Source organism: Hypanus sabinus, chromosome 16 (genome assembly GCF_030144855.1).
Source record: "Hypanus sabinus isolate sHypSab1 chromosome 16, sHypSab1.hap1, whole genome shotgun sequence".
NCBI classification, from domain to species: domain Eukaryota; kingdom Metazoa; phylum Chordata; class Chondrichthyes; order Myliobatiformes; family Dasyatidae; genus Hypanus; species Hypanus sabinus.
The window spans coordinates 50,695,964-50,768,052 of record NC_082721.1 but is presented as its reverse complement, the minus strand read 5'-3'; the positions used below and the strand labels follow the sequence as shown (position 1 = coordinate 50,768,052).

The following is a 72,089-nucleotide window of genomic DNA, read 5'->3' as shown; positions in this document are numbered from 1 at the left end:
GAGAGTTGGGTCTCACACCTATCAGTGTAGATGTGCAAGAGAGTTGGGTCTCACACCAATTGGTGTAGGTGTGGAAGAGAGTATGGTCTCACACCCATTGTTGTAGGTGTGCAAAAGTGTTGGGTCCCACACCCATTATTGTCGGAGTGCAAGAGCGTTGGGTCTCACACCCAGTGCAGTGTAGAAGAGATATGGGTCACACCCGTTGGTGTAGGTGGGAAAGAGATTTGGGTCTCAAACCCATTGGTGTAGCTGGGGAAGAGAGTTGGGTCTCACAGTAATTGGTGTAGATGTGGAAGAGAGTTGAGTCTCACTTTCATCGGTGAAGGTGTGGAAGAGAGTTGAGACTCACACCCGTTGGTGTAGGTGTGGAAGAGAATTGGGTCTCACAACCAGTGTAGGTGTGGAAGAGAGTTGGGTTTCACAGCCATTGGTGTAGGTATTCAAGAGCGTTGGGTCCTTCACCTATTGTTGTAGATGTGGAAGAGAGTTTGGTCTCACACACATTGGTGTAGATGTCAAGAGAGTTGGGTCTCACACCAATTGGTGCAGGTGTGGAAGAGAGTTGGGTCTCACAGCCATTGGTGTAGGTATTGAAGAGCGTTGTGTCCTACACCTATTGTTGCAGGTGTGGAAGAGAGTTGGGTCTCACACCTATTAGTGTAGATGTGCAAGAGAGTTGGGTCTCACACCAATTGGTGTAGGTGTGCAAGAGAGTTGAGTCTGTCACCCAGTGTAGGTGTGGAAGAGAGTTGAGTATCACACCCATTAGTGTAGGTGTGGAAGAGAGTAGGGTCTCACACCCATTGTTGTAGGTGTGCAAAAGTGTTGGGTCCCACACCCATTATTGTCGGAGTGCAAGAGCGTTGGGTCTCACACCCAGTGCAGTGTGGGAGAGAGTTGAGTCTCACACCCGTTGTTGTAAGTGTGGAAGAGAATTGGGTCTCACACCCAGTGTAGGTGTGGAACAGAGTTGGGTCTCACAGCCGTTAGTGTACGTATTGAAGAGTGTTGGGTCTCACGCCCATTGGTGTAGGTGTGGAAGAGAGTTGGGTCTCACACCTATCAGTGTAGATGTGCAAGAGAGTTGGGTCTCACACCAATTGGTGTAGGTGTGGAAGAGAGTATGGTCTCACACCCATTGTTGTAGGTGTGCAAAAGTGTTGGGTCCCACACCCATTATTGTCGGAGTGCAAGAGCGTTGGGTCTCACACCCAGTGCAGTGTAGAAGAGATATGGGTCACACCCGTTGGTATAGGTGGGAAAGAGATTTGGGTCTCAAACCCATTGGTGTAGCTGGGGAAGAGAGTTGGGTCTCACAGTAATTGGTGTAGATGTGGAAGAGAGTTGAGTCTCACTTTCATCGGTGAAGGTGTGGAAGAGAGTTGAGACTCACACCCGTTGGTGTAGGTGTGGAAGAGAATTGGGTCTCACAACCAGTGTAGGTGTGGAAGAGAGTTGGGTTTCACAGCCATTGGTGTAGGTATTCAAGAGCGTTGGGTCCTTCACCTATTGTTGTAGATGTGGAAGAGAGTTTGGTCTCACACACATTGGTGTAGATGTCAAGAGAGTTGGGTCTCACACCAATTGGTGCAGGTGTGGAAGAGAGTTGGGTCTCACAGCCATTGGTGTAGGTATTGAAGAGCGTTGTGTCCTACACCTATTGTTGCAGGTGTGGAAGAGAGTTGGGTCTCACACCTATTAGTGTAGATGTGCAAGAGAGTTGGGTCTCACACCAATTGGTGTAGGTGTGCAAGAGAGTTGAGTCTGTCACCCAGTGTAGGTGTGGAAGAGAGTTGAGTATCACACCCATTCGTGTAGGTGTGGAAGAGAGTAGGGTCTCACACCCATTGTTGTAGGTGTGCAAATGTGTTGGGTCCCACACCCATTATTGTCGGAGTGCAAGAGCGTTGGGTCTCACACCCAGTGCAGTGTGGGAGAGAGTTGAGTCTCACACCCGTTGTTGTAAGTGTGGAAGAGAATTGGGTCTCACACACAGTGTAGGTGTGGAACAGAGTTGGGTCTCACAGCCGTTAGTGTACGTATTGAAGAGTGTTGGGTCTCACGCCCATTGGTGTAGGTGTGGAAGAGAGTTGGGTCTCACACCTATTAGTGTAGATGTGCAAGAGAGTTGGGTCTCACACCAATTGGTGTAGGTGTGCAAGAGAGTTGAGTCTCTCACCCAGTGTAGGTGTGGAAGAGAGTTGAGTCTCACACCCATTAGTGTAGGTGTGGAAGAGAGTATGGTCTCACACCCATTGTTGTAGGTGTGCAAAAGTGTTGGGTCCCACACCCATTATTGTCGGAGTGCAAGAGCGTTGGGTCTCACACCCAGTGCAGTGTGGGAGAGAGTTGAGTCTCACACCCATTCGTGTAGGTGTGGAAGGGAGCTGGGTCTCACTCCCGTTGGTGTAGTTGTGGAAGTGAGTTGGGTCACACACTCATTGGTGTAGGTGTGGAAGAGAATTGGATCTCACAGGCAATGTAGGTTTGGAACAGATTTGTGTCTCACACCCGTTTGTGTAGGTGTGGAATAACGTTCGGTCTCACGGCCATTGTTGTCGGTGTGCAAAAGTGTTGGGTCTCACACCGATTGGTGTACGTGTGCATGAGAGTTTTGTCTCACACCCAGTGTAGGTGTGGAAGAGAGTTGGGTCTCACACTCGTTGGTGTAGGTGTGGAAGAGATTTGGGTCTCAAACCCATTGGTGTTGCAGCGGAAGTCAGTTGGGGCTCACAACCGTTGGTGTAGGAATGGAAGAGCATTGTGTCTCACACCCATTGTTGTAGGTGTGCAAAAGAGTTGCGTCACAAACCCATTGGTGTGCAAGAGAGTTGGGTCTCACACTCACTGCAGGTGTGGAAGCGAGTTGTGTCTCACAGCCATTGGTGTAGGCATGGAAGAGAGTTTGTTCTCCCACCCTTTGGTGTAGGTGGGGAAGAGAGTTGGGTCTCACAGCCGTTGGTGTAGGTTGGAAGGGAGTTGGGTCTCACTGCCATTGGTGTCGATGTGCAAGAGAGATGGGTCTCACACTCGTTGGTGTAGGTTTGGAAGAGAGTTGGGTCTCACACCCATTGGTGTAGGACTAGAAGAGATATGGGTCACACCTGTTGGTGTAGGTGGGAAAGATAGTTGTGTCTCAAACCCGTTGGTGTAGCTGGGGAAGAGAGGTGAGTCTCACAACCAGTGTAGGTGTGGAAAAGAGTTGGGTCTCACAGCCGTTGGTGTAGGTATGGAAGAGCATTGGTTCTCACACCCATTGTTCTAGGTGTGCAAAAGATTTGGGTCTCACACCCATTGGTGTCAGTGTGCAAGAGAGTTGGGTCTCACACCCAGTGCAGGTGTGGAAGAGAGTTGGGTCTCACACCCATTGGTGTAGGTATGGATGACCATTGTGTCTCAAACGCATTGATGTAAGTGTGCAAATGAGTTGCGTCACACAACCGTTGGTGTCGGTGTGCAAGAGAGTTGGGTCTCACACCCACTGCAACTGTGGAAGAGACTTGTGTCTGACACCCATTGGTGTAGGCATGGAAGACACTTTGGTATCATACCCTTTGATGTAGGTGGGGAAGAGAGCTGGGTCTCACACTCAATGGTGTAGGTGTGGAAGAGAGTTTGGTCTCACACCCGTTGGTGTAGGTGTGGAAGGGAGTTGGGTCTCACTGCCATTGGTGTAGCTGTGCAAGAGAGATGGGTCTCACTCTCACTGGTGTAGGTTTGGAAGAGAGTTGGTTCTCACACCCGTTGGTGTAGGTGTGGCAGAGTGTTGTGTTTCACTGCCATTTGTGTAGGTATTGAAGAGCGTTGGGTCTCACACCCCTTGGTGTCGGTGTGCAAGAGAATTGGGTCTCACACCCCTTGGTGTCAGTGTGCCAGAGAGTTGGGTCTCACACCCAGTGTAGGTGTGGAATAGAGTAGGGTCTCACACCAATTGGTGTGAGTGTGGAAGAGAGTTGGGTCTCACTTTCATCGGTGTAGGTGTTGAAAAGAGTTGAGTCTCATACCCATTAGTGTAGGTGTGGAAGAGAATAGGGTCTCTCACCCCTTGGTGTCAGTGTGCAAGAGAGTTGGGTCTCACACCCAGTGTAGGTGTGGAATAGAGTAGGGTCTCGCACCAATTGGTGTGTGTGGAAGAGAGTTGGGTCTCACTTTCATCGGTGTAGGTGTTGAAAAGAGTTGCGTCTCATACCCATTAGTGTAGGTGTGGAAGAGAATAGGGTCTCTCACCCCTTGGTGTCAGTGTGCAAGAGAGTTGGGTCTCACACCCAGTGTAGGTGTGGAATAGAGTAGGGTCTCGCACCAATTGGTGTGAGTGTGGAAGAGAGTTGGGTCTCACTTTCATCGGTGTAGGTGTTGAAAAGAGTTGAGTCTCATACCCATTAGTGTAGGTGTGGAAGAGAATAGGGTCTCTCACCCCTTGGTGTCAGTGTGCAAGAGAGTTGGGTCTCACACCCAGTGTAGGTGTGGAATAGAGTAGGGTCTCGCACCAATTGGTGTGAGTGTGGAAGAGAGTTGGGTCTCACTTTCATCGGTGTAGGTGTTGAAAAGAGTTGCGTCTCATACCCATTAGTGTAGGTGTGGAAGAGAATAGGGTCTCTCACCCAGTTTAGGTGTGGAAGAGAGTTGGGTCTCACACCCGTTGGTGTATGTATGGAAGAGCGTTGGGTCTCACATAGATTGTTGTAGGTGTGCAAAAGAGTTGCGTCTCACACCCGTTGGTGTTGGTCTGCAAGAGAGTTGCTCTCACACCCACTGTATGTGTGGAAGAGTGATGTGGTCTCACATTCGTTGGCGTAGGCATGGAAGAGAGGTGGGTGTCACACCCATTGGTGTAGGGGGGGAAGAGAGTTGGGTCTCACACCCGTTGCTTTATGTGTGGAGAGAGTTGGGTCTGACACTCGTTGGTGTTGGGGTGGAAGAGATATGTTTCTCACACCCGTTGGTGTAGTTGTGGAAGAGATCTGGGTCTCACTCCAATTTTTGTAGGTGTGGAAGAGATTTGGTTCTCAGATTCATCGGTGTAGGTGTTCAAAAGAGTTGAGTCTCACACACATTGGTGTAGGTATGGAAGGGTGTTGGGTCTCACACCCATTCTTGTAGTTGGGGAAGAGAGTTGGGTCTCACACACATTGGTGTAGGTGTGGAAGGGAGTTGGGTCTCACTGCCATTGGTGGAGACATGCAAGAGAGATGGGTCTCACACTCGTTGGTGTAGGTTTGGAAGACAGTTGGGTCTCACACCCATTGGTGTAGGTGTAGAAGAGATATGGGTCACACCCGTTGGTGTAGGTGGGAAAGAGATTTGTGTCTCAAACCCGTTGGTGTAACTGGGGAAGAGAGGTGGGTGCACACCAATTGGTGTCGGTGTGGAAGAGAGTTGGGTCTTACTTTCATCAGTGCAGGTGTGGAATATAGTTGAGTCTCACTCCCGTTGTTGTAGGTGTGGAAGAGAATTGGGTCTCACAACCAGTGTAGGTGTGGAAAAGAGTTGGGTCTCACAGCCGTTGGTGTAGGTATGGAAGAGTGTTGGGTCTCAGACCCATTGTTCTAGGTGCGCAAAAGAGTTGGGTCTCACACCCATTGCTGTAGGTATGGAAGAGCATTGTGTCTCACTCCCATTGATGTAAGTGTGCAAAAGAGTTGTGTCACACAAATGTTGGTGTCGGTGTGCGAGAGAGTTGGGTCTCACACCGTTTGGTGTACGTGTGCATGAGAGTTGTGTCTCACACCCAGTGTAGGTGTGGAAGAGAGTTGGGTCTCACACTTGTTGGTGTAGGTGTGGAAGAGATTTGGGTCTCAAACACGTTGGTATTGCAGGGGAAGTCAGTTGGTTCTCACAACTGTTGGTGTAGGTATGGAAGAGCATTGTGTCTCACACCCATTGTTGTAGGTGTGCAAAAGAGTTGCATCACACACCCGTTGGTGTCGGTGTGCAAGAGAGTTGGGTCTCACACCCACTGCAGGTGTGGAAGAGAGTTGGGTCTCACACCCACTGCAGGTGTGGAAGAGAGTTGTGTCTCACACCCGTTGGTGTAGGTGGGGAAGGGAGTTGGGTCTCACTGCCATTGGTGTGGACGTGCAAGAGAGATGGGTCTCGTAGGTTTGGAAGAGAGTTGGGTCTCACACCCATTCGTGTAGGTGTAGAAGAGATATGGGTCACACCCGTTGGTGTAGGTGGGAAAGAGATTTGTGTCTCAAACCCGTTGGTGTAGCTGGGGAAGAGAGATGGGTCTCACACCAATTGGTGTAGGTGTGGAAGAGAGTTGGGTCTTACTTTCATCAGTGTAGGTGTGGAATATAGTTGAGTCTCACACCCGTTGGTGTAGGTGTGGAAGAGAATTGGGTCTCACAACCAGTGTAGGTGTGGAAAAGAGTTGGGTCTCACAGCTGTTGGTGTAGGTATGGAAGAGCGTTGGGTCTCAGACCCTTTGTTCTAGGTGCGCAAAAGAGTTGGGTCTCACACCCATTGCTGTAGGTATGGAAGAGCATTGTGTCTCACTCCCATTGATGTAAGTGTACAAAAGAGTTGCGTCACACAACCGTTGGTGTCGGTGTGCGAGAGAGTTGGGTCTCACATCCACTGTAGCTGTGGAAGAGAGTTGTGTCTCACACCCATTGGTGTAGGCATGGAAGAGAGTTTGGTATCACACCCGTTGATGTAGGTGGGGAAGAGAGATGGGTCTCACACTCGTTGGTGTAGGTGTGGAAGAGAGTTGGGCCTCACACACATTGGTTTAGGTTTGGAAGAGAGTTGGGTCTCACACCCGTTGGTGTAGGTTTGGAAGAGAGTTGGGCCTCACACACATTGGTTTATGTGTGGAGAGAGTTGGGTCTCACACCCGTTGGTGTAGGTGTGGAAGGGAGTTGGGTCTCACACCCGCTGGTTTATGTGTGGAGAGAGTTGGGTCTGACACCCGTTTCTGTAGGTGTCTAAGGGAGTTGGGTCTCACACCCATTGGTGCAGGTGTGGAAGAGGTTTGGGTCTCACACTCGTTTGTGTAGGTGTGGAAGGTAGCTGGGTCTCTCACCCATTGTTGTAGGTTCGGAAGACAGATGGGTCTAACACTCGTTGGTGTAGGTGTGGAAGGGATTTGAGTTTTCTGTCATAAGATGCAGTGCCATATGGAATAAGCAGAAGATGAATGGGACTGATGAGATTACTTTACAGGGAGCCAGCATTAATACAATGTGCTGAACTACAGCAGGAGCCCTTGTGGAGTTCCACAACCTCTTGATTTACAGTATTTGTAATCGGAAAGCTCTTGAAGAAAACTGAACAAGTTGAGTAAACGTTTCCCCAAATCTGCACGGCTGAGACCCAGTCACAAGTGCAGCAGCTCCACAGCTCTGCATGAACACACGCAGGCAGTGGCCCCACTGGCCGGCCTCACCCAGCAGCACATTGGTTCATTTTCCTGTCAGCCGAAGTATAGAGTTCCTGTGGTTAGAGAGGAACTGATGGGTCCACATAGTTAGAGGATGTTGAAAAGAGTTGCGTCTCATACCCATTAGTGTAGGTGTGGAAGAGAATATCTCTTTCTCACACACACACACTGACATACACACACACAAATGCACATACGTGCATACCCACATGCATACACACATGTGCATACACACACATAACATGCACACACTCACATACACACACACATATACGCACACACACACAAAATCACAAACACATACACGCATACACACACACACCCACAAACACACATACATACAGACACACACATACAGACACTCACATACAGACACACACACACACTCTCACACACACACTCACATACACACACACACACACACACACACACACACACACACACACACACACACACACACACACATACTCTGTCCCACCCCTGTATCACAGTTTCCCATGGGGACACCCCTGTTCCTGTTACTGATGAAGTTTCATGGACCCTGTCTTCAAAGTTTTTGAGAAAGATGTGGGATCTGCCCTGGTGAAGCATTGTATGCTGTGAATGTGCAATAACCATATCCACTGACTGTGCTGTATCTCACTAGGGTGGCAGTCAGGTGTGTTGACTGACGTGGTCATGTTCCTGCGCGCAGACAGGGTGGGGATAGGTCTTGAACATCCTTTACATTACTGATGATGCAATCTGCCTGTACAATTGCTGCCCACCTACTTTTCATTTCTATGTACATTGATATTTTGAGTAACTTAATTCTGTAAATTGCTTCATGATCCTCTGAATCATACTTGTGGGGAAACCAGGGAGGATCTCACCCCATTGTCCTGAGCAGTGTTGACGAGGTTAGTCAGGAGATGTCAGAACCATTCCCTCCTCTCAGAACCTGGCTGTAAGGTTTAAATATGGCAATCTGCTCTGCTCCAGAATAAACTCAGCACCAAATATAGGCATTAGCTGATTACACCAGCTCATTCCAGAGAGAGCCATCAAATCCAAGACTCTGAGCCCATCAGGGAGAGAAGGGAACCTTCCAGAGATTCATTTCCTTTCCTCTAAGGAATGGGAAGCCAGGAAGTCAGAAGTCTGCCTGGCTTGTTCCCACTCTGTCTGCCTCAGGCCCCAGACTGCACTCCTCCACACCTCACCACAATGGAAGGTGCAGCTGCGGAAATTGGCATGGAGAATGCCCTCGAATGGGCTGGCAAGAAGGTAGCAGAAGACAATTTCAAGCAGGTTGGTTTAGGTGGCAGTATCTGGGCAGGGGTTGAGGTGCAGTGCAGTTTTGATAAAGATGGTTTGCAGGGACCAAGTATTGATGTTGATGGAGCTGTTTGAGCGTGTTAGTTAAGGTCTTGTAGCATGGCTAGGGCAATGTACTGATGTGTATTGAGAGTGGAAAGCGATGTGTGTTAGTGTATATTGAAGCTGTGTATCATGCTCTTTGAGTGTGGAATAGTGTGTGTTGGTGTATTTTGAAGCTCTGTATTGTGCTCTAGGAGTGTGAAATGCTGTGTGTTGGTGTATGTTTAAACTGTGTATTGTGCTCTTTGAGTGTGAAATGGTGTGTGGTGAAGCTGCGTATTGTGCTCTGGGAGTGTGAAATGGTGTGTGTTGGTGTATGTTTAAACTGTGTATAATGTGCTAGGGGTGTGAAATGGTGTGTGTTGGTGTACATTACAGCTGTGTATTGTGCTCTGGGAGTTTGAAATGGTGTGTGTTGGTGTACGCTAAAGCTGTGTGTTATGCTCTGGGAGTATGAAATGATGTGCGTTTTTGTATGGTGAAGCTGTGCATTGTGCTCTTTGAGTGTGAAATGGTGTGTGTTGGTGTATAATAAAGCTGTGTATTGTGCTCTTTGAGTGTGAAATAGTGTGTGCTGGTGTACGTTGAAGCTGTGTATCTTGCTCTAGGAGTGTGAAATGGTATGTGTTGGTGTACATTAATGCTGTGTATTGTACTCTGGGAGTGCGAAATGTTGTGTGTTGGTGTACGTTAAAGCTGTGTGTTGTGCACTAGGAGTGTGAAATGGTGTGTGTTGGTGTATGTTTAAACTGTGTATCATGCCCTAGGAGTGTGAAATGGTGCGTGTTGGTGTATGTTGAAGCTGTGTATTGTGCTCTGGGAGGGTGAAATGGTGTGTGTTGGTGTACGTTAAAGCTGTGTGTTATGCTCTGGGAGAGTGAAATGATGTGTGTTTTTGTATGGTGAAGCTGTGTATTGTGCTCTGGGAGGGTGAAATGGTGTGTGTTGGTGTACGTTAAAGCTGTGTGTTATGCTCTGGGAGTGTGAAATGATGTGTGTTGGTGTATGTTAAAGCTGTGTATTGTGCTCTGCGAGTGTGAAATGGTGTGTTGGTGTATGGTGAAGCTGTGTATTGTGCTCTTTGAGTGTGAAATGGTGTGTGTTGGTGTATGGTGAAGCTGTGTGTTGTGTTCTGGGTGTGTGAAATAGTGTGTGTTTGTGTACCGTGAAGCTGTGTATTGTGCTCTTTGAGTGTGAAATGGTGTGTGTTGGTGTATGGTGAAGCTGTGTGTTGTGTTCTGGGAGTGTGAGATGGTGTGTGTTGGTGTATGGTGAAGCCGTGTATTGTGCTCTGGGCTTTGTAAATGTGTCCATTAGAGTTAAATATCCTTTGTATTCTGAAGCCACAAAGTGATGTGTGCCAGGGCTGTATTGATGTGTGCTTCTGGTGGGAAATGGTAGTGCTGGAATGTGTAAATGGACATAGCGATGTGGACTGAAAGGATATGATGGCACTATGTATGCTTCGGGCGATATAATGCATCCTTCTAGGTATAAAAGTGATTGTTGGAGCAGTGAATTGGTCTGTGCTTGAAGTGTGTAATGGTGTGTTAGTACTGTGCAATGGTGTATGTTTCAACTGTCTACTAGTGTGTGTCACTACCCTTTAATGTATGGTGTAAAAGGACTGTATATTAGTGTAACAGTGCTGTCTAATTGTGTGCACTGACTGGAACAGTGTATTGTGTGTCAATGCGGTGTAAAGGTGTGTGCTGGGACTTTGTACTGTGTGTTGATACTGTGTAAGGGTGTGCACTGGGACAGTGTGTTCTGTGCCGATATTGTGTACAGATGTGCACTGAGACAGAATTGTGTGTCAATATTGTGTAAAGATGTGCACTGGGACTGTGAATTGTGTGTCAACTCTGTGTAAAGATGTATGCTGGAACTGTGAATTGTATACTGCTGAAACAGTATAAAGATGTGCACTGGAACACTGTATTGAGTGTCGATGCTGTGTAAAGGTATGCACTGAGACTGTGCGTTGGTGTGTGTCGATACTGTGTAACGATGTACACTGGGACTGTATGTTGGAGTGTCAAAACTGTGTAAAAGAGTGCACAGTGACTGTGTCACCTTGTGTGACACAGGTGTGTGTCAGTGCTGTAATTGGTCACATTGACCAATCAGTGCCGTCACTCTGCTGATCAGTGAGTTCACAATGGCTGTGGGTGTGAGTTCCAATCCTTGCAGAGTAATCCAGCCACCCCAGCCTTCAGCCCCTTTTCTGTTGCCAAGTAAATCATTTTTCCACGGCTGCTGATTGGGCTCCCTGATTCGCCTGTCTGCGCTTACAACACTGGTTCAGAACTGCATCAGTGTTCCTTAAACACAATCTGCAGAGTTCACTGAATGTTCTTATCGAGTGTGAGCTCACTGTGAGTGTGACCATACTGAGTTGAGCTCACTGTGAGTGTTACTATACTGAGTTGAGCTCACTGTGAGTGTGACAGTATGTTGAGCTCACTGTGAGTGTGACAGTATGAGTTGAGCTCACTGTGAGTGTGACTATACTGAGTTGAGCTCACTGTGAGTGTGACCATACTGAGTTGAGCTCACTGTGAGTGTAACCATACTGAGTTGAGCTCACTGTGAGTGTGACAGTATGTGTTGTGCTCACTGTGATTGTGACTATACTGAGTTGAGCTCACTGTGAGTGTGACCATACTGAATTGAGCCCACTGTGAGTGTGACCATACTGAGTTGAACTCACTGTGAGTGTGACAGTATGAGTTGACCTCATTGTGAGTGTGACTATACTGAGTTGAGCTCACTGTGAGTGTGTCTATACTGAGTTGAGCTCACTGTGAGTGTGACAGTATGAGTTGAGCTCACTGTGAGTGTGACTATACTGAGTTGAGCTCACTGTGAGTGTGACTATACTGAGTTGAGCTCTGTGTGAGTGTGACAGTATGAGTTGAGCTCACGGTGAGTGTGACTATACTGAGTTCAGCTCACTGTGAGTGTGACTATACTGAGTTGAGCTCACTGTGAGTGTGACAGTATCAGTTGAGCTCACTGTGAGTGTGACTATACTGAGTTGAACTCATTGTGAGTGTGACAGTATCAGTTGAGCTCACTGTGAGTGTGACTATACTGAGTTGAGCTCACTGTGAGTGTGTCTATACTGAGTTAAGCTCACTGTGAGTGTGACAGTATGAGTTGAGCTCACTGTGAGTGTGACTATACTGAGTTGAGCTCACTGTGAGTGTGACTATACTGAGTTGAGCTCACTGTGAGAGTGACAGTATGAGTTGAGCTCTGTGAGTGTGACAGTATGAGTTGAGCTCACTGTGAGTGTGACTATACTGAGTTGAGCTCTGTGAGTGTGACTATACTGAGTTGAGCTCACTGTGTGTGTGACAGTATGAGTTGAGCTCACTGTGAGTGTGTCTATACTGAGTTGAGCTCTCTGTGAGAGTGACAGTATGAGTTGAGCTCACGGTGAGTGTGACTATACTGAGTTGAGCTCACTGTGAGTGTGACTATACTGAGTTGAGCTCTCTGTGAGTGTGACAGTATGAGTTGAGCTCACTGTGAGTGTGACAGTATGAGTTGAGCTCACTGTGAGTGTGACTATACTGAGTTGAGCTCACTGTGAGTGTGACAGTATGAGTTGAGCTCACTGTGAGTGTGACAGTATGAGTTGAGCTCACTGTGAGTGTGACTATACTGAGTTGAGCTCACTGTGAGAGTGACAGTATGAGTTGAGCTCTGTGAGTGTGACAGTATGAGTTGAGCTCACTGTGAGTGTGACTATACTGAGTTGAGCTCTGTGAGTGTGACAGTATGAGTTGAGCTCACTGTGAGTGTGACTATACTGAGTTGAGCTCACTGTGTGTGTGACAGTATGAGTTGAGCTCACTGTGAGTGTGTCTATACTGAGTTGAGCTCTCTGTGAGAGTGACAGTATGAGTTGAGCTCACGGTGAGTGTGACTATACTGAGTTGAGCTCACTGTGAGTGTGACTATACTGAGTTGAGCTCACTGTGAGTGTGACTATACTGAGTTGAGCTCACTGTGAGTGTGACTATACTGAGTTGAGCTCTCTGTGAGTGTGACAGTATGAGTTGAGCTCACTGTGAGTGTGACAGTATGAGTTGAGCTCACTGTGAGTGTGACTATACTGAGTTGAGCCCACTGTGAGTGTGACAGTATGAGTTGAGCTCACTGTGAGTGTGACTATACTGAGTTGAGCTCACTGTGAGTGTGACTATACTGAGTTGAACTCACTGTGAGTGTGACTGTATGAGTTGAGCTCACTGTGAGTGTGACTATACTGAGTTGAGCTCACTGTGAGTGTGACAGTATGAGTTGAGCTCTGTGTGTGACAGTATAAGTTGAGCTCACTGTGAGTGTGACAGAATGAGTTGAGCTCACTGTGAGTGTGACTATACTGAGTTGAGCTCTCTGTGTGTGACAGTATGAGTTGAGCTCACTGTGATTGTGACTATACTGAGTTGAGCTCACTGTGAGTGTGACTATACTGAGTTGAGCTCACTGTGAGTGTGACTATACTGAGTTGAGCTCTGTGAGTGTGACAGTATGAGTTGAGCTCACTGTGTGTGACAGTATGAGTTGAGCTCACTGTGAGTGTGACTATACTGAGTTGAGCTCACTGTGAGTGTGACAGTATGAGTTGAGCTCACTGTGTGTGACTATACTGAGTTGAGCTCACTGTGATTGTGACTATACTGAGTTGAGCTCACTGTGAGTGTGACTATACTGAGTTGAGCTCTCTGTGAGTGTGAGTATACTGAGATTGTGAGTTCACTGTGAGTGAGCATATTGTGTGTGAGCTTACCATGAGTGTGAGCTCACTGTGAACAGTCCCACACCTTCAAATTCCCCCCACTCTTTCTCTCCCCCTCTACTGGTCCCAGGCCCTGGCTGTGCGGGGTAGATTACTCCAGCCACACCAATGTACCTCCCCTCAAGGACATGGGATCCATTCTCACAAGGGTATCTCACACCACAGGGCTAGTCTTAATGTGTTCTGAACCTGAGGCCCATCAACCAGTACTGCACTTATGTCTCAATCTCCGATCTCCTGTCTTGATGGTCTGTGGCACCAGTAATAATCTAATGGTTACTGCCCTTAACCATTTGATCACTCCCCATGCTGCTGGAAGTCTTCCTCTGGAACTCGATTCCTGTGCTTTCACTGAGCACCAGTTCATCGCTCTTACGCTCTCTGTAGAAAATGTTGAGAAACCCAAAACAGGTTGCCTTATCACACAGCTTTTCCAGCTCTGCCTGGGCACCATCCCCTCACAAATAATCAAAGAGTCCTCCCACCCCAGGCTTTCTCTCTTTTGACCTCCTCTGTTGGGTAGAAGATTCAAAAGTTTGAAAGTCTATGCCACCAGGCTCAAGGACAGCCTCTATCCCAATGTTATATGACTATTGCACAGTCCTCTTGTTGGCTAAAGATAAACTCTTGATTTTCAGTCTAGCTTGTCAGGGCCCTTGCATCTTATTGTCTTCCTGCACTGAATTTGTCAGTAACTAAACACTACATCCTGCACTCTTGTTTTCCTTTTGTATACCTCGATGTGATTAGATATGGAATAATCTCTCTGAGTGGCACAGAGACAAAACTTTTTTCACTGTAACAATGTGACAATAATAAAGTAATTAACAATTAGCCAGCCTCCAAAGCTGATCCACCGGCTGTGTATGTGCAGGGAGCCCAGCATCCGAAGGCCCACCTGTGTTACTGTAATCCCATCGGTAACAGGAGTGCCTGAGAAAGTGGAGGCCAGTTTGGGTTTGGACAGCACTATGAAACTGTGGCATCAGCTTGAGTATCTCAATGGATCTCTAGTTGGGTTTACTTCAGTCACCTTGACTGTTGAGGGTTGTCCAGGGGGAACAGTCAGTGTTTCCCTGCCCTGGGTGCAAGGTCACTACCAGATGTTGGTGCACTAGTCACTGAATGGTGAGGCCCCAGGGTCCGTGACTGGAGGCAATATGCTGACGATGGAGCCAGTGGCTCATGTAGCATTTACCGAATCTGCCTCCTAGACTGGTGCTGCCATTTACCTGCACTAGGTGGCTTATTCAGCATAGTCACCAGGTCAAAGGACACCTGGTCACCTCCTGCAGATTTCCTCCATTCTAAGGGAGAAGAGCAGCTTCTCCGGGAGGCAGTGAGAGAATGAGCAATTATCCCTGAGAAAATGGGAAGGAGCCTCACGGCAGAATATCATTCTTGGCATTCCAATGTGAATTCCCGAGTGCTAGGTTTTTCCAGATCAGTCACTGAGCACATTGCAAAAATCAGTCAGGTCTTGTCTCGGCAAGAATACGTTGTGGATATGTGTGTGTGTGTGTGTGTGTGTGTGTGTGTGTGTGTGTGTGTGTGTGTGTGTGTGTGTGTGTGTGTGTGTGTGTGTGTGTGTGTGTGTGTGTGTGTGTGTGTGTGTGTGTCAGTGAAAGCTATGTATGTGATTGTGAATGTGTGTCTGTGAGTGTTTGCATGAGTGTATGTGAGTGAGAGCGTATGTGTGCATGCATATGTGTGTATGTTTGTGTATGTGCCTGTATATGTGTGTGTGTGAGAGAGAGACTGTGTGTGGCTATGTGTGTATGCTTATGTGCATGTATGTGTGCCTGTGCCTGTGTGTGAATGTGTATGTGCGTGTGTGTGCGTGTGTGTGTGTGTGTGTGTGTGTGTGTGTGTGTGTGTGCGCGCGCGCCTGAGTGTGTGCATCTGTGTATGTGTGTGTGTGTCTATGACTGTGTGTGTACATTTGATTGTGTGTGTGTGTGTGTGTGTGTGTGAGTGTAGAAGGTAGAGGTAATGATCAGATGCAGGTGGGGTTGAAGGAGGAGTGATGTTTAAGTTCATGAAGAGGCTTGGGATGGGATTAAGCCAAAACTAGGTGGGGGGGGGGCGTTCTTTGCAAATGCAGGATGTGTTCACTAACATGGGACCAGATGAGGCCTCATGAAGGATGCATTTACAAGGAAGATAATCACCCATTCAAAGGATATACAGATAGCTGAGGGCAAGCGGAGATCCATGGTCTGTACAGGGAAGACCAGAAATATTAACCTCAACTATCTCTGTTCCTGGCTATAGCTCAGGCTGTACACAATCAATGGATGCCACCTCGCAACTGAAGGAGGCACCAAAGGCATCGAATACCATTTGTCAGACCCTAGAGACTCTCTGCTAATCCTCTCACATAAACTGGACCATCAGGTAGTGGAGGAATTAGCTGGGCTATCCAAGGGATTTGTATATCTGAACAAAGGGCAATGGCTTGGACCCTGAGAAGAGGAGTACAGTGGCATAGTGTGAAATGTAATCAACACTCTCGTGGGACTGGGACATTCACCACTTTATCCACAGCAAGGTGTACAGGGCCAAAAGTAATAACCAGTTTTGTTAAATACTGCATTGTAAAGTGGATTTTATTTGAAGACATTAAAGATATGCATTAGGGAGGCTGGTGGGACATGGACTCAATGTGTAAATGCCTGCACATACAGGCAGTGAGTAACTCAGTAACTGATACACCCCTCCTTCGTCCCTCCCAACTACCCTCCTGCTTGGATCTCACTGACCCTCCTTTCTCAATCCCTCACCCCCATAACCACAACTCCCTTCACCACCATCTCCCCTACACCTGAGAGTATCCACAACCATTTCCTTCCACAATTATTTCATCCCCCCCAATTGTCATAAAATCAAAAAATTATATAGCATTCTGCCCCTACCTCTGCAACAGTTGTCTTCCTCCCTCGACCTTCTCTGCCCCATGCATATCTCCCACAATACTCTTCCCCTCGACCCTCTCCCCCAAACCTTTCCTATAAAGGTTTCTCCTCACTTCCTGGTGATAGCCCCTCCCCTCAGCTCTGCCCCCTCAGCCATCTCTTCCCATCCCTGACTCTCTGCTCCGAAAGACTCCCTCTTCCTGACTCCCTCCTTAGCTCTCTCCTTCAAGTCTCCTTCCTCATTCTCTTCTACCTCCCTCAATTCTCTCTGAATCTCTTACTCCTATGCCTGTTTTCCCCTATCCCCTTCACCTATGACCTTCACCATGCACCCAGACTTTCTTCCTGTCCATCTCCTCCTATCCTCCTCTATACATCTCATTAACTCGGTCACCATCAGCAAACCTTCCCACAACACTCACAATATTTGACCCCCCCTCACCCACCTACACTCAATTCCTCCAACTCCTCCTCCTGAACAACTTCCCCCTTCTCAGTGTCTCCCCAATGCTCTCCTAAAATGTTGCTAAAAGTAATTCTGGCCATGTCTTTCCCCTTACCATATCTGTACATCACTCAACTCTCCTCGCGCAACTCTCTCCCCTAGATTCTCTACTCTCTCGACGATCTCTGCTGGACCATTTCCCCTCGACTTGCTCCCTCAGCCCACGGACCTGCCCCGGGGTGAAGGATAGTCAGTGCTGCCACACAAGGTTGGCTGAGAAAGGAAAGGTAATAGTTAATGACCACACAGCTGTGATGCGATACCTGTTGAGGCATGGGGATTGTGGGCAGAGTGATGGGTTTGTGTGTGGACCCATGGGTGAATGTACCTGGCCCAAAATGGGATTAAAGATTGGGATGGGGGAACCTATATTGGGATGGGAGTTTTCTATACACCTCCCCCCAATGCTGGCTTTTAACACCATAAATACACCAAAGGCAGGGTTGGTGTTGGGAGCTTAGACACCGTCCAGGTCAGGTGACCACAGCTGGTGCCAAAATCTGCTGAGGTGGTAAACCCTGCAACCATTGCCATGGGAACCAGTCGCTTTCGTGTAAAGCTGTAAAATACTCCTAACTGTCACAAACAAGGGAGCTTGTTCTCATACACAAAACCAGAGTGCACAGAATAAGAAAAGGGAGTGAGGGGGAGAAAGAAAGTCAGAGAGAGAGACAGAGAGAGAGAGAGAGAGAACCACAGTCAGAGAGTGCAGTGAGAGAGAGAGAACCACAGACAGTGAGACAGAGAGAGAGAGAGAGAGAGAGCACAGACAGAGAGCACAGAGACAGCACAATGAGAGAGCACTAAAAGGCATCCAGAGACAGAATAGAAGGAAAAACAGGGAGTGCACAGGGAGAGAAACAGAAACGGAGGGAAAGAACAGAGGAAAAAGTACAGAGAGCATAAAGAGAGAAATGGAGAGCAGAGAAAGAGCACAGAGAGAGGGAGGGAGGGAAAGAGAGAGCACAAAGAGAGAGAAAGAGAGACACACAGAGAGGCAGAGAGGGGCAGTACAGGTTAAGATCCAAATGATGGAAGCAATTACACAGACAGCACATGGGGAAGGTTCACCCACCAGTGAGATGAATGTGATTAAATATAAAACCACAGCATGCTCACAACTAGAAAAGGGATCTATAACAGAGGCATTGGTCCAAATAGCGGCACAGCCCTGGGCACGAACATCATTGAAGGGATGCAGTTTTCCATCAAAACACACTCTGAGACCCCAAGATCACAAAGACAGAGGGAATGTCTGGTCCTCTGTATTATGCAGAAGACAAAGCTTCTTGCTCTTCAGAAAATAGCCTGAATTAAGTCCTGTGTATAAAATATTATTCCTCTCTCTCTCATTCTCTCTCTCTCTCTCTCTCTCTCTCTCTCTCTCTCTCTCTCTCTCTCATTCTCTCTCTCTCTCTCATCTCTTTCTGTTATATTTAAGACCATAGGATATAGGAGCAGAAGAAAGCCATTCGGCCCATCAAATCTGCTCCGCCATTCAATCATGGGTTGATCCAATTCTTCCAGTCATCCCCACTCCCCTGCCTTCTCCCCATACCCTTTGATGCCCCTACTAATGAAGAATAGACAATAGACAATAGGTGCAATAGACAATAGAACCTACCTATCTCTGCCTTAAATGCACCTAATGACTTGGCCTCCACAGCTGCTTGTGGCAACAATTTCCACAGATTTACCACCCTCTGACTAAAGTAATTTCTCCGCACCTCTGTTCTAGATGGATGTTCTTCAATCCTGAGGTCATGCCCTCTTGTCCTAGACTCCCCTACCATGGAAATAACTGCCATATCTAATCTGTTCAGGCCTCTTAACATTTGGAATTTCTCTGTTGTCTCTATTTTTTCTCTATTCTCTAGTCCTGTGTATTAAATATTACTCTTTCCCTCCTCTCTCTTGCTCTCTCTCTCTCTCCATGCTCTGTTTTCCATCTCTCTATGCTCTCTCTCTCTTTCTGTGATAATTCTCTATTGTCTCTGTGTGTTTTTTCTCTATTCTCTCCATTCCGTCTCTCTTTGTACACTGACCCCTTTATAATATCTGTCTGTATTGTCATCATTTATTGAGCCAATGAACCCACACATCAACCTGCTTTGATTTAAGATCTTTCCCTCCCCCCTTTCTGCTTTCCACAGGGATCACTCCCTACGTGACCCCCTTGTCCATTCGTCCCCGCCATCCCTTCCCACCAATCTCGCAACTGGCACTTATCCTTGTAAGTGGAACAAGTGCTACACCTGTCCTTACACTTCCTCCCTCACCACCATTCAGGGCCCCAGACAGTCCTTCCAGGTGAGGCAACACTTCACCTGTGAGTCGGCTGGTGTGGTATACTGCGTCCAGTGCTCCCGGTGTGGCTTTTTATATATTAGTGAGACCCGACACAGACTGGGAGACTGTTTCACTGAGCACCTACGCTCGGTCCGCCAGAGAAAGCAGGATCTCCCAGTGGCCACACATTTTAATTCCATGTCCCATTCCCATTCTGATATGTCTATCCATGGCCTCCTCTACCGTCATGATGAATCCACACTCAGGTTGGAGGAACAACACCTTATATACCGGCTGGGTAGCCTCCAACCTGATGGCATGAACATTGACTTCTCTAATTTCCATTAATGCCCCTCCTCCGCTTCTTACCCCATCCTGGATATATTTAGTTTTTTTCCCCTCCTCTTCTTTTTCTCTCTCTCTGCCCATCACTCTACCTGTTCTCCATCTCCCTCTGGTGCTCCCCTCCCCCTTTCTTTCTCCCAAGGCCTCCCGTCCCATGATCCTTTCCCTTCTCCAGCTCTGTATCCCTTTTGCCAATCATCTTTCCAGCTCTCAGCTTCACCGTACCCCCTCCGGTCTTCTCCTATCATTTCAGATTTCCCTCTCCCCCTCCTCCTTTCAAATCTCTTGCTATCTTTCCTTTCAGTTAGTCCTGATGAAGGGTCTCGGCCCGAAACGTCGACAGTTTCTTACAGATCCTTATAGATGCTGCCTGGCCTGTTGTGTTCCGCCAGCATTTTGTGTGTGTTGCTTGAATTTCCAGCATCTGCAGATTTCCTTGTGTTTGATTTAAGATCTTCTTGCTTTGATTTAAGATCTTCTTTCCTCCCACTAAGTTACTAAGTGGAAGGTTGCAGTTGGTGTACCTGTCACCCAGAGATATGATCAGACAGATAATCTACACAGTCCAGAACATCACTACTGATCCCATTCTGACAATCGGAATACTGTACATTCTGACAGTCGCCTTTCCCATCCAACCAATGCCTGTCCGAGTGAAGGAGTTTCTCCCTTTCCATGTACTCTGTATGGAACCTTTTAAATGCTCTTTGCAGTTTTACAGAAATAAGATCCATAGAAACCCTCCATCACAATAGTTACTAGCTCAGAAAAACAGCTGCTCATGACTTGCTCTGTACAAATCAATGTATTTGCTCGAATGAGTCTTGCTTGCCTAAATAATCAATCTATTAGTGCAGGTCAATTAATTATAAATTACCCCATAATATAGATCAAAGGGGAATAGATGGGATTGTGAGAAAAAAGGACAGGGAATGGGGCTGATAGGAATTGCTCCCCTGGGGGCCAACGCTTAAAGATGGCGATGCTGACGGTGAGCAACAACTTACTGGTGGTTACCAAAACAAGAAACACGACTAAATGCTTTATTCAGTTGTCTTCTTTTTTAATGGGTTCTTTTAGGGTTCTTGCTTTGTGGCTGCATGTAAGAAGACAAACCTCAAGGTTTTAATGCATACATACTTTGATAGTAAATGTACTTTGAACTTTGGAGCAAGTCCACATTAGATTGATTATTCTCATTTGGTATTGTTGTGAGTAAGTTGCAATTCTGAAGAGTGTAAACCAGGAGTTTCCAACTTTTTTTATGCAATGGACCCCTACCATTAACCGAGGGTTCCATGGACCCCAGTTTGTGAACCCCTGCTATAATGTTTCCTGTTAGCATTCTACTTGTAATTTCTCTAATTAGAACAATTTCTTTATCTCTACCGCATGTTATAAAGTCCCTAGACTTATTTTTAGCTTTTTCTTCTACGCAGTTATTTCTGTTTAGAGATCCAGCTCAGTACAGGCCCTTCTGGTCTGCTGAGCCCACGCTGCCCAATCACTCCCATGTGATCAGTTAACCTGCTAACCAGTACGTCTTCGTGATGGGGAGGAAACGAGTTTCCTTACAGATATTGAAGCTGCGTCACCACTACCCCACCAATAATGGTTAATTTTAACCATAAAATGATCCTGTCATACTGATAAGCCGTTTCGGAAATCTGCCATTTCTTGAATTCGTGGAATTCAAAGAACAATAATTAATGGAACAAGAAAACAGCATGAAAATCAAAGTGAAGGAATACAATGTAGTGGGATTTGTATGATGTATATCAGAGTGTATCTGTATTAGTACGGTCTATATTGTATATATTACACATTATATCATAATGCGCTATGTTATATAGTGTGAGATGGCACCAGTAACCAACAGTTAAGTTCTGCAGACAGCTCACAAAACTACCATCAGAATCAGGTTATTATCACTGGCATGTGTTGTGGAATTTGTTAACTTAGGAGAATACATAATATAGAAAAAAATGTAAAAATGAATAAATAAGTAAATCAATTACAATATATGTATATTGAATAGATTAAAAATCATGCAAAAACAGAAATAACATATATTTTAAAAATGAGGTAGTGTTCAAGGGTTCAATGTCCATTTAGGAATCAGATGGCAGAGGGGAAGAAGCTGTTCCTGAATTGCTGAGTGGGTGCCTTCAGACTTCTGTATCTCCAACATGATGGTAACAGTGAGAATATGGCATGCCCTGGGTGCTGGAGGTCTTTAATAACAGATGCTGCCTTTCTGAGACACTGCTCCTTGAAGACGTCCTGGGTACTTTGTAGGCTAGTACCCAAGATGGGGCTGACTAGATTTACAACATTCTGCAGTTTCTTTCAGTCCTGAGCAGTAGCCCCCCCCCACCCCCACACACCAGACAGTGATGCAGCCTGTCAGAATGCTCTCCGTAGTACATTTATAGAAGCTTTTGTGTGTTCTTGTTGACATACCAAATCTCTTCAAATCTCTTGAAGTATAGTCACTATCTTGCCTTCTTTATAACTGCATCGGTATGTTAGAACTGGGTTAGGTCCTCAGAGATCTTGACAGCCAGGAAATTGAAACTGATTACTCTCTACTAGATACTCAAGTAGATATATTTCTTCTTCTGAACTGCAGTTGCCGCAGTCTGCAGCCTGTAATTTCCCTTTTAAAGATGTACTTTTGAACTGACTAAATGATCTGGCGCCTTTGAGCTCTCCTGGGGGATTTGGTGAGCTGGACTCTCAGGAGTGCAGGTATGGTCGGGACGGTCATCATTCAGGTTCACACCTTGTCGAGATCTGATTGCAGAAGATGAACCCATGGTCGGCTCCATTACTCTGCATCAAGCAAGATTAAAGTCATTGAGGATGAGAATGGAAAATGAACCGCAGTCTGTTTTCTGCTCTCAACAAACAGCAAAATGAGCAGCCTGCATTTCACTGGTCTCCCTCTCTTCTCGCTACTAACAATGGGTAGGAGGTCAGGAGGCTTGGGTCCAAAGCTGCCAGGTTCAGGGGCATTTGTTGCCCTTCAGCCACTGGACTCCTGGATGGGTTTCACTCACCCCAGTGCTGAATGTGGTCTACGGTTCATGCTCCATCCAGCTTCATGTTTACCTGTCTTCACTATTTGTCAGATCTCTCCTCTTTTGCAAATTGAATATGTGCTGTATGTTGTGAGTGTTTTTAATGAATTCTATAGTGTTTCTTTGTTTCGTGGCTGCCTGTAAGAATATGGATCTCAAGGTTGTATATGATATACATACTTTGATAATAAATTTGAACTTCCAACTTTGTAGTGTGTCAGTGTAGTACAGTGTGCACATTGTATGACAGTGTTACCCAGTGTATACTGTAGTGGGACAGTGTTAGGTGTAGATTGCAATGAGATAGTGGGACAGTATGTGTGTTACGGCAGTGTGTAATTGTCATGGGACATTGTTAGTACAGAGTATATTGGAGTAGGACATTGTTAGTAGGGTGTACATTGTGGTGAGACAGTGTTAACATGGTGTATACTGCAGTGGGATATTGCTAATATGGAGTATAATTGTAATGGGACATTGTTATTGTAATATTGTAGTGGGATAGTGTTATACAGTACAAATTGTAGTGGGATAGTGTTATAGTGTCGATTATAGTGGGATAGTGTTAGCACTGCATATTATGGATTTTTATCATTTACATTGTAGTTGAGTTTCATTAAATAAATTACATTCTTTTAAAATAGCTGCTCTCAGAGCTTTCTCTGGATCCAGAAAGATCTATAAATGAGATATTGTGATAGATTGAATGTGAGGTTTATCAAGGGTGAGCAGTTATCTGAGCATTTCTGTCCTTCTCCTGGACAGGTTGAGGAGGAGCTGATGAGCCAACAGAAGAAGCTGAAAAGCACGGAGGATAAACTGGAGAAATAATCTGAGAGATTCGGAAACGCTCAGGAAAAGCTGGCTCAATCCCAGAAGGCAGCTTCTGATGTGAGTGTTTACATTTACTGCAGTCGCTGGCTCTTCAGTGTTTGATGGGTGAAGCTAATGTCAGGGCACCATGATATACAGATTAGAGGTTACAGGCCCACCTAGGATTTCCTTATGGTAAGGTCAAAATCAAAAAATAAGAATAAAAAACAAGTTAAAGAAGAACTGGAAATCTGAAACAAGAACTAAAACACTGGAAACACTCAGCAGGTTATCAGCATCAGAGAAAGAAAGTGTTAACATTTCAGATCAAAGACAGTAACTTCTTTGATGTCTCCATGAATGCTGTCTGACCTTCTAAGTGTTTCCAGCTGTTTCTGTGTTTTTTTGACTGGTGGAACCTGGAATAGAAACTCAACCCTCCACTACAGTTGATTCAGGGTCTGGATCCAGGAAGATTCAAGCTGGAGGAGAGAACATAGAGGAGGTTTTCCCACACGAGGTGGAGGACAATGTTCAATATAGTCACATTATGGGAAATGCTGGGGGTGGAGCAAAACCAAAAGGTTTTTCAAAATATTATGGAATATTTTGAAAGCAAAATTAGGGAGAACCTGTTGCCATTGATAGGAGGGTCATTGCATTGATCAGAAATAACAACAACATTAACATACTTATAAAGCACATTTAATGCACCAAATTACCCAAGGTACTCATAGGAACATTATCAAATAAATTGTGTCACAATGGAGTTTTCTGGGCAGATGATCAAAAGATTGGCCAAACAAGGATGCAACAAAAGAGTGGGAAGTATAGAGAAAGAGGGAGAGAGAGAGATTCGAGGAGGAAATTCAACATTTGGGGGTTCGGTAATATAAACCAGGAAGTGGTCACCAATGGTGGGAAAAGGTATCAGTGAGATCTTGGAGAAGGCAGAACACAAGGGTAAGGTTTTTGAAACCAGGACACTGTTTGCATAGTAATTGTGGTTGAGTAGGAAATGTAGTCAATGAGACTGGATGGCAGACACTGGACAGTTTGGGAGTGGTAAAGTTGAGAAATTGGAGTGTAAGTAATAGCTGAGCTGTGCTGAGCACTCTATGGCCAGGTCAGCTCCTGGGCCAGTGCATGTCCATCATCCTTTCTTCCTTAGATTTGGCATATCACCAAAAATTTTGATAAACTTCTATAGAAAGATATTGGAGAGTATCCTAACTAGTTGCATCACAGCCAGGTATGGAAATATAAATGCCCAGGAACAGACAAAACAACAGAAAGTGATAGATACAGCCTAGATCATCACAAGCAAAGCTTTTCCCACCATTTACATGGAGTGCTGTCACAAGAAAGCAGCATCCATCATTAAAGACCCCCACCATCTATGCCATGCCCTCTTCTCACCACTACAAAAGAGATACAGAAGCCTTATGAAGTCCTGCACCACCAGGTTCAGGAATATTTAATACCCAAGACAATTAGGCTTCCGGACTGACAAGAATGGCTTCAATCACACTACTCTGAACTGATGCTGCAATCACTTTCAAGGTCTCTTTACAATTTAAGTTCTCAGTATTATTTTTTATTTTGAATAGTTTGTCTTCTTTTGTACATTGGTTGTTTGTCAGACTTTGTGTGCTACGTATAGTTCTTCATAAAATTCTATTGGATTGCCTTTTTCCTATATTGCCTGAAAGAAAATGATTCTCAAAGTAATAAATGGTGACATATATGTTCTTTGAAAATAAATTTACTCTGGAATTTGGATTGCCTTGGCAAAGCTCTGAGCCATATAGAGGCCAATGGAGGCCTTGCCTATCTCAACAACCCACACAAAATACTAGATGAACTCAGCAGGTCAGGCAACATGTATGGAGGGAAATAAACAGTCGATGTTTCAGGCTCAATCTGTCTGGAGCCCATTTAGCAAAGGCTGCTAAACAGTGTCACTTGAGCAGTTTGTGGTGCCCAGCACTAACATTGGCCACCCTGGCCACATGGTCCTTGTGCAGTGAGATGCAACAGGTTTTGTATCAGTCAGTTCACTGTATGTAACCATGTCAAAGTTGCTGAAGAGAAGGACCGTGGTGCAGAGAGATAAATGCATGAATTAGCAGTGCACTGTCAGGTTGCAATATGTGCCATGCTACAGGTTGTAGATGATAATTCAATAAACATGGAGGATGTAAATTTTAGAAGTTCAAATTCAAGTTTAATTATCATTCAACCATACCTGAATACCCGTGAATACAGCCAAATTAAACAGTGTTACTCCAGGACCAAGGTACGAAACAATAGTCATACACAACACACAGCACATATAGCACATATAAGATAGCAGTAAACATAGAGTCACATAAAATACATAATCCAAGTCCCTGCATCCATGAATGTGGCAGCAGTCTGCAGTGAAACACAATATGATTTTGGTGGCCCAGGAAATGATATTGGGCAGGAAATGTCAATCTGACATGGTATTGGATAGGGGCAGTGCGACATTGGATCAGTGACAATGTATACAAAGCATAGGCTGGGAATCCAGCTGGGATAGTTTAGGATTGTTCAATCTGAAGATGGCAAAGAATGAGGTTGAAGATGTCAGAACAGTTGTGCAAAGATGGGCAATGTATGAGGTGGAAGCAGATGCCCTTTATGAAGGAGAAGGTATAACACAGTTAGACACAATATCATCTGTGTCTAATCCAGCTAATCCAGCATCAGAGAGAATGGTTGTTCTCAAGCCAATGTGGATCAGACTTTGTGAAGAGGTGTAGGGTTGAGCAGGAAGTCAGATTAAAGAAATGGGTAAAAATAATAGGATTGTTGTCATGGGGGATTTCAACTTCCCTAATATAAACTGGGAACTTCTTAATGTAAGGGGTTTAGATGGGGCAAAATTTGTTAAGTGCATCCAGGAAGGTTTCTTGAATCAATATGTGGACAGTTGAACAAGAGGAGGGACAATACTGGACCTGGTGTTGGATAATGAGCCTGGCCTGGTGACTGACCTTTCAGTGGATGAACAATTAGGAAACAGTGACCATAAATCATTAACTTATCTATAACTATCCTGAAAGTTAATGATTTGTGGTCAGTGTTCCCTAACTGTTGGAGTAGGGCAAATTATGAGGTCATTAGGTAGGAATTCAGAAGCGTTAATTGGGAATACCTTTTCTCAGGCAAGTCCACATCAGGCATGCAGAGGGTGTTTAAAGATCAATTACACAGAGTACAGGAATGGTATGTTCCTGTTAGAAGGAAGGACATTGACAAAAAGTTAAGAGAACCTTGGATGTATAGCGATGTGATGAACTTAGTCAAGAGAAGAAAGGGAAAATATGTAAAGCTTCAGAAGTTAGATCAAATAAAGCATATGAGGATTATAAAGAAGTCAGAAAAGAACTAAAGAAAGGGAATTTGGAAAGCCAGGAAAGACCATGAAACTTCCTTGGCAAGTAGGATTAAGGTGAATCCCAAGGCATTCTATACATACATCAAGAGTAATAGGATAACTAGGGAGACGGCAGGACCACTCATGGATAAAGAGGGTAACATTTGCTTGGATGCAGAGAATGTGAGTGAGGTACTTAGTGAGTACTTTGCTTCAGTATTTACCAAAGAAAAGGATATGAAGGACCGGAGATCAGGACTAAGCATAAATACATTAGGGCACCGACAGGTCAAAGAGGAGGAAGTGTTTGTCTCCTAAGGAGTATTACGGTCACCAGGGCCTGATGGGAATTAACCCAGGTTATTGAAGGAGGTAAGAAATGAGATTGCTGGGTCCTTGACCAGTACTTTCGTATCCTCTCCAGCCACAGGTGACGTCCCGGAGGAATGGCAAGTGGCTAATGTTGTACCTCTATTTAAGAAGAGAACAAAGAAAACCCTAGGAACTCTAGACCATAAGACCGTAAGATATAGTAACAGAAGTAGAAGTCTGCTCCGCCATTCAATCATGGGCTGATCCAATTCTTCCAGTCATCCCCACTCCCCTGCCTTGTCCCCATACCCTTTGATGCCCTGACTAATGAAGAACCTATCTATCTCTGCCTTAAATGCACCCAATGACTTGGCCTCCACAGCCACTCGTGGCAACAAATTCCACACAATTACCACCCTCTTGACTAAAGTAATTTTTTCGCATCTCTGTTCTAAATGGAGGTCCTTCAATCCTGAAGTCATGCCTTCTTGCCCTAGACTCCCCTACCATAGGAAATAACTTTACCATATCTAATCTGTTCAGGCCTTTTAACATTTAGAATGGCCATCTGGTACCAGTCATCCAGTCATCCGGTACAATGCCAGAATCTATCGATTCTTGAAAGATCATTGTAAATGCTTCTGCAATCTCTCCAGCTACTTCCTTCAGAACCCAAGTGTGCATTCCATCAGGTCCAGGAGATTTATCCATCCTCAGACCATAAAGTTTCCTGAGTACCTTCTCAGTCGTAATTTTCACTGCACAAACTTCACTTCCCTGACACTCTTGAATGTCCAGTATACTGCAGATGTCTTCCACTGTGAAGACTGATGCAAAATACACATTCAGTTCCTCTGTCATCTCTGCGTCTCTCATTACAGTATCTCCTGCATCATTTTCTATTGGTCCTATATCTATCCTCAACTCTCTTCTGCCCTTCATATACCTAAAAAAGCTTTTAGTATCTTCTTTGATGTTAGTTGCCAGCTTCCTTTCATAATTCATCTTTTCCTTCCTAATGACCTTAGTTTCCTTCTGCAAGTTTTCAAAAGCTTCCCAATCCTCTATCTTCCCACTAGCTTTGGCTTCCTTGTATGCCCTCTCTTTTGCTTTTACTTTGGCTCTGACTTTATTTGTTGGCCACAGTAGTGTCCTTCTTCCATTCAAAAATTTCTTTGGCCAGTTCCCCTCTCATGCCATTGTAATTTCCTTTATTCCACTGAAATGCTGACACATTAGAATTTAGATTCTCCTTCTCAGATTTCAAAGTGAACTTGATCATATTGTGATCACTGTTCCCCAAGGGTTCCCTGACCTTAAGCTCTCTTAGCACCTCCGGTTCATCGCACAGCACAGCCGATCCCCTAGTGGGCTCAACAACAAGCTGCTCTATAAGGTCATCCCTTAGACATTCTACAAATTCTCTCTCTTGAGGTCCAGTACTGGCCTGGTTTTCCCAATCTTCTTTCATGTTAAGATCCCTAATGATCATCATGACATTGCCCTCTGACACACTTTTTCTATCTCCTGCTGTAATTTGTAACCCACATCCCAGTTGCTATTTGGAGGCCTGTATACACCTGCCATTAGGGTCCTTTTACCCTTGCCATTTCTTAACTCAACCCATAGAAACTCTACACCTTCCAATCCTAAATCATCCCTTTCTCATGATTTAACATTATTTCTTATACACAGGGCCACACCACCCCCTCTGCCTACTAACCTATCTTTCTGATACACCATATATCCTTTGACATTCAGCTCTCAATGTCAGCCATCCTTTAGCCAAGTTTCAGAGATGGCCACAACAATGTACTTGCCAATCTGTGGCTGCATTTCAAGATCATCCATTTTATTTCTTATGCTGAGTGCATTCAAATATAACACTCAGTCCAGCATTTGTAGCTTTCTGTTTCACTGTGCCATATCTCTATTGCCCTGTAACTCATCCCACTGGCTGTGATTATGCCTCATCTCCTGCCTGTCCTTTCTATCATCTCTGTGCACACTATATTTGATTTATTTCCTCCTTCCTCAGCCTATCACTCTGGTTCCCCTCCAAATTAGTTTAATCCCTCCTATAGGCTCTATTAAGCCTATCTGCCAGGATATTGGATCCCTTTGAGTTCAGGCCAGTGAGTCTCATGTCAGTTGTAGGGGAATTCCTGGAGAAAATTCCTATGGAAAGGATTTATGAGTATTTGGAAACCTGTTGCCAAATTAGGGAGAACCAGCTTGGCTTTGTGTGTGGCAGGCCATGCCTTACCAACCTGAGTTTTTTGACAAAGTGACCAGAGAGATTGATGAGAGTGGGACAGTGGAGGTTGCCTACATGGATTTCAGTAAAGTGTTCGACAAAGCCCCTCATGGCAGGCTAATCCAGAAGATTAGGATGAATGGGATCAGCGGTAAATTGGCTGTTTGGATTCAGAACTGTCTTGCATAGAAGACAGGGAGTAGTGGTTGAAGGGACTTATTCGAGCTGGAAGTCTGTAATTGGTGGAGTTCCACAGGGAGCTGTGCTAGGACCTCTGCTATCTGTGATGTATATAATTGACCTGGATGAAAATGTAGATGGGTGGGTTAATAAATTTACAGGTGATACCAAGATTAGTGGAGTTGTGTGGATTGTGGATAATACAGAAGACTGGCAAAGAATACAGCATGACATAGACAAGTTGCAGATATGGGTGGAGAAATGCAGATGGAGTTTAACCAAGATAATATGAGGTTTTGCACCTTGGTGGAGCAAATGCAAGGAGACAGTGCACTGTTAAGGGCAAGGTTCATAAGTGTAGCTGAGCAGAGAGAACTTGGGATCCAAGTTCATAGTTCCTTGAAAGTGGCTACACAGGTCACTACGGTGGTTAAGCAGGCTTGTGGAATGCTTGCTTTTATTAGTCAAAGCATTGAGTTCAAAAGTCATTTCTGGTCGCCCCACTATATGAAGAATGTAGAGGCTTTGGAGAGGGTGCAGAAGATGTTTATCAACATGCTGCCTGTCTAGACAGCATGTGCTATCATGAGAAGCTGGCTTGACAAACTTGAATTAAAAAAAACACAAAATGCTGGCACAACTCAGCAGGCCAGACAGCATCTATGGGAGGAGGTAGTGACGACGTTTCAGGCCGAAACCCTTCATCAGGGGATGATGCTGAGTTGACAAACTTGGGTTGTTTTCTCTGGAATGTTGGAGGCTGGAGGTGGGGGTGGATCCGATAGAGGTTTATAAGATTATGAGAGGTATGGATAGAGTGGAGAGGGAGTATCTTTTTCCCAAGGTTGAAATGTCTAATACCAGAGGGCAGGCATTGAAGATGAGAGGGGGTAAGTTCAAGGGGGATGTGAGGGGTAATTTTTTTACTTAGAGAATTGTTGATACCTGGAATGCACTGCCTGGTATGGTGGTAGAGGCAAATACATTAGAGGCTTTTAAGAGATGTTTGGATAGGCACATTGATCTAAGGAGGATGGAGGGATATGGGCATGGTGTAGGTAGAAGGAATTGGTGCTTGGGTGGTTTTGGCACAACACTGTGGGCCGACAGCCTGTTCCTGTGCTGTTCTGTTCTATGTTTATGTTCTGTGACATCCTGCATGCAAGTTCCAGCTTGGAAAGTATCTCACTATGCTGGTGGATGAGTGCATTACAAGGAGGAGATGTTAGGCTGTACCTCAGAATTACACATCACTGCACTGGACTGCTACAGCCTTCAACACAGAGTGCAGTCCCCAAGGGAGCAGATGGCATAAGTTAACGTCACACAAGTAAGATCGGGATAAGCACAATAATTGGTTTGTGAGGGAACAATTTGTGAGAAAATGCAGAAATGTGTTCATTCATAGCCTCTGCTGAAATCTTCTCCCTGCAATCTCTGACAGACTGACAGTTACTAACCCCTTCAGTCAGCACTGGGCCTCTGGTGGCCTCAAGTGCGAATTTAATCTCCCGAGTTTAACGTATTGACAAGGGTAGATTCTGATGAAAGATTATTGACTTTGAAAGGTAAATGCTTTGAGAGGTTGGTAATTGCTAGAATCAACTCCTGCCTAGAAAGACCTGGACCCATTGCAATTTGCCCATCATAAGGTACAATCTCACTGGTTCTCCACATAGCCTTGGATCACCTGGACAATACAAATACCTATGTCAGGATGCCGTTTATTGACTACAGCTCAGCATTTAACACAGTCATTCCTGATTGAAAAGCTCCAGAACCTGGGTCTCTGAACCTCCCTCTGCAACTGGCTCCTTGACTTCCTAACTGGTAGACCACAGTCTGTGTGGATTGTCCACCTTGCTGACAATCAACGCTGGCACAGCTCAGGCGTGTGTGCCTACCCTGCTGCTCTACTCTCTATACCCATGACTGTGTGGCTAGGGTCAGCTCAAATGCCATCTATAGATTTGCTGATGATACAACCGTTGCTGGTAGAATCTCAGATGGAGATGAGAGAGTGTACAGAAATATACCAGCTAGTTAAGAGGTTTTGCAGTAATAACCTTGCTCTCAGTGTCAGTAAAACCAAATACCTGATTGTGAACTTTAGAAAGGGTAAAACAAGAGAAAACACACCAATTCTCATAGAGAGGTAAGTGGAGAGAGTGAGCAATTTCAAGTTCCTGGGTGTTAATATCTCTAAGGACCTAACCTGGTCCAAGCATATCAATACACCTCACTACAGAAAGGATGTGGAAACCATAGAAAGGGTGCAGAGGAGATTTACAAGGATGTTGCCTGGATGGGGAGCATGCCTTATGAGAATAGGTTGAGTGAACTCGGCCTATTCTCCTTGGAGCAGCAGAGGATGAGAGGTGACCTGATAGGGTCTTTTAAGAGACTCCTGGATAGGTACATGGAGCTTAGAAAAATAGAGGGCTATGGGTACATGTTCAGCACGGCAAGCTGGGCCGAAGAGTTTGTATTGTGCTGTAGGTTTTCTATGTTAGTAGGACTTTGAGGAGATTTGGTTTGTCACCTGAAATACTCAAAAATTTCTGCAGATGTACTGTGGAGAGCATTGTGACTGGCATGGGGGGCATGCCACTGCACAAGATCGAAGCAAGCTGCAGAGCTCTGTAATGGATACTACCTCCATAGTAACCGAAACATCTTCAGGGAGTGGTGCATCAAGAAGGTGGTGTCCATCATTAATGACCCTCACCACCCAGGACATTCCCTCTTCTCATTGATACTGTCAGGAAGGAGGTACAGAAACCTGAAGGCACACACTCAACAATTCAGGAACAGCTTTTTGCCCTCTCCCAGCCAATTTCTAAATGGACAGTGAAATCACTACTTGTATAAATATGTTTAATTTATGTATGTATGTATGTATGTATTTATTTATGGTAGTTCACGGTTTTGTATACTGCATTGTATTGCTGTCTCAAGGTTAACAAATCTCACCACGATTCTGATTCTCAAGTGTCCTGTTTTCCTCTCTTCACAGATACTGCCTGATCTGTTGAGTGATTCCAGTACTGTCCTTTTTGTATCAGATTTATATTTTAGAGTTATAATCACGATGCAGTTTGTTTTTAAATAACTGCTGCTGGGGCACGCGAAACTTTGTCTTAAAACAGTGACCACGCCCTAACATGGTTGTTCTGCCTCAAAAAACCTGGGAAAGGGAGCAGTGACTCCAGGGTACTCTCCATACATCTGGATCTGTGGAAAGTGAAAGAAACGGACGAATCGAGAGTGGGGGGTGACGAGTTTATTTGCTGCTGTGCCTTGGCCAGATGCGCGGAAAGCGGCTCCTGCAGCCCCAGGCCGGGGGACGCTGCCCTTATTTTAATCCACTCTTTCCCAAATAAGGAGAAACGTTCCATATTCCAGCCTGGGACCCCCGCTGACATCACCGGGAGGCGGGCTCCGATGCGGCCGCCTTTGCTCATTGATTGGTGCACGTCTCCCGGGCAAGCGCCGGCTCTTCACCCACCTTCTACTGCCTTCAGTACGGTCGCTCGAACTCGCAGCTATGGCAGGAGCTACCTCACTGGACTCGGTGCGGAGGAAGATCCAAACCTTGCAGCAGCAGGCCGATGAGGCAGAGTGCCGAGCCGAGGGGCTGCAGCGGGAGCTGGACACGGAGCGCCAGCTGCGAGAGCAAGTTAGTACGGAGAGCGCGGGCGGGGGGACCAGGCGTCAGCGCCAGGGATGCTTCGGCGCTCACGGAGAAGGGCGGTGGCCGGCAGAGGCTGCCCTAGAGTCCAACTCCTTGTGTGAGGTGGGGCGGGCGAACTATTATCTCCCTGCAAAGGAGAGAGACAGGATAAAGGGGCAAGGAACATGGCTTCCCTACGTTGAGAGAGAGGAATGGGGAGGGAGCGAGACTTCTTGGGCGGGGACAATTGTTAAGTGAATACCCATGGCTGTTATTTTATATTCCGCAGCCTGCCAAAGCTCCTACTTGCTAATGAGAACCTGATATACTTTGCTCATCTTGGTCAGTGAATAATTTTGGTTCAGACAATTCGGTTAAGTCTACCAAATCTTCAAAATTGGGCATTTTCCGGATCTATCTGGACACGTGTGAGGTGACCAGATAAGGGAGGTGAAATACACTACTCTTTTTCATAGATGTAGCCTGACCTGCTGAGCTCCTCCAGCATTTTCTGTGTGAAACTAAAGGGATGAAGTAAAGGTGGTTTTGCCCTCAGGCCTCTGCTGTTCAAGGTTTCAACAATGCTTCACCTGTCTTGGATCAGAAATTGCAGAGTTGGGTTGATGGCAAGCTCTAAGAGTAAGTTTGACGTTGACTGGGTGAGATGGTCCCGTTGTCCAAGTTGGAAGAGTAATCACTTGGAGCCACTCTGCCAGTTACTTTCATTAACTTGCTTCACTTGGAAGTAGGGTGTCAAATTTGTAGTCTGCATGGTTTTGGGGATTGTAACAAAATGGCAAGATAGAGGGAGGTCTGTTATTAGAAAGACAAGAGTCTGCAGATGCTAGAAATCTTCAAACAACACACACAAAATGCTGGAGGAACTCCAAATCAGGCAACGTCCATGGAGCGGAATAAACAGTTGATGTTTGGGTGGAGAACCATCATCAGGACTGGAAAGGACCTGAAGCCAGAATAAGATGATGAGGGATAGGAGGAGGAGTACAAAATGGTATGTGATACGTTCCACAAAGTGGGTGGTTGGGAGGGTGGATGAAATAAGAAGCTGGGAGGTGATTGGTGGAAAAGATAAAGGACTGAAGAAGAAGGAATCTGATAGGAATGGACCTTGGAAGAAAGGGAAGGAAGAGGGACACCAGAGGGAGGTGATGGACAGGTGAGGAGTAGAGAAGGGGTAGGAGGGGAGCCAGAAAATAGGAAAAGGAAGAAGGGGGAGGAATGAGAAATTACCAGGTTAGAGAAATTGATGTCCATGCCATCAGAATTGAGGCTGCCTAGACAGAATATGAAGTGTTGTTCTTCCATCTTGAGTGTGGCCTCATTGAAGCCATGGACCAATATGTTAGAATAGGAAGTTGAATTGAAATAGGTGGCCACTGGGAAATTCCACTTATGTGGTGGATGGAGAGTGTTAAGAATTACTTTTGAGAGGAGTGAATGTGGGATGATTCATGCCATTGAGAATAAAGAAACCAGCCTGTGCTTGGAGCCGCCTGGAAATGATGGCTCATGGTGCTCTGATGTCACTAATCACATCAGGCAAACAGTAAGTGTAGGTGCCCTGTGTGGAGCCTTGAATATGCCCTGAGTGGTGTGCAGCCGCTAAGGTGAATAACGAGTCCAAAAACACAAGCTGACCACTGCTGTGTTTCTGTCCAGTAAGTACAAGGCAGAAGGGTGGCTGGCCAGATCCATATTCTGAAAGGGTAGATGGGAGAAACTGCCTCAATGTGAGCTGAAAGCCAGACCAAAGTATGAGTCACTGATATGAGGAGTTCAGGAGAACTTTTCAGTGGTTACCATGTCCAACACCGTAAGTAGTTGCTGATACAAAGAGATTCATTTGATTGACACAATGAACTCAGTGAAATAGTGTGGGAAGAGATTTGGGAATGCAGACAGTGGGGTGGGCTACTAGGCTAGAATGGTGAATTGCTGGGATATAAGCTCTGGAGATAGAGTGGGGTGAATATCTTAGTAGGCAAATTTGAAGCCCAAATTCAGCCTGTTAGTATTTATACTCGTGCCCCAGGAAATTCGGGACGCCGAACACTTGAATGTCCTGACCTCGCAGGATGAGCTCTGCCAGTCGTAGTTCTTGGGGGGGGGGGGGAATGTTAATAATTTGAAGGTTGGATGTAATAAGAATTTTGACAGGTAATAAACCTGGGGTGTGGTTGTTCTGTCAGTCAGAAATTTCTTAGTGCATTAGAGGGCTAGCCCCATTCTTGCTCACCCATGTGACCCCTTTGCATTGTGCAAGGTCGTGGCAGCATTTGGTGCAAGATCATGGCTAGTGAAGTTCTTAGGAAGTGTGTGGAAAGTACCATTGGGAGAATCGCCTGTGTCAGTCTATGTGGAAGTTGGGACACTGAACCAAACCCATGGTATCCAGCTGGTCAAAAGACACTGGTCACTCTGAGGTTGAAATAAGTGGAATTCCCATTCACTTGTTACCATTGAGCACCCCTTATTGCAGTCCATGTTGTGTACACATATCACTTCTGCTGGGCCACAATTATCACAAGTCACACATCACCTTCACTCCCAGCTGAGACTTCCCTATCCCAGCTTGACGCTCCCCATTCTGCAACCGAACAGGTCCAAAGGATCATCTACCTCTGGGTTCACCAATTGTCCCAGAACCAGAGCTGCATTTTATATAAAGTACTGTAAATAATGCAATCCTGAGGGGGAGACATTCTCATTCCAGTGAGATTCAAAACTTCTATTAGTCTCTTAGTTTGATGTGGAATGTCCTACAGCAATTTCCAAAGCAGTAAAAGAATCCATAGTCTGCTGTCTAGCAGTAAATGCATGATCTTGCATCTGCTGGGATCAAAACTTTGTTCATCCGGAGGTTCTGAAGTTCTTATTTTCCCCCGCTGTTGTGATGCTGCACAACGCAGCACAGCAGGCACATGAAACTACGGTGCATAGGAGGTGGGCTGTTGATGTCTGCCCCTGTGGTATGGAGCTGAATTCAGACCAAGCAGATGGAATGAAGTAATCATCAGCTCCCTCACACTGTCACCATCCATTTACTAGAACTTTCCTGGGGTCCACTGTACAGAACTTCCAGTGTGTAACAGTGCTATTGTCTCTGTTCAGTCCTCCACTTATTGGTTTCCATTAAGATCAGCACTTTATTCACAACAGTGACTGTAATAGAGGTTGATGGCTTTATCGTACTTCCGCAGCCTGCCTGAGCTTAAGGGTCTCCCCGTAGATTCGGTGTTGCAGTACTAAAAGTTGTGCTCAAATAGCTTTCAAGAGCTCAGAACCTTCTGTCCTCCTTCAGCTGTTGAATGGCGCTACTCCTAAATGAAATGCTGTGAATAGTAAGGACCCAGGGTGTTCCCTGGTGGGGACTTTGCCCATTATTGAGGCAGAGCCAGAGCTGGTCAAGTCAGGACTGAGCCTGATGTAGATAACATGTAGGATATTCCTGACCTCCTGAATTTAACTGTGGCTATGTGGTGGAAGTGGCCTGTCAAAGTCCATCTCTATCCTGAGTGCCCTCCATGTTAGACGGAGCAGCCTCGGAATGGCGCAGGCTGTACAAAGCTGGCAATGGTGAGAATCATCAAGTGTAGCAGGAAAGTATGCCACCATAATGTATGGCCATAATGTTTCCTTTATTCCACCATTGCTACCGAACCCCAGGGGTTAACTCTGGTTCAGTGAGAAGTGCAGAAGATCACTCTGGCAGCAGTGGCAGGCTGACTTGAAATGATGAGCTAGCAGACAAGGAGAGGAACGCTTGAAGACTGCGTTCTTAAACAGCCTGTTGTAGACAGTTAAGCAATCTTGTAACCAGTGCATCAACTGGAGCTAAATCCTACCAAACCCAGCCAGGAATGGACATCTGATCATCCCCGTTTAAATGGGGAGGAAGCTTCAGAAATGTGCCAACCTGAATGGAATTCATGTGAATCCTTTGGCATTCACATGACTGCCAAAGAAATGGCTGGGAGTACTAACTTGGTGACCTATCTTGGTACATCCTGAGTTCCCCATCTTTGCAGAAACCTGTCTCCAGTCAATTCAGTTCCTTGTGTGATACTGAGAAACGCCTTGGGACTGACTGGATACAGCAGAGTCTCTGTGTGCCCAAGTTAGTCTTGCCCAAAAGCTGGGGTTAGAGACCTCCCTTATAGACCATGAGGTACAGGGGCAGAATAAGGCCGTTGAGTCTGCTCCATCATTATTATCTTGCTCAAGCCTAATTTCCTGCCTTCTTCCCATACTTCCCACACCCTGACTAAACAAGAGCCTATTCACCTCCACTTTAAAAACACAACCACCTGTGGCAACAAATTCCACAGATTCATGGAACCCATTGGTTCATGCAATTCTTCCTCATCTCTGTTCGAAATGGACATCTCTCTATTGAGGCTGTGGCCCCTGTGACTCACCCTCTATAGGAAATGTTCTCTCCACATTCGCTGTATCTGGGTCTCACAATATTCAAAGGTTTTCGATGAGATTCCCCCCACCCCCCACCTCCCATTCTTCTGAACTGCAGCAATTACAGGCCAATAGCCATCAAACGCTTATACATTCACCCTTTCATTCCTGGAAACATTCTCGTGAGCCTCCTCTGGACCCTCTCCAAAGCCATCTTTTCTAAGGGGCCCAAAACTTCACAATGCTCCCAATCTGATCAATGCCTTTAATAGACAGATACTTTATTGATCCCAAAGGAAATTAGTGTCACAAATTACGTGCACAAATATGCAAATATTAGAAGAGAATTAAGAACAAAAAATGTTACCTTAAAAATAAGGTGTACACGATTTCCAAGTTCACTCTAATAAGATGGTAGTGCAACAGTAATGGGTGCACATTCACACCATTCAGAAAAGCAATGGTAGTATTGCACAGGGTGTCTGTGATAACAGGGCATGGTAAACAGCTCTGGTAAGCATGTTAATAGTGGTGGAACAGGAGGGGGTCATCACTTCTCCGGCTGTAGGTTGACTCATAGAGCTTAATGGCCGAGGGTAAGAATGACGTCATGTAGCGCTCTTTGGAGCAGCACAGTTGTCTGAGCATAGCATTTGTCTTCCTTACCACTAACTCAACCTGCAAGTTAACCTTTAGGAAATCCTGCACAAGGACTCCTAAGCCCCTATGTATCTTTGATTTTTAAGTTTTCTCCCTGTTTAGAAAATAGTCTATCTCTTTATTTCTACAAAAGTGCATGACCAGACTCTATATTCTACCTGCCACTTCATTGCCCGTTCTCCCAAGCTAAGCCTGTCTGTAAACTCTCTGCTTCCTCTGAGGTACCTGCCCCTCCATCTATCTTTGTACATCTTCCAAACTTGGCCACAAAGCCATCAATTCTGTATTCCAAATTGATTATATAATGTGAAAAGAAGCTGTCCAATATCAACCCTGAGGGACACCACTAGTCACCGGCAACTAACCAGAATATGCCTCCTTTATTCTTTGCCAGTCAGCCAAACTATCAATGCTAGTATCTTTCCTGTAGTACCATAGGCTCTTATTAAGCAGCTTCACATGTGGCACCTTATCAAAAGCCTACTTACACAACGTCCACTGACTCTCCTTTGTCTATCATGCTTACTATTTCCGCAAAGAATTCCAACAGATTGGCAGATAAGAATTCCCCTTAAGGAAACCGTGTCTCCAATTACCCTGAAACCTCATCCTTGATAATCGACTCCAACATCTTCCCAACCACTGAGGTCAGATTAACTGGTCTGTAATGTCCTTTCTTCTGCCTCTCTCCCTTCTTGAAGAGTAGAGTGACATTTGCAATTTTCCAGTCTTCCGGAATCATTCCAGTATCAAGTGATTCGTGAAAGATCATTATTAGTGCCGCCACAGTCTCTTCAACTACCTCTTTCAGAACTCTGGGGTGATTTTCACTGCTTTCCAAAGCATCCACGCCCTTTGGGAGCTTTTCCTGCTTCAAACAATGGCACTTCCTTCCCAGCCCAGGGCCTTGGCCATAGTGAGCAGGGAGGGGTGCCTGATAGCTTTGACACATCGCAGCCTGCGTACTGAGGGAGAACTCGATTGTGTTAAACTCTACCCCATCCCCTGCCCAGATGTAATAAAATAGTTAATCTTACTGATCTGCTCAGAGGAAGCTGCATTGTTTGATAAATTTATTACAGCGGAAGCCTTGAGATGGTAGCAGGAATGAGTAACTCGCCAGCTGTTAAAGGTTTCCCGCAGATACTGGTTGAGGAAGAGACTTGAACAGACATCCTGTTCCTTATTTATATTTGGTGTTTTAACTTCAGAGAGCTCTGGGTTGGTGGGGGAAGGGCTTGTTTGCCTTCAGTTTACCATCCCTGCAGCATGACCAGAAGGTGGTCACAGTTTTGAAACCATGGCTTTGCGCTCACCAAGCAGCCACTTTGTCCCAAGGTATAGTTTTTACTGTTTACCAGATGCACCTCTTTCTTTAGTCCTGGGGCTGAAGTTGATTGTGTGGGCCTGTTGGCAGTGATCATTGTACAGGTTATGCGGTTATAGTTGAGACCAGGATATCACCTCTCTCCTAAGGAAGGCCCAGGTAAGTTAGACTGGGTCATGTGTATTCCTGTGATTGTGTGACTGGCTGTTCTGGTGTTGATCTGTTTGGAGTTTCTTGTGGGTGTGGGACAGCCGTTACTTGGCACACCGGTGTTATAGTTTTCCACCCACTAGTCTCCCCTGTAACCTACGTCCCCATTGACTGAACACCCACCCCTCCCCTCCAATATTCTATCACTCGCATACACCAGCGTAATTTACAGCAGACAGCCCTCACACTCTTGGGAAGTAAAAGGAAACACAGAGGATGTGTAAACACTGCACATCTCTGAGGCCCGGAGATGAACGGGTGACTGGGTCAGTGAGACAGCAGCATCAGCTTCATCCCCCATGCATGAACAGGAGCTTCCTCTCTGAACTATCACGTTGAAAGTCTAACACTCCACTGACCATTCCCTGGGCTCGTGACATCCAAAAGCCACATAACTGCCCACATCCTCTCCGATGGGTTGTGTGTGCCCCCAGAACTGTCGAGGGCTCCGTTCACTGCTGTTGTAAGGTAATTACACCCACCAGAATGTACCTGAGAGGTAACCCTGGCAGTACCTGTCTGTGTCCCGCTCATCACTCTCTGGTGACTGGCATCTACTTTGACAAACGATCCTGCTAACTGATGGCACCTGGAGTCTGGCCTGGGTATGATGGGTATCAGAGGAGTGGTAGGCTGATCATTGGCTTGAACCTATGGGAGAGCATTTGGCTCAAATCAAATCTGGACAGAGACCCAGACTTCAAAATGTCATCACGAGAGAGTACTGAGTCTCTCAGATTTCCCATTATGTAGTCTGTTGATACCATCTGCAGCAGCATCCTTCCATCTTGGCTCCAGATTTTTGATTCCCCCACAAATGAAAGGTCAGTCTCTAGCCTCATAATCATTGGCTAAAGTTCCCATCCTCAGTGCTTTATGTTGGTCATGGGCTCCTGAAGTCTCCCTGACTGACTGCACTCCAACTTTGACCAATTATCCTGGTTTCCTTTCCAATCCTAGACAATGGAAGTAGGGAACATCAAGTGACTCGGGCTGTCTCTGACAAAAAAAAATTAACTTTTCATTTTAAACAAAAATAGAGGCTCTGACCTTTATTACACACTTTAAATTAGATTGCCCTATATCCTTCCAAGGACCCCAGGCCTTTGTGTGAATTTGGTAGATCCGTCAGTTTCACTGTAACTGGTAGTGATGAAAACTATTTGGCCTGAATGTTTGAAGGCTTGATACAGCAGCCTTGTTATTCGGGTGCCTTCAAACCTCCTGGGAATATTATCAAAGAAGTCACACAACCCCAGCTCGGATGGTGTCGGAGCAGAATGATATAAAAATCCATAGTACAGAGCACTCCTTCAGGGGTGGGGGGCAGTTCTAGAGCTTTATGGTTGGCTGCTGAAGGCACAGTGGTGGGTGTGGGTACAACTAGTGGGTAGTGGGATGAGGAGGACAGGCAGTCAGATGCTTAGTGGAACTGCTAGGTCAGTGGCAGCAAAAGTAGGTGGGGCCTTGGATCACACAGGAGTAAAGCAGGAAGTTTTCAGCGTACCAGATGCTGGAAATCATAAGCAACGCACAAAAATGTTGGATGAACTCATCAGGCCGAGACCCTTCATCAAGTTTTGGGTTTCCAACTTTGCACCAGCATTTCATGCTCGATATTTGCAGTCATATCTTGCAAAACAACAAATAGTCTGCTGGTGGAACTCAGTGGCTTGAGCACTACCTGTGAGGATGGGAAAAAATTGTCAGCATCTCAGTTTGGAGCATAGCATCAGAACAGAGAATTGGAGAGGGGCGATAGAGCAGGGAAGGTGAAATAGCACCAGTTCCATTCCTCTTTCCACACCCCCACTGCCCCAGATGCTGCTCGACCTGCTGTATTCCTCCAGATCCCAACATCTCCAGTCTCTTGCTTTTATTGTGGAGTAAAGGCAGCTTGCATGTTCTTGGGTGTGTTCTCAGTCAGGGAAGTTGACCGCTGATATGATTGTTATGCATTCATTAAAAGTTTAGAGATAATGTAGACCAAGCTAATGTTGTTTTACTCAGAACAGTTGAACCAAGGGCACCATCTATCCTTGAAGGAATGTAAACATTGCAGATAGAACAGCATCGAGGGAGCACCCAGTACATAAAAATGGATGTAGCGAAGCAGGGTTACAGGGTCATCCCTATAGACACACTCACTCCGGTTTTAAGGGTTTCCATGATTTCTTTCAGAACATCTTGCTGTGCTAATTGTAGGTCTTGGCACTAATGCTTTGTATCCAGTCTTATAGTGACGTGCTGTAGTTCTATGATTTTCGGGGAAGTGCTAAAAGTTTGAAATGTAAGAATAGCAGCATTTTATTCCCCAAATCCGTGGTGTAGAAGGATTGGTGATTGGCCTTGACATTCTGTGAGAAAGCACTTCTTTTTCAGAAGGACTTTATGCGGTTTCATTTATTGTAGAATTACTGTGGCCCAAAAGAGGCCATTTGACCCAAAGGCATTCAGTAAATCTAGCCATCACCTTGCCTGAGACCCACAGATAGTCCCCCCCCCCCCCCCTTCAGTGCCTGTGCCATTCTCTTTGGAAGCTCTGACAATTGTGTTCCCACCACTTCCAAGTCATATCTATCTCTGCTGTGCCCCAACACCGTTCCCGAATCCCTCTTCCCTGCAACTATTGCCCAGACTTTATCCCCTGGTCCTCAAGCCACACACTCTTGGGGCAGGGTCCCTTACTAGTCTTATCTAGCCGCAGTCCTATGCTCCATGATCTAGTCTAAATCTGAGTAACTCTTTACAGAATAGGTGAGGACTTGAACAATGTGGGCTGACTTCGGGGGGGGGGTCAGTAATGAGGTGAAAATGTGGTCGAGAAGGTCTTACAGGTAGCATCTTTGTGTTAGAATGTGTAGCTAACAGATACCTCGTGTGAGTTACTTCCCAGTCAGCCTCGTTTGCTCTGCAGCACACTCTCCCTCACTGCTTTTCAAAGTTCGCTTTAATAATTTTCTGAATCATTTGCTAGATATGCTGAAATGAAAGCAGACCCTTTACACACCTGCCCTTAGTCACCCAGCAAATACTAACACACCTGAGCTTGGACATTGAGCCGGGAGGCTCCACCCATTCCCTTCCACTGACTCAGGGTTCTGTTACTTGTTGCCAGATCATATAAGAAGTTGATTATTCAGCTCCATCCAGTTCTGGTGAAGTTAATGAGTGGCTCGTTAGCTTTCCTGTCACTAATTCCACAGTACTGTCTCCTCTTGATAAGAAGCTGTTGAAATTGCATCACTCCAGAGTTTTCTCTGTTGGGTTGGTTTGGTTCATGTGGAACTTCCTCTTCAAGTCTTGCCTGAATTTTAAGCCACTGCTTGTTTCCATCATCATGTCCAGTAGAACAGGAGATATTCTCCCTGCTTTGCACTCTCCTTCCTCCCCTTGCCCAAATAGGGTAAAGGTAAATCTCCATCAGGCCCGGCCATTCAGCATGGGCCATTGTGCAAACCCGCACAACAGCTGTGCTCCTCTCCCAGGCTGTGGTGTACTGAGTGTTATATCCTTGCACTACTGTTTGCGGGAAATATTCTTCGTGTGAAGACTGCTTAATGTAGAGCAGAAATCTGACCTGACGTTGCACTGTTGCCATGGCTGCTGGAAGCTCATGTTCGTTTTTACTTTGTCTGAAATTCATAACAAAAGACAGTATGATGCAATCAAACTAGGATGTGTTGGCTGGATATGCAGGCTTTTCCTAGGAAAGCATCCCCATTCATCAGTGCTCTTGTTATTTACAGAATTGATGTGGAGATGGACATATTGGGCGGATGTTACTTGAGTAATAGAGTGGAAATACTTGCAGATCCTTTGAGATCTTTCAGTTTAACAAGCCTGCAGACGTAAGAGCATTGGCATCTGTGGTATGTGAGCTTCTTGCCTCCTCTTTCCGCCTTTATCATGCGGGTGCCAGATTAATGCAAGTCTTCTATCTGATTTCTCGGCCGGAGCAATGGTTTCCCCGCTCGAGCTGAGTATTACCATATAAGGAATGGGTGAGCCTGTCAGAGGAAGGAAGGGGCAGGCCTGACCCTGATCTTTCGGAAATTGTAGTTTGTTCTTGCGCTGAGAGCACGGACTAATCCTATTAAGCTAATGATATCTCTCACTAAAGTAACTTAATTGGCAAAGACTCTCTTTAAATCAAAGGCCTCCCTGCTGCAGTTTGTATTGTTGGGATTGGTATCTGCCATTTCCTGCCTCTGGTTTTTAGCTGTGCAGTGAGAGGATTTCTCACAGGATCTGGCTTCCTGCCTTTGTGGAGCTGCCGTGCTGGAGCGACCGTCGGCGGCCCGGCCGGTGCTGGAGCGGCCGGGCGCGGCCCGCACTGGAGCGACCATCAGCCATCAGCCCATGCTGGTTGTGGGGCGGGCAAGGGCAGTGCAGGAGCAGTCACAAGTGTTCCTTTCAACTCAAAACAGGTCCCTGCAGGTCATTTATCATCTGAGCTTTTCCCTGAGAGTGGCTGCCTGCCTAGGTGTTAGCTGATCGTTATTTTCACTCTTCACCCCATACAGATCCTGCAGTCCCATGTGAAGGAGTACCTTTAGCTATTCACTTCTGCATCCAAGGCTCTAACACCAGGCAGGTAGCCACTCCCAGGAAATGGCACTTCCTAAGAACTTGAGGTGTGAATCACTAATGTAAGATGTGGAGGTCACAGGCGACCAGTGTCTACTGCAGTATTGCAAGTGGGGACGATTCCATCTGTTTCTGGATGGTGGAAAGGCTTGGTGGTGTCAGAAAGTGAGTAACTTGCCATCGGTCAAATGGCTTATAACCAAACAAGCCATGTTTTGTCCAGATGAGTTTGTGGTCAATAGGTAGACTTTGAAGCAGAAATTTCATTGAGTGCCAAGGGGAGATGGTTCATTATCTAGCACATGGTGAAAATATGATCTCTTGTCAATGTGTGACTGGAGACTCTCTGGGCTTTGCTGCTGCAGACATGGGCAGCTTCATTGAATGAGGAGTTAAATGCAATCATCAGGGAGAATTCCACTCTCCTCGCCTTCACTAACATCAAACCCTGATGGAGAAAAGGTCATTGATGAAACAGGGAGAATTGCTTCGTATAACTTGCCCTGTCCTGCTGCTGTTAGCAAAACCCATTTGCTTTACTGACTATTCTGTTCCTTACAGAAAACAAGCGGGAGTAACAATGTGGCCCCTTGAACTGCACTTGGTCCATTTCACCTTGCAAACTCTTGAACTATGTCATTTTGTCTACCTTCCCTCTTTCTACCAAAGCATTTCCTCACTGGTTGAGTCTTGCCTTCCACATTCTGTAAATTTTCTATTTTGACCCAACTCTTTAAGATATCAAAAACAAAGGTGATGGCCCATCAATGAGTCCCAGGGAACGTCACTGCCTTTTTTGTGCACTCTTCAGCTTTATTATTTTCCTTTCCACTTCCTTTCTCCATTTGCTACATTCAGCTTGGTTATCATTGAATGATATGTGTGATGAGTCATGCACCTTCATTCCACATGTCTTCTTCACCACCTCTATCTCTGTTACCATATGGAGCCCCGGCCTTTAATGCCCTAGCACCACCTCAGTCCTGGATTGTGGTTGAAAGCTGATCTACTATAAGTCTGCAGGTCATGGCAAGGAGTCAGAACAGACATTCACATAAAAAACAGAATGGTGTCATTTGTTTAATCAAAAGTGGGCCTCTTGTTAACATCTTTCTCCTCACAATGGCCCTCATTCCCCTGCCAAGATCAGAATCCCTAATGCCGTCCTTAAGATTGTGGCAAATGCTTTTCTGTCATCTGTCAGTCAGACTGGCCCTCGGCTTGACTGCATCAGAGGGTTCTGATGTCCCAGTGTGCTGGTGTTCAGTTGGCTGAATGGGGTGCAGAGGGGATGAATTATCAGTGTGAGGTTATAAGGAACCTTGGCCTTGAATTCAGTGCGTAGACCAAACCAAGTCTGCTTAGTGTGTTTGGTTACAGGCATCAGGACACCAGGGGTCACTAAAGTTGAGAGGAGAGGTTAAGGAAGCTTGAACGTGGTATGAAGGTCACTTGGGTATCTTGTGGATGGAACTTAAGTTGAATCACTGTGGATTTCTGGAGATCAGGGACTGGAACTGCTCCTGGAGATCTGGAGTTTTCAGAGTTACGTTTGCGCTAGAGTGACATGGAGGGGGGGTGGGGGTTGCAAGCGAGAAGTTCATCAGTGTGGGTGTATCTGGATGAGGTAATGGCCTGGCTTGCTTTTTGTCATCCCTTTGATCTCAGGAGCCTTCTCAACCCAAGAGTGAAGAGTGAACTTTGTAACCTCTCAGTATTGGTTAAAAAGGCTGTGGGGTAGGAGGGATTTTTGAGCTGGGGCCCCTTTCCCCTGGGTAACCTAGTGTGTGCTGTTTTTCAGCTTGCTGTTATTCCCTGAGTAGTTGGCCAGTCTCCTCCCAGAATAAATGGCTCTCAGCCCCTTGGCCCAATGCCAGGCACGATGGCATTAGAATCAGTGAACCATGTGCTGAGAGGGGCTTCTGTCAGATGCAAGTCATACCCCTTCACATTCCTGTGGCTTCTTGTGAACACTGAATGTCAGCACACCGCAAGGCCTGTGATCCACTCCACATGTGCTGCTTTTGCAGAGTTCTTGGAGTTCATTCTTTGTTTAGTCTGTTCAGTTTGTTGGTCTGTTGTGCTTAACACTTTTGTGTTGGAGTGCTTCAGACTAGCCTAGATGACGCCTTTCACCAAAATGAACCAGTGAGCTGATGCTCTGTTCGAGTGTCTCCTGTTTTCTCTCTTCAGAAGCATTGTGAGCCTCTTCCCTTCCCCCCTCATGTTTCTTCACTCTGATGCATCCGCTCTTTGCCTCAGCCCCTGCCTGTGGTGGCAAGTTCCACATTTTCAATAATGTTTTGGTGAACACATTTCCTGTAAGTCGCTCTGTGATTAGCTTTCATTGCCAGCTTCTGGTTCTGCTCTTCGCTGTGGTGGAAGCGTCTCTCTGCATCTTCTCTACAAACCTTGTCATTTTAAAGATCTTCATTTTAGTCCTGAGGGAAAGGACCTAGACTGTTCATCCTTTCCTGCCCAGTATACCACAGCATTTCTGGTATCCTTGTGAATCTTTTCCACACCTCTCTATATTCCCTGCGTGGTCTTCTAAATGTGGTCCATACAAGGTTCAAAGTAGGTGTGGCATGACTTTACCGGTTTGGACTTCTGCCCCTCTAGAAGTGAACCCTAGAGACTGGCCTGTTTTATAGTCTTCCTGACCTGACTACCACATTCAACAATTCTTGATCCCATTGTTTCCTTACTCTCATGAGTAATGAGTGATCGCTTTAGTTGTATATCAAAGTTCGCTACTACCACACATCAATATTCATTTGCCAATTATTTACCAATCTTGGAAGTTATTAATATCTTCTGGAGGTGAGTGCGACTGGAACTAGAGGTCATAGATTTAAGTTGAGCATTTGAGGACTTTGAGGAGGAACTACCACACTTAGGATGGTGCAAGTGTGATAGCAGAAGTGATGTGTGTTCAATTGTAACATTTCAGAGAAGGTTTGATAGGTACATTGAGAGCTTTGTTTTTGTCAGGGGGTGCTATGGTCTGGGTGGAGATAGATAGTACTAGGCGGAAAACTAGGATGGCATGAATGCTGAGCGAGACAGCATTCCTCTGGGGCCAAGGTGCAAAACATTCAAAATTGCAAGTCACATTCAAAACAATGAGCAAGAAAACTTGTTCACTTTGGTTTAAAAAGAGTCCAAGACCCTGAGCAACAATGTCCGGCAATCGATGTTGCAGTCTCCTGGCACTGCACACAATCCTGCTTGTCATTCCACAGCTTGACAAGTGAGGGCAGCACTGACAAGAGCAGGCAGCCCCCAGCTGAGTGCAGACACAACACTGTAGCACTTATGCATCTCTTACCTGCTCTGCAGCAGCAGGCAAGCCCCAGGCTTGAGGCCTAGTCTTCAGCTGTGGCTACGCAGCTCCCATGTCCACCGTCCCTCCACCAGACAGGGGTAACAGGCTTGTGGTAACTTGCGTCATTACTGTCCAACACAATCTTGCGATCGCAAGTGAAATGCCTAAGATAATGCACACATCGCCATCTTACTCAAAGTTGCCCTTTGCATCTATTCTCTAATTTCTGTCCAGAAGATATAGGAATCCATTCTGTTGCTTCTCCCCAGACTCTGCACACTCTGACCTTGTTGTGCACATTCAGCCCTATATTGAAATTGCAAGAACAGGTTATCTGATTGATACTCTGTAGTTTATCATTTTGTCATTTCTGGTTTTTGACCTGAAATGTTCACCTTGTATTTTTCTCTGCAGATGCTGCGTGACTTTTTGAGAGTTTCCAATATTTTCTGTTCTTAGAACATGGTACAGCACAGTACAGGCCCTTCAGCCCACAATTTTTTTTTCTTATTTCAGATATCTAGCACCTGTGGTTTTTCTTTTCAATATTCCATTGTTGTCTGTGGAGTTTCTTTGCCTGTTAGTTGCTGTTTTTTTTCCTTCCAGTACATTAGTGTGTACATTTCAAACACATTTGCTGGCTGTAACCAACTCCACAATGTACCTGGAATGTTGATGACAGATACAAGAGTGATGAAGTTTTTAACTTCCAGAGTCCCCTCCCCACTCCCAGTCCCCCACAAACAGTCTTATCGTGGACCAGTTGGTAGATGTTCATGCTGCATTTAGTCAACCACATGAGAGTGGATGCTGGTTTGGGCACTTCAGTCTCTGCCCAGTGGTTCCAGCTTGGTCTGTGCACTGCTTGTAATGGGAGTTGTGGACAAAGATGCATCTATACATAGACATATCAACTCAGTAACCGTGACCACCCATGAATTGATTACCTCTTTGTGATATTGATAGAAGGGCAGGAAGCTCTGACATGCCTTGTTGGGTTGAGATGACACTGCTACAGTACACTTGCAACAACAAGGAGATGTAATGTGCTTCCTGTAACTACAGCTTGCATGGGCAGGGTCCCAGCATTCCCAGAATTGATTCCTTTGCTTCCCACTCAGGCTGAAGGCGAAGTGGCAGGCCTGAACCGCAGGATCCAGCTGGTTGAGGAGGAGCTCGACCGGGCCCAGGAGCGCCTGGCCACTGCCCTGCAGAAGCTGGAGGAGGCTGAGAAAGCAGCAGATGAGAGTGAGAGGTGAGCATTACACAGTTGTATTCCACTTAATGAGTGTGTGGGGGGGAGGGATGGTCATCACGGGCAAGCCTCTTCACTTCTGCAGTAGCATGGAAATGGAGAGCAGTGTGCCCACGCTCTGTTTCAGAGATGAGGACTACTAGGCACCTTGGAGCACTGGAGAGGGTGAGCAGCCTGTCTCCATACAATCCTGCAAATACATGGACAAAGTGGGCAAGCCAGATTCATCGCCATCCTCAGCATCAAACTCACTGCTGAGGCTGTGTCACTGTCCCTGAGACAGACAGTCTGCTCTAATCACTGAGAGTTTTTTCAACAATGCTCTCAAAATCTTATTTGTGAATCCCTGGCTCTGACCAATCAAAATGGAAGACAGTACCCAGGAAGTCAGCCAGCTCTTCAGGTCTCTGGGAGCCGACGGAGGCCAGTGAGTACACTGCCCAGCTGCCCCTGTGGCAGAACCGGTAACCTGGCCCAGAACCAGTAACTTGAGCTGGCCTGGTCAGCCAGTTCAAGTCTAAGTGGAAGCAAGTCAATGAGTCAGTGGGGCTGAGTGACCTGTTTTTGTCACTGATTCCATATGAAATATTTTTGGAGATCTGCGAAGTTCTTTCTTTTGGGTTGGGCTCCATGCATCTCCATCCAGTGGTTGAATCTGTCCCTGGCATTTAGTGATGTTAAGCAGTTGTGCACTGGAAATTACATCTGCATGTACACAGTGTGGGGTTGGTGTTCTGAGCCATTCCTGGGGCCATGTTTGATGAGGTATATTAGTGTCACTGTCAACAGATACTTTTTCACATTGACCTGGTTTGAAAGCCCTGGTTAGGAAATGCCACTGACCCAGTATTCTGCTCCTATTCCTGACCTATTGCTCTGACCATGCGTTTACCCGACAGAGGCATGAAAGTGATCGAGAGCCGTGCAATGAAAGACGAGGAGAGGATGGAGCTTCAGGAGCTCCAGCTGAAGGAGGCAAAGCACATCGCTGAAGAGGCTGACCGCAAGTATGAGGAGGTGAGTGCGGGCCAGTGAATAATCAATGTGAGCATGTCCCTCAGCTAACCAGCAGTTCTGTCGTCAGACACCTGTGCTCCAATTGTCCATGCTACTGCTGTACCTACTCACTCACTCCACTAAATCACCTTGCAGCTTCTTTGCCTCCTCCTGATGAATCATAACACTCCTTGTTTAGTTGTCAGCCTTTTCAGGAATTGTGATCTTTCATTCAAAGTAATTCTACATTGAGAGAAGCAGAGGTGTAATCCCACTTATCACCATCGGCCACAGCCTTTATTCCTGCTTCCTGACTGCTGTCTGTGCCAGTGACAGGGTCAGGTTTATTAGCACTGTCACTGTGAAATTTGTAGCTTTGCAGTAGTGCAAAGTCATTGACTGAATTTTGCGGACTAACCACTCCATCAGAGGTCTTCTAAAACTGGAGTCCTCCCCACTATCTGTATGAAAGCAGCTTGAGTAGTGAAAGAAACTCCAGGGCTGAGCAGCCCTGTGATTGGCATTCCTACCACCACTTACCATTCCTTCCACCGCTTACCATCCAAACAACTCTGCTAGAATCCCCAAACCTGTGACCACAGCACCAGGGAGAGGGCAAGGGCAGTGGGGACACAGCACTTGGCTCGTTTCTCCAGGGCTCTGCTTTGTGGGCATTTGTTGCCCATGCCTTATTGCCATAAAGTAGGTGGTGATAATCCTCTGTGTGAGCCATAGCAATCCTACTGTTGAAGGTGTTGCTGCAAAGCTGGAGAGGACAGGGAGAGTCAGATGATGAGCAAGTCATGATGGAGGGGGCTCTGCAGGAAATGCGGTTCGTATTTGTGTGCTGTCCTTGTCCTTGCTGGTAGATGTTGCGGTTTGGGAGTGGCTGAGGTGGTACTTGACATGAGGTGGGGAGGGCAGGGCACTGGGAGTGAGGAAGTGATAGCAGGGGTTTCTCTGAGCTTGATAATGATGGTGGTGATCTTGACTTCAAATCTCCCTGTGTAGGTGGCTCGTAAACTGGTCATCTTAGAAGGAGAGCTGGAGCGTGCCGAAGAACGTGCTGAAGTGGCAGAGATGTAAGTGTATGAACTTGCCGGCTTTTGATGTTGATGCACAGGCTGAGATTTTTTTTATTTGAGCTGTATCTTTACCATAACTTATCCAAGCATCTCAAGACCTTGGCGTGGCCATTGACTCCTCAGCTGATGATGTTGGAATAGAAGTGGGGGGGCAACGTTTACAGACAGTCAATGTCATGTAAAATTGCATTGTTTGGATTGGGGTTGGGAGCATGCACTCTGGAGATGTAGGTGAATGATAGATTGGGTATCAAGGGTATGATGGTCAGGCTGGTAGGTGGGAATTGGGATCCTTTCTGAGGTGGGAGTCAAGAAGGGCATTTGCACCTGATCAGGGTGATATCCTTGTGTGAAAGCTAACAGCTGCAGCTTGTTTCTTGGCTCCCTGTAGTTGGGAACCAGCTCATTAGCTGTTATGGTTGCATGTACTTTGAGCTTCTCCACAGCAAGTCCAAACTTGATGGTGGTCTGATCTGTGTTTCTCAAATGCTTCCAGCTGGAACACATCCTCTCCATGGGAAGTCCCAGATTCAGCCCTTCCTTCATGAGCTAAGAACTCAAAGCCACTGCTGTTTTCTTGTATATGTTTAAGGATTTCTTTGTTTTTGTGCTCTACATTGTTAACCCAGTCTTAGTTGAGAGTTTGCATTTCATGACTCTGACACACCTTTTCCCCACTGGTACTTGCATTCAGAAGAAAGGTAGCAGTGTAAACACTTCCCTGATCCCATAGGAGACTTAAACAGATCTTACCTCTGGAACAGCTTGGTCATCTTGGGTGTCCAGGATAGAGAAATTGCAAATGTGACCCCTTTAACACAAGGAAATTCAGAGACAAAATCAGAGGCCAGCCAGTTTCTGGATACTGTTTGGGGAAATAGGCCTGGATCAATATAATTAAAATCTAGAGAAGATGTGGGCTGGCAAATGAAATCTGTGTGAGATGAAAGAAAAGTTGACCTCTTTTTTTTCAAGTTGTTGCATAGATGATTGGTGGTATAGTGATGTTTGTATCAATTAGTTCTTTTGTTACAATATAAGTGGGATCTGTGGCTCCAGTCCTGAAGTTGGACGCAATGCTGTGACACTGCCTCAACTTGGCGTATGGAGTTGAACTTGGAACTGAACAACACTAGCAATGAAATACAGAGCTCAACACTTGTAGAAGATTTTGCGCTAAACAACCCACAGTAATACAAGTATATGGAAACCATTCAGAGTAGGCTACTTTTAAAAAGGAAGGATGTTGCATTGGTATTGAACATTTCAATACATTAGTATTTCAATAAGCCAATTTGCAGACAATGTGACAAGGTAGCACATAAAGATAGATTATTGATCCCAAAGGAAATTAGTGTCACAGTAGCATTAAAAGTGCACAAATATACAAATATTAGAAGAGAAGAAATAATAAAAAAAAGTAACCTCAAACACTCTAACAGCAGGGATCATCACTTCCCTGGCTATAGGATTACTCATTATAGAGCCTAATGGCCAAGGGCAAGAATGGCCTTGTATCATGTTCTTTGAAGAAGTGCAGTTGTCTTAGTTTATTACGAAAAGTGTTCCTCTGTTTAGCCAAGGTGGGTGAGAATATTGTGAAGAATTGCCAGGATTTTCCACAGGGCCCTTTGATCTACTACAGCCTCCAGTGTGTCCAGTTTGACTCCTATAACAGAGCCAACCTTTGTATTTTGTTTATTGAACCTAGCCTGTTGGCCTCACCTATGTTGATGCCATTGTCCCAGCATACCACCGCATAGAAGATTGTACTGGTGACAACAGACTGGTAGAACATGTAAAGGAGAGGCCTGCACACTCCAAAGGACCTCAGTCTTCTCAGGAAGTAGAGGCGACTCTGGCCCTTGTACACAGCCTCTATGTTAGTGCTCCACTCAAGTCTGTCATCCAGGTGCACCCCCAGGTACTTGTAGGTCCTCGCCACATCCACATTCTTACCATCAGTAATAATAGGGAGCAGTGCAAGCTTGGTGTTCCTAAAGTCCATCACCGTCACCAAGATAGGTTCAGCTTTGAAAAGAATGGGATAAACAATGTAAGGAGATGAATGTAGGGGAAAGATAAGTAAACGGTTATGAGGATGGGTATCAACATAACGAGTTCTGTCCGTACTTGTGACATTATTTTCGTGTGATTGTCCGTGATGTTGTGGGAAGAATCTGGGGATTTGCATGAGACTTTACAGTGGCTTAGTATCTCCGATAATGACTGATCAGTCACTCCCCTTTCCTGAACTGAGTTGAAAGTGTGCAAGGGTGAGCTCCCACCACCTCCTGTAGAGATTACTGGTGGCCACCGATCACTGCGTGGTGTCACTGCTGGTCTCTGCCACACTAAAGCAATTCCGATCTGCTTCGCACAGGAAGTGTAGCGACCTAGAAGAACAGCTGAAAAATGTCACCAACAACCTCAAGTCACTGGAGGCTCAGTCAGAAAAGGTGAGTCTGTGATCCTTATTCAATTCCTGCTGAGTTTAGGTTTGAATTACGCTTGAAGCAATGGTTTGGTTTATGCTGTGTTCACTAATCAATCCCAGGTTCCTCACCAGATTCTTTAGTCAGTGTCTTTCTTTCGTGACATGAATTGAGTGTTTGAATGGTGACGAACTGGGAAATGGTTGATGAAATTTTTTTTTTAAAGCTGCAGCTACTGGAAACACTTGACATGTCTATGGAGAGAAAGAGTTGACATTTCACGTTGAATAGCTTTCATGATAACCAAGAAAGAGTTAACAAAGTTGGCTTTAAATCAGTTATAGTTGTACAGTTCAGAAACAGCTCCTTCAGCCTTCTGTGCTGACCAGGTCACCTTCATATGCTAGTCTCATTGGCCCATGTTTGGCCCAATCCCTATTTCTGTCCATTAACCTGCCTAAATATCTTGTTAGTGCTGTAATTGTACCCATCTCCTCTAGAAGCACTTTCCAGATAACCCACCAGCCTCCATGTGGAACAACTCACCAATCTGTTCCCCTTAATCTTTCCCCATTCACATCAAACCTATGCCCTTTAGCTTTGATCTATTCAATCCTGGGAATAAGATGAAGTCCAGCTGCAGAGAAAGTGGGAGGGGGATGGATTGGATAAAGAAAATAACTCTGTAGGGTGAGGTCAGGGTTGCCATGGGAATAAGTTATGAGAGTCATCCAGTCAAAAAGGACAAGTACGATAACACGGATGAGTGCTGGGGCAATGTTTATTTTGGGCAATGATGGTTTGGGATTGAAGAGTAATATTGTTAAGAACAATGCAAAAGATCTCTGAATTCTTTTATGTGTACCTTAGTCAACAGAGAAGGGAAGGGTATGGATGTTCATCATAGCCCGCATCTCTTGCCCTCAGTATTGTAATAATGGGCTGAAATCTCAGGGAAAGAGACTTTGATGTAAAACTGGATAGGGGTTTGTGAGGAGGCACAAACACCAATCAATGGGCAGTGTGACTCTCACCTGGGTCTTGAGGAACATCTAATTACTTTTCTTCAAAACTCTTAAGGATACAGAAATTTAGAACTGTCTTGTCACAAGAGTTGGAAGTGAAATGTTTGTAGATCTTTTGTAGATTCTTGTAGTGTTTAAAGGTATGTGTTGAGTATATGGAGATGAAGTATGAATCTGCTATGGTCTGTTTAAAGGGAAGATCCCATTGAGGGGTTGACTAGCTTCCTTTTATTCTTCATGATCCTTGATAACTGATTGTAACGGGAGTATGACAGGACTGGTGACCATGATGTTTGGCTTTCACTAACTTGTCCTTCTGTTGGCAGTACTCGGAGAAAGAAGATAAGTATGAGGATGAGATCAAGATCCTGAGTGACAAACTCAAGGAGGTAAGTCCCTCGTAAAACCCTGCTGACGTTGCACACTTATCTAGCACATATTTTGCATCTAATGGATGTTCATGCCATCCACAGTTGGGTCTGGGCTGGGTGGATTAATTTCCTCAGGCCCGCTGTGCTCTGCTGAAATCAATTTTATCACTTTTAGCAAGTTAGTCTGTTGGTCACAGTTATTCTTCACAGCCTCTTTACTGAATTACTGAATGTTATTCTTACCTGCCATTCTTCACAGTCTTTCTTTTCACATGCCTCAGGTCCAGCTTAATATCCCCAGGGTTGTTTAAGTGGGGCTTTGGGACAAACTACTCCAATGGTCTGCACAGTTCTTTTTGTAGAACTTGATTGAATCCTCTGCACGCTTTGCTGCACAATTAGGATTGGGTTCTCATGCTGATGTGGTTCTGACTTTACCTGCAGGATGGGTTGGAAGAGGTAACCCACAGTAGTGAGGTTGTGAAGACTAAGGAATAATTTTACAAAGACATGACAGTTACTGGACAGTTCAGCAGCAATCTGGCTCCAGCTGTTTATCCAGCTCTGTTTGAATGACACTTCGGCATCAAAACGTGCTTCTGTTTCTAACAGAACCATTTTGTAGGTTGTTAGTAACTCCAGCTCCATTAGACTGAATCTATTACTATTCCATGGAGTTGACTAATCTTTCCAATAATTCAGGATTATAAGACATAGGAACAGAATTAGGTCATTCAGCCCATTGAATCTGCTATGCTATTTGATCATTGCTGATTTATTTTCTTCTCAAACTCATTCTCCTGCCTTCTTCCTTTGACACCCTTACCAATTAAGTACCTATCAACCTCTGTTTTAAATATACCCAATGACTACGCCTCCACAGACGTATGGCAATGAATTCCACAGATTCACCACCCTCTGTCTAAAAGGATATCATTCTTTTCCGTGGCTATGCCCTCTGGCCCCATCTGCACTATCTAGGCCATTCAATATTCAATGGGTTTCAATAAGATCCCCTCTCATTCTTCTCAACTCCAATGAGTACAGTCCCAGCCATCAAACACTCCTTGTATGTTAACCTTTTCACTCCTGGGATCATTCTCATCCACTTCCTCTGGACCTTCTCCAATGCCAACACATAGGAGTCCAAGACCATTCACAGTGCTCCAAGTGTGGTCTGACCAATGCCTGATAAAGCCTCAGCATTGCATCCCTGCTTTTATATTCTAGTCCTCTTGAAATGAATGCTAATGTTGCAACTGCCTTCCCTTATTACTAACTTAATCTGCAAGTTAACCTTTAGGGCATCCTGCATGAGAACTCCCATGTCCCCTTGCACTTCTGATTTCTGAATTCCATCCCCACTTACAAAATAATCTATGCCTTCTACCGTAGTACAAAAGCAAGTACCTCCGGACACTATTCCATTTCCTACTACTTTATCTATTCTCCAATCTGTCTAAGTCCTTTTGCAAACTCCCTTCTTCCTCAACACTACCTACCCCTCCAACTGTATATCTTTGAATTATCGCTAACTTGCCCACAAAGCAATCAATTCTGTCATCCAGATCATTAACATATAATGTGAAAAGTAATGGACCCAATGATGACCACTGCAGAACCCCCACTAATCACTGGTAGCCAACCAGAAAAGGCCCCTTTTAGTCCCACTCTTTGCCTTCTACCAGTCAGCCAGTCTTCTGTCCACACCAATATCTTTCCATTAGTACCAGAGATTCATGCTTCTCAGCTTCCTGTGTGCCACCTTGTCAAAGGTCTTTCGAAATCCAAATAAACAATATTCACTAACTCTCCTTTCTCTAACCTGCCTCCTATTTCCTGAAAGAATTCCAACAGATTTGTCAGGAAATCTTAAGGAAACCACAGAGTGTTCCACAGTGACACAATTCTTCCACCCGTTCTTTGATTCCTCCCCCTGTTACTACCCCACCCCCATTATTATGGTCTGATGTCCACTCTTGCCTCTCTTTTGCTCTTTGTATGTCTGGAAAAAAATATCTTCTTGTATGATTGACTAGCTTGCCTTCCTATTTTGTCTTTGCTCTCCTTATTGCATTCTGTTGTGTTTTTAAAGCTTCCCAATCCTCCAGCTTCCAACTGGTTTTTGCTATATTATATGCCCTCTCTTTTGCCTTTGTGCTTTCTTTGACTTCCCTTGCCAGCACAGTTCCTCACCCTCCCCTATGAATACTAATTCTGACTTAACCGATCCTGCGTCTTCTAAATTACTCCCAGAAATTCCAGCTATTGCTGCTCTGCTGACACCCTTGCAAATATCCCTTTCAACTCATCTTTGGCCAGCTCCCTTCTCATGCCTCTGTAGCTGCCTTTACTGAAGTGTAATAGCAATACATCAGATTTTAGCTTCTCCCTCTCAAACTGCAGATTGAATTCTATCATATTATGATCACTGTCTCTCAAGGGTTCCTTTACCTTAAGCTCCCTAATCAAAACTTGTTCATTACACAGCACCAAATCCAGAATTACTTTTTTCCCTGAGTGGGCTCGACCACAAGCTGCTTTAAAAAGCATTCTATAAATTCCTTCTCTTGTGATCCAGTACCAACCTGATTTTTCCCAATCCACCATAACATTACCCTTTTTACATGTCTTTTCTGTCTCCCACTATAACTTATACCCCACATGCCAGCTTCTGTTCGGAGACCTGCTTGTAACTCTCATCAATTTTTTTTTAACCTTACAGAATTCTTGTGGATAGATTAAGAAACTGCATCTTCTGATTCTATGTTACTTTATAATAATTTGATTTTGTGTTTTTTTTAAACAACAAAGCTGCCCTACCCCCTCTGCCCATCTGCCTGTACTTTTGATATAATGCGTATCCTTGGATGTTAAGGTCCCAGCTATGATCTTCTTTAGCCACAACTTTGTGATGCCCACAATGTATTACCCACCAATTTCTAACTGTTACAAGATTAACTTATTTCACATACTGTGTATATTTAAATATTCAATTTTGTCTCCATGTTGCCTGAGTCTTCTATTTCTTATCCTTTTATTTCTATTTCTTATCTAGTTCTTATCCTTTTCTAAACTTTTTGACTTATTCTTTATTCTGGAGACTTCAATAGCCTCTCCTGCACTCTTCTTCCCTTTACTTTATTCATAATTTTCCAAGCTGTTGAACCCAGACCCCTACTATTTAGCTTAAAGCCCTGTCCACAGCCCTAGTTCTGTGGTTTGTGAGGACCCTTGTTCTAGCATGGTTCAGGTGAAGTTCATCCCATCAGAACAGCACCTTCCTTCTCCAGTCCTGGTGTCATGTCCTAGGAATTCAAACCTATTTCTCCCACACCAAACTTTGAGCCACATGTTTAACACTAATCTTATCCACCTTGTGTCAATTTGCATGTGGCTCGGATAACAATCCGGAGTTTACCTTTTAGTTCTGTGTTTTAGTTTAGTCCCTAGCTGTTCAAATTCCCTCAGCAGATCCTCTTTCCTCCTCCTTCCTACATCATTGATACCCACATGGATCGCTCAGCTGGGTCTTTCCTTCCCATTCCAAGTTCCTCTGCCGGTCTGGTGAGATGTCCCGAATCCAGGGACCTGGCAGACATACAGCTTTTGGGACTCTCAATCCTCATGACAGAGTATTGCCTGTTCTCTGACTACACTATCCCCAATTACAACTATACTTCTCTTCTTCTTTCATCCTACACCCCCCAACCCCTGGAATGGATCCCTGAACCATGGTGCCACGGTTTGGTTGCTCAACCGTCATGCAGCCCCCACTCATCCTCTCAGGGACCAATAGTCTCAGAGATGTTGAGCAAACTTACGGTGATGTGTAAATATTGGCTGTGATTCACAGGCAGAAACTCGTGCGGAGTTTGCTGAAAGGTCCGTTGCTAAACTGGAAAAGACCATCGATGAACTGGAAGGTATGAACATCTTACTAATTTCTTTATTCATTCTGCAGCCCCCCTCTCTTCATTTCTCACTCATCTGGATCTGCACCCTTTCCCTCCCCTCAGGTGCCTGCCTGCTGTTGCTCTCTCCCCTTCCTCTCTTTGAATGGACAGACACTGTTGGGGTTATCGGGAAGCAGAGGTTATGAGAAGAGACTGTTTCTCCTCTTCTCATGAGTGCTGACAGCAGTCTTGTGGAATACAATGTTCAGCCATGAGCATCCCTCCACTCAGTACAGATCTGTATAACCTGGTACTTGAGGAACTGACTGAGAGCAGCTCTGGCTTCCAAATCTCTCAATTGTATGATAACACGGTGAGCTACCGGTCAGTGTGCTTAGACAAATGACTTTCCAGGCTCTAGAGGTGGTGCAGGAGTGACCAATGAGATTTCTCCTTGCTGTCCAGTAAGCATGATCAAAGGCTGCTTCAAAATACAACCTGCAGTCAGCACTCCTTATCCGCGGGTTCCACATGTGCGGATTCAACCAACCGTGGATCGGGAAAACCCAGAAGTTCTCTCTCCAGCACTCGTTGTTTGAGCATGTACAGACTTTTTTCTTGTCATTATTCCCTAAACAATACAGTATAACAACTATTTATATAGCATTTACATTGTATTAGGTATTGTAAGTAATCTAGAAATGATTTAAAATATATGGGAGGATGCGCATAGGCTACCATGGATCAGGAATCGAAAAATAAAACGCAAGTTCTCTAAGTCAGAATAGGTACATTCAGTATTATTTAGCATCAGTTAATCAAACGTTTGTCTTAGTATATAGCATATATTTTACCTTTCTAGGCATATAAAACACTTAAGAAATGTATGTATTTCAGTAATTAAATCACTGTGTTGCTTAGTAATAATTGTAACTTACATTGGGGCAGGGCCTTTCTCATGCTCCATTATTCTCACTTTATCCATTAAAATTGTTCCGATCATTAACTAACTATAGCCTAACGCTTTTCCAATGACCAATGACGTTTCACCTCTTTCCGGTTGCTTTATTATTTCCACTTTATTTTCAATTGTGATCATTTTCCGTCAATGGAACAGAAACACTGCGGATTCAGCAGCAACCGCGAGCGGCGGGTCCCGAGCTCCCCCGGGTCCTAAAGTCCACTGCATTGAGACAGGTTGAATAAGGGACTTGAGCATCCATAGGGACTTGAGCATCCATGTTTTTTGGTATCCGCGGGGGGGGGGGGGGTCCCTTAACCAATCCCCCGTGGATAAGCAGGGCCAACTGTATTTGAGAAAGTAGCATGAACAGTAAATTCAGGGTGGCTGTGTGAAGTCACAAGTTCACTGAGCTTATTTAGCCAGCAAAGGGCAGGTAACGGCTTTTGCCCTGGCTGAATAAAGGGCCTGGATGTTAAGAGGTAGGGCAGATGAGATAAATGGGCTGAATGGCTCCGCTCGTCTGTGCCCAGTGCTTGTAGATGCCATTCAGAGACACTTTGAGTAACAAAGCCAGGTGCCTCAAAGGTACATGTATTATCAAAGTACGTTTCCATATATAACTGAGATTTGTCCTGTCCAGGAACAAAGAACAACATGATGTTTGAGAAACATCAAACATACCCCCTGCACAAAAAAGAACGGAGGTGCAATCATCAACACCCAAACACCACGCATGCATGCGGTCTCTCGCTCTCACACTTTCAAAGAACTTTGAACCTAAACCCAACCCTCCCCCGTACAAAATGGAGCAAGAACATTGACCCCAAACCATCCTTCCCCATAAAAAAAAATGGTGCAAGAATTTCGACCCCAAGCCCCCTTCCCTTGTACAACAAAGTGGAAAAAAATGGGTGAAAAACACACAGTATAAAAACCGTAAGTCTGGAAAAAGTCCAGTCTATAAATGCAGTAGTCCAATTCATACGCACAGAACCACAGTAACATCTTCCTTAGTCAACAAAGAGAGACAGCACTCAAGTGCGGAGGTCTACCCACCTGCCACAGCGAGCCACACAGACACCTCAGCAGCAATCAAAAGGAAGGCAGTGAGCACTGAACTCTCGCTTGCTTTTGGCATTTGCCTCGATGTCTCAATCTTCATCGACACTTCAGTTGGCGATACCTGTGACAAAACCCACTCTTGGGCACAGTGATCTTTGGGAAAGAGTAGGTTATGTAGGTTGAGCCTTACTCAAACTGATGGACAATGTTTGATTTTAATTTGATATACAATTTACTTGAAAAGTCAGTGCTGAAAGATGTTGTTTATTGATTTTACTTGTTTTTTTTCTTTTCACTTTCACTTCACCTTTTTTTTATACAGATTTTCCTCTAAATATTTCACTTGAACCACCATTGCATTTTCTCTGCTCACCTTCTACCCTTAAAACTGCAGAAGAACTCTTGTGTTAAGAAGCTGAAGAACAAAGCTGTCAGTGAGGAGTTAGACCACGCCATCAATGATATGACTTCCTTGTAAATGACCTTTCATCACCCCAGCCCTTTCTTCCACTAACTTCGTCTCACTGCACCTTTTACATCTAAACTTAGTGATGTGTTTGGGATCATTGGTAATTATTTGGCTAATTACACCAGAGCTTTTCCTCTGAACTCTCCCACTCATGGATCAGTTTCGATTGTGGATAAAGCTGAGACTGTTTCCTCCTATTTTTTTCACATCTCTAGTATATAATCAACATTTTTTGAATCTATTGATTGTTAAGAGTCTGATAAACGTATGGTGATTCTGTAGCCGTAGCCTTGAAGTTGCCTTGGTTATAACTGACCTGCCATCCTTCCATATAGTACCAAGCTAATTTGTTCTCAGTTATACAAACCTTGCTACATCTCTCTTGTACCAATATAACCTGTAGATGATTAGAGAAAAAGATTTGTGTGTTTGTTATTGCGTCATTCCAACCATCTTTACAGCTATTGAAGCAGATCAAAACTATTGCTGCTGTTGTAGTTAGAGTGCAGTGGGGTCTACTTGGCATCATGCCCGTTGTGCTGGCTGAGGAACAAATATTCTTTGAAATACTAGGAAGAGCTCTCAGCTTTTAAAGTAACTTCCTAGGATCCTTGTATCTACCAGAGGGGACGGATGAAAATTGACACCTCCCAACAGTGCTGGGCCACTGTAATCTCGCCCTGCGCTGTGAGCCATCTGCTTCTGATTCTAGTGTGAGTGTGCAAGAGCCAGAGTCAATATGATCACTTTTTCTTTCTTTATATATAAAAAAAAACCCGGCCCACTCAGTTGACGCCAATCATCATTGGCAATCTCCTTCCTGAATCCTGATGTTCCAGTCCTCGGAGAGGCTCTGCAATCCTCGCCCTGGCACGTTCATCTCGCAGCACCGGTGCAGATGCAGCCATCCCCTGCTGTGCGGATTTGAGCATGGATTCTTTGCGTGTGTCACTGATAGGTGCCAGGATGAAGGGTACAGTCCGTTGGTCTGTCTCTTAAGGGGTGGGTGAACCAACCTGACCCTCTGTGCTGGGGAGGAAACCTATGTCTCACTGGCCAAACCACATTCCCATCCCCTCCCACACACCAGCCGAAGCTCTTGCACCTTTAATACATTTGCATGTGCCTCCTGTCGAACCTGTGAACTACATGGAATCAATGCTGATGGGAATAAGCCCTTCGGTGTCAGTATTACTGTTCCTTCAGCTTGGTTGGAGATATTTGTCCTCAGCCTCTGGCCGAGGCCTATCCTGTACAAGAACTCAGTGTGGGATTGAACTGGACATCGATACTGAGCAACTGGCTCCTCCATCCTGGAGGAACAAATGGAGGTGGTCCATTGGTGTTTCCCTTTCCACTTTCGGGTGCTGTCTTTGAGGACTATGCTGTCGACTGATGCCCTCTGGTCCTGGTACTGTACCTATGCAGAGTCTCCGGACCCCATCCAGTCATCGTGTCATCCAGTTCCCCAACAGCAGACCAGGGTATTTCTCATGCTTGCCAGCTGTGGAGGTGGATTCAACACAGTGCAGGTCAATGAACGGTGATGCCCCACGCTCACCAGCCCCTCTGCTACATTGTTGGGAGGACTGCTCTCCATTACACCAGTGCTGGGGCTGTTGACCACGTGGTCCAGCCCAGGGCTGCTCTATAACGAACATGTTCAGCAGCCAGGTCTGGGATCTCATTGAGGTTATGGTGCAATGTGTAAAACACATTGGAGCAAAGGTGGTAAGATGGAAAGGGATCATCCAGCAGGACCTCAGTGTTGGGTAGGACAGGTAAAAGTGCTGAATGGCCTGCTTCTGCAAAGGGACTAATTCCACTAATTCCCTTGTACTGAATATGAGAGAACCAATAAACCCAGCAAGCAGTCTCCTTAACCACCCATCTGCCCCTCCTCCCACTCCTTTGGATGTGGATACGTGACCATCTAATCAGTGCCAGGCTGTTGCAGAGTGCAGTTGAGCTCGGCATGCCTGAGACCTGTGATCAGTTGAAATTTTCAAGGTCATGTTTGATTGGGTGAGTGTAAATGGTGCTGTGACATTGGTTGAGTGCGGACAACTGTGATATACTGTACCTGACAAGTATGATCAGAACAGCAGACACTTCCAGCCTGGTATTAGACACTCCTTCACTGATGGAAAACAGCCCAGAAATGATTCGCCACACAGCAGCTACTTTTGCCTTTAACGTGGGCTGATGTCCCCGGCAGAGTTGGAGGCTTTGGAGTGCAATTTTTGATGGATAAGCTGTGAGTGATTTGGAGGAATTCAGAGTTGGGCTGATTGGCATACAGTGAGTTTGGCTGGGTAAAACCAGAGTTGCAAGAATCCTGAGATCCAGTACTATGGATCTGAGAAAGATTACAGTGAGGCAGCATCACCTGCAAGTTCAGTGGTTTTCCCTTCACTGCCAAAATCCTGGGGTCACTGTTACCCAGCTACAGAACATAAATACTGTTGGCTTCAGGAGTGGTGGTCGAAGCTGAGAGCTGTGCCGATCCAATGGTGCTCAAAGGAATTCCTTCATTTGCCTGGATGGGTACTAAGCCAACACCATTCAGTGAAACAGCCCAGCTAGTTAGTGTGCCATCCATCACCCATGAGATGGCAGTGTGTGTGCTTACCAGACTAGTTCAGTAGAGCCCAAAATCCGCACTCGCCACCCCTCTTTTTGAAAATCAGGGATGGAATTGGTGTAGGTTTATTATTGTCACAGTGAAATGCTTGTAAACTTCATACGGATCAGACCATCACACAGTGCACTGAGATACTGCAAGGTAAAACAGTAACAATGCAGAACAAAGTGTAACATTTGCAGAAAATGTGCAATGCAGGTAAGCAGTAAGGTAGAAGATTATAACAACATTGATTATGAGGTCAAGTCCAACTTGCTGTACTAGGGAACTACTTGTAGTGGGACAGAACTGTCCTTGTGCCTAGTGGTTCATGCTCTCAGGGTTTTTTATCTTCTCCCCCAATGGAAGAAGAGAGAATGTTCAGGGTGGGAGGGGTCTTTGATTATGCCGCTTTACTGTGGCAACAAGAATTGTGGACTGGTTTCCGTGAAGTGCTGAATTGTGTCCATAACTCTCCAAGTGTCTTGTGGTCACATGCAAAGCAGTTGCTGTACCAAGCTATTATGAGCTAATAACAGGAGATTGGTAGATTTACAACTGATTTGGATAGTAGCTGCTCGCGGTGAAGACAATAATTAAACTGAAGCAAGAAGCAGGTGTTGCAATGAGCTGCCAGCTTGTAGAATGGATTGGTACCTATAGCTGTATTTGTCAGTACTGTACAGAAACAGACCCTTTCACCCACTATCTCTACACTGACCATCAACCATTGTTGATCATTTTTATATTCTCTCCGACTCGCCCCACCCCCACCCCAAAGATTCTCGCACTCACCTACACAATGGAGAAAATTTACAGCGGCCAATTAACCCACCAAACCACACGTCTTTGGAATGTGTGAGGAAACCAGGATAACCCACATAGTCACAAGAAGAAAGTGCAGACTCCACACACAACAGTGCTCAAGGTCAGGACTGAACCTGGGTCTCTGGTTCTGCCGCTGTTTTTGTTGTGCCACTGTGCCGCCTGTGAGGAGCACATTGTTGGCCCCCAGTTAGGCCATCTGTAATCACTGAACTTCAGTCTGTCGAGGGACTGTGTGATGGAGCTGCACTCTGTGTGTAGGGAAGGTGTGACGAGCCAGTAGTAAATCTGTGGAATGCTCTGACACAGACTGCAGTGGAGGCAAAGTCCATGGTATTCTGGTTGGTCATGGCATCAAAGGTTATGGCGAGAGGCAGGTGTATGTGGTTGAATGGGATCCAGGATCGGCCATGATGGAATGGTGGTGTAGGCTCAATGGGCTGAATAGCCTAACTCTGCTCCTGACTTATGTTAATAGTGGGTTGTTGGAGCCTATGATCAGTGCATTTAGAAGGCATCACCCAAGGTCTCCATACTTCCCAAAGCCTTTAATCAATTAGATTTATTGTCACTTTTGTTCATGGATTTGCACAAAATGTGACAATGGTTCAGTCCCATTATCTGCTGGATAGCACTAGCCAAGGCATTGGGCTCTCCACTATTATTGGTGCCACAGCCATTCTGCAGGTCAGTTACTTTGCCATTCTGTAAGGAATCTCTGTATGTCCTCATGGAATGCATGGGTTTTCTTCTGGTGCTCTGGTTTCCTCCCACGGTCCAAAGACGTACTGGGTATGTTAATTGGTCATTGTAAGGTGTCCCTCAATTAGATTAGGGTTAATCAGGGTTTTGGGGCTGCTGGTGTGGTGCGGCCCAAAGGTCAGGAGGGCCTACTCAACACTGTACCGCTAAATAAAAAAATAAATAACAGCACTTTTCATGTCCAGTGAGAGGGCAGACCTGGACATCCAAAAGACACCTCCAACTGGGGAGCCCTCGCTCAGAATTGCACTGGAACACCAGCTGAGATGATATGTCCATATCTCCAGAGTGGAACCACATATCAGAGATACATACGCTACCCTTGGCAGATACTAAAGAACTGAACAGTTGGGTGTTTGAACCTATTTTCCCATGGTCCTGTTATTTATTAATAGAAGGTGGTGCTGACTTAAATCCGGTTGATAATCTCAACCTCACTAGCCCCCCGGACTCCAGCTCAAAGTGAGAGCAAGTGATGGTGTTTCTGCTCAGTGATTTCATAGATTTCCTGCCTTGAAGCTCATACTGTATGAGTCATGACAAAGCTGAGGTCTGGGTGATATCTTTCATGTTCCTTCTTTTTGTTACCAGATACATATTGTATGAAGAAATTCAAAAGGGGGTTTTCGGATCAGATGAGTGATAGTCCTAACAATCTCGGCTTTCTCCAAGTTCTGCTGACCTCTGCTCTAGAACTCTCTGCCGTCGTCTAGAACTCTCTCCCTGTTCTTCAATCCTCCCTGCTTCTCTCTCTCCACCTTCCTTCTGGTTCACTGCAGCACTCGGATAAAGCCTGTCTTAAGTTTGGTGTTTGGGGTAAGTTCCTGAGCCGGTGCTCCTTTTCGGGTGCCTCTCGCATGGAATGGTGTCACCTGCTTCAGCCCAGCCCAGCCCAGCTCCACGTGGCCTCCCAGTGTTGTTGCCACAGTTTGGTCAGCTGCTTTATCGCTTAACCCAGTGTGCCCCAGGTAACTCGGCATGAGGAGGCTCTCTGGGAGCCTGCTTTCAAAGTGTTTTGGATTATGTTATCTGCTAGTTTGAGTTTAGGTGAAATTATTTTGGAGATCCTCACCCTAATTAGCAATCAGTCTGCAGCACTTGTCTTAACTAACCCTTATCACTTGGCCACATCAGTTGCATTGATCTGCATGTCCCCAGATCGGGTTCATTCCAGCTTCCAATGGGGGAATCTCATTAGTTCTATCTCTCTTCTTCCCTTCCCCCATGTTGGAGCCTTACAACTTATTCCAAACTTGACTAACTCCCTAAGCTATTTTGGGCTGATTGCTTCATCCTCACCTGCATACCAACAGGGTCATTGTGAATGTCGAGTCTTAAAATTCAGTGCACTGTAGCATCGCTAACCTGTCTGCCACTTATCCCTCTTGCCTTGACAGAGCAAGTTACTCGAGCAAAAGAAGAGAACATGGGTATGCACCAGGTCCTCGATCAAACTCTACAGGAACTGCACAACTTGTAAAGAGTTCCGCAACAGAACTCCCAGCATTCAACTATTCATGATTCAACATCTCCATATCGTCCTCTCTCTCAAGTGTCGACTGAGCTCGATTCACTGAACGTGGACCAAAGTTTTTAATTTTGTATTTTGTAGAATTTTTATCATGCTATTCAGTTCTTTCCTTTCCTTCCCCACCTCCCCCTCTCCCCTCCATTCACGTGCACACAGTCTCTCTCCTATTGTTACATTACGCAGAGCTCTGTAAGTAGTCTCTCTTGGGATGTGAGGCAGGAGCTACAGGGTTTGGGGTAAAAACCTGCTCCACATCTTGTTAAACTCTTCAGGTGAAGTCTGTAACCTGAAATATCGTTGGCCTGTTGCTCTTTCTGTGTATTGTGCTGCCAACTATTATACTCGCTAGCTTTGTTCTTGGTTTCAGTGGGTGAGGTAGATCTTGGATGGTGACTGGCAGTGCAGGCTGTTTCCTCTGGTTCTGGACCTCCTCAACTCTTGCAACTCGTTATCCAGGTGAACTCCTGTGGGTCAAGGTTACTAGGCTCCCTTCTCACAGTCACCAGGGAAGAAAAACTCAAGTGCCAAAGTTGTTGCTCTTTGACTTGTTCTGCACCACAGTCTATAAAATGTAGTCATTCTACATCCCCTGTGATTGGAAGAACCAAAAGTCAAAATATTAGAAGTTTGGCTATGTTCACATCACATTCTTTAAAGTAATCTATTTCTTTTTCCTGTGTAGGGTAATCAAAAACACTAGTTAAAATTAGAGAAATGCCTTGACCCATGGTAACTTCACCAGAATCTTGCATTCCAGCCCCAATCCAGTGTCACCTCCACCACTCGAGTGAGTAGTTATGTACTGCCCTGTGCCATTGGATGAAAGGTGACCATTTACCTTGTATGCTATAATACTTTTGCTCAGTGGGTGAAAGCTTATTTGCATTAAAAAAAAGAGGAAAGTAGCTGTTGATTTAGATTTGCTGCAGAGTGTGAAATCGACCACTCACCAGCCCTCAAAGCTGGGACAGTTTGGAAGTTGAGGACAGGTGCCATCCTGACACCACAGCTTAGGCTGGGCTACAGTTCCTCTTCCTGTAATTTCCCATCTGTAAGCAGATGCAACAATACAAGTCCATGCATGAAGAATTGTGTTGTCTTCTGTTCAATGGCCAGTGTCTGTTACAAGCAAGATTTTAGAGGTTAATAAGCAACCATGTCAGGCACTTCAGAAAACCCACAGTTGCTGAATGTGTTCCCATCCAGTCTGTTCACTCAGGCATTGTTCAGCATGTTTGTGTGTTTAATCGTGTATAAATCACCAAAACAGTCAGTGATTTGGGTTGCTCTGTAGTCATGTCTGTTGTCCTAGTAACTTCTTAGCACCTTGTTCAATGAGCCTTGGTGTTTCATTCTGGACCATCTCATTCTGCTTCAGAGGAATCAGAATATTTGATCAACTGTGGCCCCAAAACAAAATCAAAAGCTATTTTCCCCCTTAGGAAAGTACCAGAATGCCTCCCCTCAGCATAAGCTGTGACTATACAGATTTTGTTTTTACTGTTTTAAACAAATCACACATATGCTGGACCTTAAACACCAAAACAAGATGCCATTTGCATCAAAAGTGGATGGCACTGGATTAAAATTGGGGAATGATGTGATCTAAATTTTGCACTGGTGATGTTGACTGGTTAGCAAATAAAATGACTCACTGCTAAAGAAACCTTGTTGTTTGACTAGTCCATTTGTTTGTAGCTCAGTAACACTGGGTGATACCTATCCCAAGTATAAAGAGTGCTCCACAAGCACCAAGCTGTCTGACCCCAGTCACTAGAAAAATAAGAAAGTTCAGCTGTCATTTGATTTATTGTTGGCCTGCAGCATCAGCACCTTCTTGGAAATAAATTGCAAATGTCAATATTTACTACTTGTGGAAAATGCATGTCCAGGTTTTATTCCTAAATATGACCTTCCTTTCCCATATCCTTCTCAAAGCAGGGAAGGTCTGCATCAGTGTTAAAACACCCTGGGCTTTGTCATGTCTGCATTAAAGCCAGGCCTTTCTGTGGGGTGCTGCCAGCAGATGCTGTTCTGTTGATAAGGTGGAGATAACTGGTAGCTCTACACTTCCTCCTAGACCTAGACCCAACACTGGGAATCACTGGACCTTGAAAAAGAGATATGCAATACTGGTGTTCTTGTCCTTCCACTTACAGCTGCACAGATTGTTAATAAAATCTGTCTGGGGACTTACAAAAGCAACTAAACAACTTCTGCTCCCACTCACCACGTCAGCTCTGTAACTCCTCTACAGTGACAGGAATGTCTGGGGGGGGGCGGTGGGAGAGGTCCCATTGGTTTCTTGCTGATGGGGGATGGGTTTGGGATCAGAGATGTCTGTTTCCTAAAGGGTATTGAACCAAAGGGCTCACACTGGACAAAAAGCTTAATTAAATGTTCCCCAGTGTCATGTTTCTGGTGACTGACAATAGTTTGCATCCCTTTGCCCATTGCTTTCACATTCCATTCAAGTTGAGTTAATCTTCCCGCGCTGGTGCCAATATCCTGTGATGGATCCATCCTTTTGACGATTCTTTCAGCCTCTCCATTCTTCGCTCTCATCACAGAGTTGTTCCAGTAATAGTTTGAAGGCCTTTAACTTAAACAGCAAACACCTGGCACTCTCCAAATCTGTTACCTTTTCTGGCTCAGAATAGACCATACTATGCCTCGCCCTTGAATACCTTCAAGCTATCCCTCATGTTGCATCAGTAGAAAACTTAATCCTGTTTACAAAGGACACTGATGATACTCCAGATGCTGGAATCATGAGAACTGGGAGACCCTCTATCAGGAATGGGAAGGGAAAGTTTGCCAGAATGATAGCAGTATGTATGGTGGGATAGAGGCTGTTAGGTGGACGTGGAACATATGAGGTAGGGAAAGGGATGATGGGCTAATTTCACTAGGTGAAGAGGGGATGGAAAAGGGGAACAAATGGAGAAGCCCAGGTGGACAGTGACAGTGTGAGATGGAAGATTACAGGTGGTGTAATGGAAACTTAATTGTTCATGCCAAAACAACATACTTCCAGCTTGTGTTCGGCCTTTCCTTTGCAATGGGCCGGACAGGTCGGTGTGGAAGTGAGTTGCACCTGAAGCTTGAGATGGCTGTTGTGGACAGAGTGCAGTGTTTTACAACATGGTGATGTAGTCTATGCTTGGGTACCTCCATTGTAGAAGAAACAATGTAATGAGCACTGAGGAGCTGGTTAGATCCCTGAATGGTGGAGAGGGAGGAGATATGGGGATCAGTGTTGCACCTCCTCTGGTTGCAAGGGAAATTGCCTGGGGGCAAATAGTCATGGGCAAGCCTTTTAGCCCAACTCAATCATACTAACCAAGAAGCCCATCCAAGTTAATCCCATCTGATGTATTTGGCCCATAACCTTCTAAACATGTCCAACTGTCTTTTAAAAGTTGTTGTTGTAGTTCAGAGGAGTGGGTTGGAGGGATGAGTGGACTAGCAAGTTTGAAGAGAGAAGGCAGGAAGGAGGAAAGGTGGGCAGATGTGACTGGTGGTAGAACTGGCAGAAATAACAGGTTGAATACAGAGGCTGGTGAGATGAAAGGCGACTTGCGTGTAACGTTTACCTCTGTTCCATCTGGGGGAAGGTGGAGTGAGAACAAATGTCTGGGAAATGGAGGAAATGCATGTAAAGGTGAAAGTGGAAAAGATATTTCCACTGGCAGAATCCTGTCTATACAAAAATTCTTACAAACCTAGAAGGAATTTCTGTACTCAAAAGTAGGCAGGGTGTGTGGTTCACAGCTGCAAGAGGAGGTTGCATGAAATCAATAGTTTGCAAGGGAAAGTGGGGAAGCATGTGCAAGGTGAGGGAATAAAGAGATACATAGAAAGAATGTGATGGGTTGGAGGGAGTTCTACAAAGAACGAACATTACAGGCACATTGAGCTGAACCTTTGTGCAGAATATGCAGCATAATTCTGTTTTGCTGCATAACTGATTCCAGTTGCTAGATATTGACTGCAAATGCTTCTGATACTGGAATCTACTGCTATAAGTATAATAGGAGGTGCCCAGCACCAGAAGAAAAGTCTTGAGAGAGGTGTGGCTCTGGTTGAGATGGAGGGATGACTGCCAGGGGAGAGGAAAGTATGAAATGAAAAGGGGATGGATGCAAAAGGCCGTGGGACTGAGAGATGGCTATATCAATGGAGCATGAGGAGGAGTTTCTGATTCCACTTGAAGTAGAATATTGTGCTGGAAAGAACAATGGGAAGAGTGCTCTAACATTGTAGGTGTGTTCCAGCTCAAGTCCAGGAAAAAGCCTTAAAAAGCAGGATTTTCCAATGGGAGGCTTTGATTGGAGTACTGCAGAGGCAAGGTAGTTCATTCCCTATTTCTTTTTTTCTGAAGTAACTCTTGAGAGAATAGGGGGTATGTCTACAGGGCCAATGTTCTGCTCTGGGTGTCAGATGTGGGATTTCCGGGAGACTACCAGCCTCCCCGATGGCCACATCTGAACTGGAGTTGCAGCATGTTAGGGAGTGTGAGAAAGTGATATAGACAGGAGCTACAGGGAGGTATCACCGAAAGCCTGCAGGAGACCGGTAAGTGGGTGACCATCAGGAGAGGGAAGGGAGAATGTCAGATAGTGGAGAACACCTCTATGGCTGCCCCCTTCAACAATAAGTACTTCATTTTGAGTACTGTTGGGGGGACGGGGAGGAGGGAGGAAACCCACCCAGGGGAAGCAACAGTGCCTCTGGCCCAGTGGCTCAGAAGGGTCGGGAACTGAAGAGGATGGCAACAGTAGTAGGGAACTCTAAAGTTGGAGGGACAGATTGGTGACTGTGGGTACAAAAAAGAAACGGGTGGTAGTTTGCCTCCCAGGTGCCAGGGTCCATGATGTTTTTGAACACATCCACAATATCCTGAA

General features: G+C 45.4%; 1 protein-coding gene across 1 annotated transcript; it reads left to right on the top strand.

The window, feature by feature from the left end:
- Nucleotides 1-33,122: 33,122 nt before the first annotated feature.
- On the top strand, nt 33,123-68,848 carry LOC132406292 (tropomyosin alpha-4 chain). The gene is made up of 8 exons (XM_059991736.1): nt 33,123-33,343; nt 49,005-49,138; nt 50,038-50,155; nt 51,146-51,216; nt 53,603-53,678; nt 55,006-55,068; nt 58,907-58,976; nt 67,049-68,848. The coding sequence occupies exons 1-8, from the start codon at nt 33,212-33,214 to the stop codon at nt 67,129-67,131; spliced, it is 747 nt and encodes a 248-aa protein (XP_059847719.1). The 5' UTR covers nt 33,123-33,211; the 3' UTR covers nt 67,132-68,848.
- Nucleotides 68,849-72,089: the final 3,241 nt, after the last annotated feature.

Excerpts from the sequence above, each read along its gene's own strand:
- LOC132406292 (XM_059991736.1), top strand. The coding sequence starts at position 33,212 with ATGGCAGGAGCTACCTCACTGGACTCGGTGCGGAGGAAGATCCAAACC. Across the intron at positions 51,217-53,602 it reads CGTGCTGAAGTGGCAGAGAT|GAAGTGTAGCGACCTAGAAG; the intron begins GTAAGTGTATGA and ends TGCTTCGCACAG. Across the intron at positions 58,977-67,048 it reads GACCATCGATGAACTGGAAG|AGCAAGTTACTCGAGCAAAA; the intron begins GTATGAACATCT and ends TTGCCTTGACAG.